Below are 72089 nucleotides of genomic sequence, written 5' to 3' on the forward strand. Positions count from 1 at the left end.
TGAAGCATGTCACCTGGAACGGTGAGTGATGTGAATCCGAAAATTTTGTGAATTTTTTTTCAGGATTTATTAATATTTTGTGAAATAGCCTTGGTTTGGTATGATAATCGTGGTCCCTTTTGTGTGTAGACTCCGGGATATTGTTGTTTGTATAGTTAAAAGTGGAGCTTTTTATCCCGGTGGGTCTGAAAATTTTTGCCTCTGACCCTACCTAAAGTTTGTTGTATTATGTGCTATAAAATTCAACATACAATCTCACACTGCTGAGACTCCTTTCTGTGCTGTAGAATTCAGTGCACCATTCCATAGAGGTGTACAGCATCAATTATTCCCCATAACACACATACATCTTCCACTCTCCCTGTACCTACAGTACAGTGTGCTTCTGAAACCCCTCCCTCGCTAACTGCCCCCACACACGCCCGAAAGTATTTTGCGCCATTGGAGTATGCTGCAGAAATAATCTCCCCCACATATAGGGTGACCAGGTGTCCCGGATTTGCCCAGACAGTCCCGGGTTTTCACCATCAGTCCCTGCAGATTTAGGCAATTTCGGCTCATGACCCGGTTTTTAGAGGGGTCCACTGAAACCAGTAAGAGGCACTTATTGAGTGTTCTAAAATTGTGCTAGTTAGCAGCTGATATAAGTAAGCAATTTAATTAACAGATATAATGCTGGTTATAGAAATGGCATTTTATTTATTTTCTTAGTGCTTCTTCTGTGATCCTATGTTGATAAAGTTGTCATTCAGCACCATTGACGCAAAATGGTAGTCCTTCTTCTATTTTTGCAAAATGTCCATTTTTTTCGGTTCTCAAGATCGGGTCACCCTACCCACATAGTCTCGCTCTGCATGACAGTCATTGGCCCATTGTGGTACATGCCCTGGGCTGCGTGAGCCGAGCCCCCTATTTATACGGGGAGCGCCGCAAGCCTCAGCCCGCCTGTTGGCTCCCTCTGACGTTCTTGACACCAGGAGGTGCTGCCGGGCTTTTGTTTTATCTGCTTAATAAAGGCTGTGTTCCCTTCCCCACCCGCGTGGGCTTCCTGCAGACACTGAGAGACGGACATCGAGGCATAGGCGTGTATCCTCGTTCAGCAGGACACTGCTGCCACCTCCTTTTGGAGTGTCTGACGTTGTCCCGGCAGCGCCTCAGCCGAAGGTGCTCGGAAGACCCTGGGATATATATATATGTGTGTGTGAGCCTCTGTCAACGCGGCGTGTCCTGTCTTGAGTGCCCCCTTTCCTCGGAGGCGCTGCAAAGTTAATGAAAACGTTCTGCTAACTTCTGTCCAAGAGTGCCCGGCTCCCGCAGTCTCGCGCCTCAGGATATGGGGCAGAGGAGCCCGACGTGGGAGCGTCTCCTGCCTGCGCTGCTGCTGCTGCTGTGGAGAGAGGGGCGGCTGTGCGCCGCCGACCACTGCAGCTGGAAGGGGAGGTAAGCAGCGCCCGGGGCGGCCGCGAGAAGGGGCACTTGCGTTCCAGATACCATATAACAGGGGCAGCTCTCATGTTACACTATGTGCAGGTCTGTGCTCCATCGTGCAACAGAGGCAGCTCTCTGTTGGAGGCCAAATCAGTGTGTTGCATTTTTATCATGGCGACATATTTCTTTATTAACCACGATTTATTTATTAATATCCTTATTACTCTTTGAAAGTATTTTGATAAACACACTTCTACAAATACAATAGAAAATGTACATCTTCTGCAAAAGTTGAAATCCATTTGCACCATTTATGTTGCTGAAGTATGGGGAAAACATTTGTTTGCTCTGTTTCTTTAGCAAAAGGCTGCCATGGACTTGGATTTCTTTGTTGAAGTCTCTATTGCTTCAGTCAACTCGTGTACAACCAGGACATTTATTACAAGCAGTGGCTCTACAAACTATCCTCGCCCTGATTTCACTAACGCAGAAAATGCATCATGGACTTGAGCAAAATGTATTACACCCCCTCTATCGGGCAATAAATGCTGGGCAGTATATTGAATATATAAGACACTCTGCGGTAACTTTGTGTCTCCCCTGTGATTATAACATAGCAATATTTTGTTTCTACTTAACCCTTCACCCTTCTGCTGTTTTTCAGTGCTGGAAATGTAGATCTGACTACCATCACCTTTAATTGTATCTAAGTTGCCAAGGTCGGAAGGATGAGAGGCTGAGTTTGCCTTTCCAGAATCATAACCTTCAAATCAAAGCAGATGTCAGTGAGAAACGTTAACTCACTATTATTCAATAAACAAGACATAAAATGCGACACAAACAGATCAGGCCCACCACTGCCACCCCCTATTTCTCCAGTGAGTGAGGCTTGGTTTTTTGTAGGAGTTGAAGTTTTATTTTTTCACATAATGCTGTCTTCGAATGTATGGGTGCAAGCATGTGTTTGCCTGCGGTGCAACTTTAAATGTGGACATGCCTATGCAAATGATCACAGCTCGATCTTCACAGTTGCTGTTTTAACTATTGCTGGATTACCCAATTAAAAGTGTTTTTGTATGTTTTGATTTCTGTGCGCCTATTTTGGCTGCGTTTTTGTGAATTCTCTTTAACCCTTAAAACGAGAAATGGCAAGAGATGAGCAAAGGAAGGTCAGAATATTAATTCCACGAAGCCACAAAGGGACAGCCTAGACGCTTGATGTTTCTTTTTGGTTAAAAATAAAATGAATTTAATTCTTACGCATTTGCTCCGGTACCAGATCGGAACAACTGTACTTCCTCTTCGCCATTGCTTGCAGAGGTGGAATCCATCCACCAGGCACATGGTTCCATAAAAGTTATACATTCAGATATATGAAAGCGTTTTAGTTTGTAAAATCGGAGACATATAACATGAATTGTGAAAACGTGTTTTTAAAAAAATGTGTCCCTTTTAAGTTATTTATGCTGAACTTGGGATGATGGTTGTTGTTGGGTACTTAATGTCAAGTAAGTTTGTTTGGTGTGCTGAGCAGTTTATTGTAGAATACGTTTCTCTTGTCCGTTTTCGGGTATTACAAAGGGAGTAGGACATCGAAGCACTGAGCAGCGTCTCAAAGCAGAATAAAATGGGCCAACCGGAAAAATTGCCATGTTTTTTAGTACACGAAACCTATATTTCCAGCACCTGACAATTGGTATTACACAAGGTGAAAATGTCTAAGCTAGAATTTTCACCAATTATCTTGGGAGAGGGATCCTTACCATGAGCATCTTTGCCCTCTGCATATTGTTGAAGGACAACTCTGAGCGTGCCATTGTAGGCTGGCCCAGACCTTCCGGCCTTGTCCCCGTAGTCCTTGGACTAATGCAAAGCGTAATATTGGCTGAATGGCAGACTAAGACTCGTTACACAAACCCCCAACCTACAAAATAGGGGAAAATTTAGTGAGAACACCAGCGACATTCAGTATGGTTTGTTGACTGATGCACCAGTCGGTTGAAGGATCCTGGAATCTTTTGACTACTTTGAGGTAACAAATAAAAAACATACCACTACTAGTCCAACACATGAAAACTGCACAATCTCACTTCCAAAACCCTTACTTTACTGCACAAACCATTAGGTCTGCTTTTACTATGTGTCTGCCTATAAAACCCAATGTTATGCTTTAAAATATAAAAAGTGGGCTAGGCTCTGCTCAGAGGAAGAGCTCTCTATCTCACTTCATGCTATTGGCTGTTTGGTGTATCATTCCATCCAAATTGTAGTGCTTGCACTGCAATGCACGAGGGTCAATTTTACATCTTAAAAGTATGCTGAATTATTGTACTTTACATTCTTTATCTCGTAGGTGCGATGTAGACAGACAGCAATATTTTTTTATTTTAATCTTGCATTCCCATACGCTTTTTTTAAATTTTTTTTTTTACAGATTTTAGTCAGGACTCAAAAGGCAAGGCAGAACTATTGGCTTTGCCATTGCATGTTTACTTTTGCCACCACAAAACCTGCCATGAGCGAGTGGCCTGGTGATTAAAACAGGTTGTGATGTACACGGTGGAAGATTCTTCCTGCCGGAGTGGTGGGCAATAAGTCCTGGGTTCCCACCAATTCGAAGATACCACAAGATGGCCTCAGCACTTTAGGCTCACAATGGCCCACCATGATGTTAACTGCAACCACACAGTAGAAGTAAAATATGCCACAAAGATTTCACCGCTGTCCCGTTCCAAGGTCAGCTGATTCATTACTGCCCTCTCAACATGGGAGCATGCCATTGTCTATGTGGTGAGTCTTTGTATCGGGAGCCAAATAAATAACCAGACTAAAGCAGTGCTTAATTTGAGCCGGTGGGTGGAGGTGGAACTCACCAGCACTTATTTTTTGAAGACCAGCACTTATTTTTTCTCACCAGACTTTTACCTTGACTAAGAAAATGAAAAACACACTAGGGGAAAAAAAGCAGAAAGAGAAAGACAGAAAAACCCTGATAAATCGAAAAAACAGGGATGACAGGAACCTTCAAGAGTGAGATAAAGAGGCAGGTGGTGGATTAAAGAGTATGAGGTGGAATCAAGGCTATGCAGCCTTGGTATTTGGCACCCGTAATAATCATAGCACGGGCTTCTGAGCACAATTTTTAAATGGTGAATCTTGTTTTTTTTTACAAATTAAGCACTAGACTATACATAGGAATATATCTCTTTACAACGAATACGCTACAACACATTCTATTACAACGCGGTTGTTACAACGACTGCGTTGTTACAACGCGAACCATTACATTGCAAATTGTTACAAAAACTTGCTGTAGGGGGCGGGCTGGACTTAGGAATAGTATAATTTACTATTCCTACTCCAGTTTGTGCAACAGCAGGGTAGGTGTTGGATTGTAAATCCAACACCAGCGTGCCCCCCTACAGCAAGTCGTTGAAACAACTTGAGATGCAATGGTTCACGTTGTAACAAAGTGGTCGTTGTAACAACTGCGTTGTAATGGAATGCATTGTAGAACATTCAATGTAAATGATGTCTCCTAGACACTGAGGGGCATATATACAAGGAAAGTGGTGAAGTATGTCTTTACGCCAAGAAGGCTAACAACACGCTCCGTCACTATAGAAACGCATAGCTGCACCTTATTTACAAGAATATGGTGCAGCTCTGCCCTGCACTGGCGCTAAATTTAGTGCAGGACTTAAGGAAACAGCAGAAACAAGGAGAAATTAAACATTTCTCCTAATTTCTCCAGGGTAAGACCATGTTTTTCCTCGTTTTAATTTTGGAGCTACCACATATTTCCACCACCCTTGTAAATATGGGGCAGCGTGAAAATCAATGGGTGCTGTGGTGGATGCCCACAGCAACACACATTGCCCTGCCCTTCCGCACTAAGTATAGCGTGAAAGGGTGCCTTATTTACAAGGCGGCGTTAAGCCATGTTAAGTGGCTTAACACTGCCTTGTAAATAAGGCGAAGCCACCACAACGTATCGAAAAGTGAAGTTGTGATGGTGATAGGGGCTTGTAAATATGCCACTGAGTATTAATGTTAAACATAGCATTCAGTGATAAGATTTGATCAGAAAATGGCATCCAGTTATAAAAAGTGTGAACATTCACAATGCTTTTTGAACTCCCCCTCTCAAACCTATGCCAGATAACTGGGGTTCTTAACATCTCATGTTCGGGTCTCCCTAAATGCACACGCCCTTATAACCACCCCGCCTTCTAACTACATCTCAGGTTTTTGCATTTTAGTGCACCCTTTCCTATGAGCATGTTTGTCTTTCCTATGACACGAACTCGCGTGTGCACCGGGCCTAGAGATGGGCCCTTCAGAAACATCAAACCATGTCATTGATGTGGGAAGCAGAAAGGGGCTGGCATTTAAAACTGAAGCATGCCTTAGAGGAGATCCCTTCCGCATTGTAATGTAAACAACAGACCCCTAATGCTGTCCTCCATCAAGGAAACAGGAATCCTTGAAGAGGCTGAGACGTGGCAGCGATATGTCCCTTGGCATAGTGGAACCTAGGCTATGGACCACCGTTAATCATGAGCAGAGATCTAAATCCAATTATAGGCACATCAAGAAACACCTATACATCCTTTCAACAGATCTTTCCTATACCCAGGAGCCGTGAAGAAGAACTGGAGAATATCTGACCCTATCGCTAACCCATCTAATCAGTTCTTCTAACTTGCCCCACTCTCCTATACATGCCCACCAGGACCATCTACAATGTCCTGAGGTAACCAATCTGCTATACACAGTGCTTTACAAAACCTCTAAATAAATATACACATCTCAACTCACAATCATGCAACCAGCGGAAGCGGTGGGTCACTGAGGTTGTTTGCAAATCCATCCCTATTCCCTTTTTAATTCTCCAAGGGATGGCAACAAATTGGGCTAAAAATGTCTGTGATTGCTAAACATATTTGAGAGATTTCACTCTGCCAGAAAATGAATCATTTCAAGACTGCCGGTTTTGGAAATGCACTAGGCATTATCTTGTAATCGTTCAAGCTAATAGTTAGGGATAGTATTTTAGGTGTAATTCGCATAAAACATCAGATTGTGTTTTGCACCTGCTGTAAATCACTCCATGATGGGTAAGGGTGGAAAGGTACGCATGAACATTTCCTCTTCATTTTTACTCAACTTATTACTGAAGTTCACTTTTAAATAGCTTACAAAGAATATATTTCTCAATGTAAAGGAATGGCTCTTGTGAAAGTGGTGCTCCTCCCATTATAATACTGAAGTTTACACCCCTCTTCTTTGATTTTCAGTGGGCTTACCTGGGAGCCACGTTCCCGTGCAGTGGAGCAGGTGCGCTTGCGTTGCACAGAAGGTTCACTTGAGTGGATGTACCCAGCGAGAGCCCTGCGTGTCATCCTTGCACCCAACCTGGCCAGCGTCCAGCACACCACTGTGTGCATCAAGCCGATGAGTGGCTTCAAGGGCGCCAACATCTATGTGGAGCGTGATGGCGAGCTGCACCTGCTAGTGAGCGAGGCAGAAGAGGCACACCTGCAGCATGTGCATTGCTTCAGTTCGGACCGTCCTCAAGGTGTGGCACTGTTCCTGCAGGCCAGTCCCCAGAGAGACATCAGCCGTAGAACCGCAGGATTTCAGTATGAGCTACTCAGCAACCTCAGCTCAGCCCCCAATTTCCAGGTCACATTAGTGGAAGGTAAGCCCACTGTAAATTGCTGTGATATCAATACCTTCAAACATTACTAGTAGCTAAAATTCTAATAATTGTAGTAGTTAATTTGTAATATTGTCTATATTCTTGCCGACTTTTTCTTCCTAAAAGTGGGTGTACTCACCATTATACATCTGCTAGCTTCGCCCAACGTCTTGTGCTTGATATGATATATTGTCTGCCAAGGTACCTATGCAAGAACGTTTACCCACAAAGTAATTATTTTGTTAACGGGTCCGTTAGCAAATGGTTTATATCAATGAAGCGCTTAGTTAAAACTACTCCAACAATTTTTTTTTACATTTTGCCAAACCATCATCATCGATCATTTCCACCTGCACCAATTGAAGGGCTTCACTCGTTAAAAAAATGTAACACAGAGTTCTATTCGATCATTTACAACAATTTGTGGAATAAGAAGGCCTACACAATGATCTTGAAATATGGAAAGGAAACAGTACTGCAAGGAGACAGTACTGCTATTCATCCTTCCAAAAATTCTGGCACAGGCCAAGAAGGACACTGTATCTTTCCTCATCCGATTTGATCTTTCTACAGCCTTTAACACCGTGGATCATGCCAACATTTATGACCAGCTGCTTTTGTCACCTAGGTTTTTGGTGTAGTACTGGGATGTTTAATTTTGTCTTGTCCAAGCAAAACAGTTGCTGAAGATAGAAACCTCTGCCTGATCGTATACATTTGTAGAATAGAGTTGGCCTAATGATCCTCACTGTCCCCTCTGCTACTTATCATACCTTTGAACCTTTCATAGGCTTGCCCGGAACCCAGGGCTTATTTCCAGTGTAGATATTATGCAGAATTGTCTGCATGTCAAGGAACTTTGGGATGTGAAAGGTTTTCAGTGAATAGTGGGAACAGAGACTCAGCCTCTTTGACAAGTTTCTCTTGTTAAGATTGTCCTATGCTTATCTGCAGTTTTCGGAGATATGCTCCACATTGCATTTTGTCTACAGCTTAGCCTTCTTCAAGAAGGTCATAAAGCTGGGGTGAGATGGAATGACATCCAAAACATGGCCAAAAAGCAAGGGGAGGTAGTCCATGCAACATTGTTTCAGCTAATCCAACTTTGCAGGGCTCTTCCTTAAAATGCTGTTGAGCACTACAAGTACGGGCAGTGTATTTGATTAATGCTACATTAGACTAGCCCAGTGCATTATATCTCTGCTTCTTAATTTTACAAAGTATGGTCTAAAGGTTTTCTTAGAAGCCCTATTCCAGTGCACCTGAATGTCCGGGTTGTCACATACATGCATTACACAACTGTAGTACGATAAAAATGCATTTGCTTCCTTCCATTTCAAAGTCGAGGAAGGCAATCAAGACCTTCAACTTTGTTTAATCCCCTGGGATTTGTTCCGGTACTAGTACATAATCCCTATCTTCCTCAAATTCAATTCTTATTTGGTCCGCGTGAAACCTCTAGGTCACCAGTCCAGCTCTCTTCTTGCATGGATCTATCTGATCACGAGTTGTGGGCCTCTTGAGCTAGCTGACATGCATCCTTCTTGGAGGCAGGTGTTTGTCCTGAGTGTTCCAGCTCATAGGGGTTGATCGCCCTTCCTCCAGGATCACCTGTGGGCAAGGCATCTATTCTACTTTAACCAAGACACTTAAGAAATCTGATTCTGCAGGAACTATTCTTAAACATAATTAAAAAATATGTTGTGGGAAGTCCTATTTGGATGATGTACTTTGAGTTTATTAATGAGATTTGAAAGGACCGGGTTTGGACGTACTTACTTTCCAGCTCAGTTGTGAGCCCTTTGTTCCATAATATCCATATTGGCTTTACTGATTATTTATTTCTGATGAGCGGTGTGGCTGCCAGATCACAGTATTTTCATAGAGGTGCGCTGCTTTTGAGAGGCACTTTTTGTCAAACAACACAACTCCATACCCCTATGTCATAATACTTCTGAATTTCAAAATGTTTTTCATGGTATACGATATAAGTAGGACATGAGTTATTTTAGCATGCACTGTATCACCTTTTGCCACTCTTCCATGGTACAGTGTTTCACATGGGCACTATTACTTATCGGCACAATACTTCTCATGGGATAAAAATCTGCTGAACCGTTTCTGATTTATTTTATGCTGTGCATTATGTTTCTTAGACATGGATAATGGTATGGACACATTTTCTGCACACTAGTGACCACTATTTTTTTTCTTTAACACGCATTTCTGCGGATCATACCATTTGACAAGTTCTGATGAGCACAATCATTTCTCTTCTTTAACACAAACACATGTGCACATGCAACATACATGATATATGGGGGACATCAAAGCAACTTGCAAAATGTATTTTTACAATGCGAACCACGGAAATTTTTATGACACACTTTGGGAAGAGGTATAATGTGCCTCCAATTTTTTTTTTAATCAAGTTTCAATAAAGTTAAGAATGGTATCTATATGTCTGTGCCTGCCACACCGGACACCGGACTAGTAAACAGGCGTTCAAGAGACTGCTTTCGGAGCTTAATGGCCTAAGGGATCCGTAGCCCACCTTATAATGTGCAACTAAAATAGTTTTATTTTTTTCCATTTCTGATGATTTTCTTATGTTTACGCAACTGCGTTTTTGTAGAAGAGCATAATGGTTGTTATTTTCTTATGAATAGCATTAATCCCATGTTCGTACAAAGTAATGCACATCGTTTACCTAACTACAAGTATAACGACTTGTGAGGTAGACTGTCTGCTGGCATCTGATGTAACCTGCTGGTCACCAGTTTGAATCTCGGTAGGGCCAACTCAGTCTGTCATACAACCGAGCTCGATAAATTGTTCATTATTAAAACGGGTAATGTGGACACCTGCTATTTACAACAATTCTCAGATATACAAACTGGCTGTAAAAACAAGTAAGTTCCTATTATTAACCATCCTGTATGTCACTTGCCACCTTTCTTGCAGCCATGTGCCGCCCCTGTGACAATTCCGAGCTACTAATGGCCATTTGCAGCAGCGATTTTGGTAAGTACTTGTCAAGACCAGAGGATTTTTGTTGAATACTAATTAAAAATGTAAAATATTAAACTATTGTGCAAAAGAGTCAATAGTGAGAAAAAAGGCCTTGCATATTAAGCTGGAATTGACTAGTTTTGGCATTAGCGCAGTGAAAGGCTGGCCTGGTGCATGAGGTACACTTATGTAAGTTGGCACCCTGCACCAGTCCAGACAACCCTTATGGTGATTTAGGAGGTCCTAGACAACCATAGAAAGCTCTCTAAGTGGTAGCTGTGGAGAGAAGCCTTCAGGCTTAGCCCAGAAGGAATGTAAAGCAGCTTGTTTAACCAGAATGCAATCTTATAGGTATAGATTAAATGAAAAAGAACCATACAAGTTTCCGATAAAAATATATATTTATTAAATAGTACTCACTAACACATTTATATATCTCCTACCAGAGATATGCACAATGCACACAATACTTTACATAGAAATCACGTAAATAGCACAGAATAAATGTAAATAAATGTAAATTGATACTTGTATAGCGCTCTACTCACCCGCAAGTGTCTCAAGGCGCTTGTACGAATACCGCTGTGGAACCCATCCTGGCTTTCCTGTGTAGCGTCCACTCCTGGGCACCCCCAAGGTGGAGGCCAGGCATCCTTAGCGTTGTGGGGGCCGTTGTGGAGATTAAGCAAGCTATTGCCCAGAGTTGCAGAGTGGGACTCCATGATTGGAATATGCACCGAGGCGAGAATTATCAGGTCCGTGGAATTTTGAGCCCAAGACCCGCCGAGGCGGGGAATTGAACCCTGGTCCCGGGCTAGACCTCTGCATCAGGGTCTATAAGAACCAAGAAAATGTCCAGAGGATGTAGAAGGGCCAGGGACCCAAGGAACCACCCAAGGTAAGTGACTAGGAACCCCATGGAGACCGTGTGCAGTGTGGGAACACGACCGCGTTCTCTGTACAAATCGTGTAAGTCGCATTTGCAATTTTAAAGAAAAAGGACCCTTCACAGTGGACCCAGAAGAAACCGGTGGAATCCGAACGTGGATTCTACTTGAGAGGAACCTGCAAGCAGAGGGGACAGAGTTTATGTCACTCAGGAGTGACCGGAGACCTGGAAGACGATTGCCCACCAATGTTGGGTGTTGTAGGAGAGTTGAGGTGACATTGACTCTGCAGCTGTGAGGACCAGGCGATGCTGAGGAAGACCAGGAGGCGTGTATGAGATGTCCCACATTGGTTGTCGAGAGCTGAGGGGTCGATGTCTGTCGGAAGCACAATTAAGCCTTGGCAACTGCAAACAACATGGATGCCGAAGAAGGTGCAATTTCAGGACCAGCAAGATCCAGGGGACTCACCACAAGCAGGAGAGTCAGGGCAGGCCCGAGCAATCAGGGCAGCCCAACAGAAATAAAGATGACCCTCAACAGGAACGACAGTCCGGAGTGACTGGAGTCGCAAGAGGACCTCGAGCAGCTCACCAATAGATGCAGGCCATTATGCAAACAATGCAATGTGGAAAAAGATTCTGGTCACTGGAGATGCATGAGGTTGGGGTTAGTTGGAGTCCGAAGATCTTGATGGAAGGAAGCCAATAAGCCTTGGCAACAGCAAGTCAAAGCGGTGCACAGGGGTTCAGTTCCTGCGGCTCCCTTGAGGGGTACTGGCCTCAAACTTGGTGAGAGGGCAGGGCAGGCCTCGAGAGCTGTGGAGAACTACCTCCTGTGTTGTTGAACCTTTCGGAGTCCATAGGAGCTCAGGATCAGCAGACCGGTCAGCTTAGTTGCGGTGCCTGCCAATGCAGGGAAGTGACTCCTTCACTTCACGGAAGATTCTTTCAGGTGTCTTTGATGGCCACAGGCCTTGGAAGTTCCTGTATGGTGCAAAGGACAGACGACGATGCAGCAGACTGGATGGGAAATGAAGTCCAGCCCAAACGAAGTCCAGAAAAGTCAAGAGAACCCAGACGGTAGAAGTTGAAGTGGTGAGTGAACTGAATCGTGTCCCACGATGAATCTAGGGCCCCACCCACAGGTAAGCCCTTAAGTACCCTAGGTAAAGGGTTGGGATGATTCAGGGGACTCTTCCAGGGGAGGGTTTGGACAGTGGGGAGATTACTCCCATGTCCTTTGTCCAGTTTCGCGCCAGAGCGGGAGTCAACGGCTCCCAGAGCTGGTTTGAACTGAACTATGCAAGGGGATACCAAATGTGCCCGGTCATGCAGACTGAGTGGCATTGGCAAGCGCAACCACCCGGCCCCAATGCACTAAATCCTGTCTGAAATGTGGTCACACCTCCCTGTGACAGGATGGCTATTGTTCTGCCTTCCCCTGCTTGAGCTTTGCTCTACAGCAGGAGGGCAGATCGTGTCTCTGGTCGGCAGCAGCTATGTTGTGCTGTCTGGGTCTAGAAGACTGGTACTGAGAGCATGGAGAGCTTAACGGAGGGCTCTTTCAGTGCTTGGAATCATACCTCCCACACCATTTACGGCGTGGTGGTATGATTCCAACATGTTTGATACCAAACAGGATAGGATTTGTTGCAGCCAGTTTCGAGATGGTCATCTTGTAATTATGCGGTGCCCCTCTATATGGTATATTGCTGCTTCACTTACAACCCGGTAGAATGGACTCCATAGGCTGAAGGGGTGTCCTGCTCATGCAGGGGCACCCTCACACTTAGAACCAAGCACCCTGCCTTCAGGATTGCAAAGGCCTGCTATAGGGGTAACACAGGTTTTAAGTCCAGTGACACTAAATATAGGAAACCTATATCTTTTGTAAGTGGCTTACACAGCCTACAATGGCAGGCCTGTAGTTACAGTTTGAATGATCTCCCATGGGTGGCATAATACATGCTTCATCCCATGGGGGACCTCTGGAGTACCCATGCCCTGGGTACCTTTGTACCATATACTAGGGACTGATAAGGGTTCTCCAGTATTGTATCTGGGATGTACCTAAGTACTGAACATAACAATTTAGGGGAGAAAGCAGAGAGACTGGGGTCCTGATTAGCAGGATCCCAGTCAGACTAGTCAAAAACAGCTTAGCACCAGGCAAAAAGTGGGGGTAACCATGCGGAAGGATCCTACCTTCCTACAAGGGCCGAAACTCTACAAAGGAGAGCAATTTCTCTACATATCAAATATTTGTGCAAACCAACTTGCTGCACTGTGTTACAGGGAAAGAGCAGCAATGTGCCATATTTAACATTATAAAGTTCATTCCGGTCTTTCCTAGCGCTGGCGCACAATGTACTGCCTAGTGCGAACGCAGGCAACCTTGCACCATGGTGCAACTGTGCCTTTGTTATAAGCAGGATTGTTTTTGTGTAGCAAGGAACACCTTCCTGCACAAAAACAATCCCCTAAGGCATATTCCTCTTTCTATGTGTGCGCAGAATGCAGCACACAAAGAAGGAGGAAAAAACTAGCAGAAATAAACATATTTTTCCTTGTTATGCTGCACCTGTGGAGGGGTAGCAGTTTTGGCACAATCCCAGGTCTACCACTTATGGTATCGGGGAATACGTCAAAATCCATGGGTGTTGTGTGGGAACGTCCATGCACCACCCACGGAACACCTCCCTGTGGCAGAGTAACACAACGCAGTGATTTATCAAGCCACTCTGGGTCACGCAAGGTGGCCTTGCATGGCTTGATATATCACTCTTAGTAATTGCATTGTGCTTGCACCCCGTTACTCACTGAAAGTGCGTTGCAACTAATTGATAAACATGACCCCTACTTTTTCCTAAGATGCCTTTGCCAGTAGCAAATGTTACACAACACAGGAATTTTAAATACATATTAAATATATGTTTTCATTTTTCTTGTGCTGTATGAGGTCTTTTTATTTTGTATGGCAAAAAAGGCAGATTGATCCAAAATGAACTTATCACCAGCAAAATACGTCCAATGCACCCAAAAAATGAAAGTGCACGTACGTGGGTATGGCTTAATTGCAAGCTTTGTATTCTCAATAACGTCTACCCATTCTCATGTTTGGTACCCTTTATTATCAGTATTAGTGTTGCGCCTTCTGCGAATAGTATGCACAATAGCGCCTTCTTGATGTGGGTGACCTTTTGATAAGGTTCCGTATTTTCCTTCCATAATTTGTTTATGATTATTTGGTTTTATGTTTTTGTTTGTTAGTACAGATTTGCTATGTCTAATGAGGTGCACATTGGTTGATGTGAAAGTAAAATGAGGTTTATCCGGGTAAAGATTTTTGTAGTGTGTTGTGTTTAGAGACAAGTGTATCGAAGCAGGGCCGGACTGAGAACCAAAACCGGCCCTGGCAAAGTGCTCCGCCGGCCCCCTGTGGGTGCGACCCAGCTCTTTGGGTGGGCCGGTTTTCGGCCGATTTTGTTACAGGGCCGACTTTGCAGCTATGCTGCAAAAACGGCCCTGTAACAAAAACGGCCCCCAGGGCCAGGGCCCAAAACCGGCCCCCACCCTTGCGGCGCACCGGGGGATTGCCCGGTGCCCGCAGCGGCCAGTCCGGGCCTGTATCGAAGGGTTTACCTTTTTTGGTGGGACTGAGTAGTTTGTTGTCCATTTCCAGGCAAGAGTAGATAGTTTTCGAGACAAGCATCCCTAGCCAGGTGTGTAGCTTTGATGCAGATGGCGTGTGTATATTGGTGCAGCCTGTTCAGACTAACATAACCCGAGTGGATCTGGCAGCTGGTAAATGCTTTTGAGTTGGTATCGCTTTCCCCAGTGAATGACTTTGTTTCCATGTTAAGTACATGATGGTGTTGTGGTCCTCTCTAGAATACTCTCTTTGAGAAAGACACCCTTTATATGTAATGTACTGTCTTGAATGCATGTGGGGTATATGCAGGGTTCGTCGGATCTGACTGCCGCGTTCGTGAGGAAAACCCGGAAGTGGTTCGGAGGTTACGGATCGGCGTCGGTTGGTCCGGACATCCTGAGCCTGCTGAGCGAGTACCAGGAGTGGCGGGCAAACGGACCGCATTATTTCCCTGTGAGGAGTTCCAGAAACGCTTTCCAAGGACTACCGGTAGGACGCGTTTTTGAGTGTGCCTGTTGTTTATATTTGCCCAGTATCACCATGTCCGCAGACACGTTAAGGGGGCGCATGGAGGCGTCTAAGGGCATGTTTACGGACCCCCCGGCTGGGGAGTCCGTCGTTCATCCCAGTTCAAAAGCTGCACCGGAGCAGAGCTCTGGATTAAAAGAACTGTTCAAGAAACTGGAAAAGTGCAGCAAGAGCGAACAGTCAAAATGGTGGGAGCACACATCATTATCAGGCTACCTAGAGGTGGGTCGCGTGCCGAGGGGTCTGAGAATTTTACTAGCACCATCATATGAAAAACCAGACCCCCAAATGTTAGCTGACTGGGCACAATGTAACCTAGAAAACTCCAAACGCTTGATGGGAATCCTAATACAATACGCTGAAAGCGATAGGATAAAATTACTTGAGGAGATTGATGCCATTAATGCTGAAATAGACAAGTTTCCTCCTTCTGCGGAAATAACCAAATATAGAGAGGATATGGCAGCAAGACTCATGCGTGAGGAAGACATAATAAAGAAGAGGAAGGCATATAAATTCCAGCGTGACCGGCTGGATTACGAAAATGGCCAAATCTTCACGTTTGCTAAGCGTTACGATAAAATCAAACAGCGACATGGTAAAGAAATTTTGAATACAGCTCCCGCCGCAAATACTGATAAAAACACATCTGTGACAACTCAGCAAATGGAAGTATCCTCTGTATCAGGAGAAAGTTCACAATATGAAAGCGAGTCAGAATCCGAAATTAGACGCCAACAGATGTCGGGGTTTTGCAAATTCACCCCAGGGCAAGAGATGGAAATGGTGACTCAAGATCGAAAACTCACCCTCCGCTCTGGGACACAATCAACCGCCGCCGGCGCAAGAATAGGAAACGCGCAGAAAGGCGGGTCTGCAACAAACGACGCAAACGCAAATGGCAAGCCGCGAAAACAGCGCACCAGAAAACAATGGAACAAAACACAGGCAGCGAAACAATAACAATATCAGCTACCCCAGAGGTTTTCCAAAGTAACGCGCAAGCGGTTATCAATCTGTCAGATGTGAACTTGACTCCTAAGGAAACTGCAATACTCTCATTGGGGCTTTCGTACAGTCCAAAGGAAAATTTTGACTATGCGACCACAAAAATCGATGTATTCAAATTTGTTCGTAAGCTGAAGCTACGGAAACACTTTGCTTCGCGCACTAGCTCCAATGATGATACTGGTAATATCAGTGAAATGACTGCTCCAACCACAAACTTATCTGGCAGCGAAGGTGAACCCACGGTGCTGGGAGCAGCGCTAACACAGGAGCTACTGGAACTACATCGTGAGGAATTTGGTCCTACTACTGAGAGTCAAGATGCATTGGGGGGTGAACCATTACCAACACCATGTGTAACTAATTTCAGGTTAAAATCGAAATTTTGCCCCCTAATGCTAAAAGACAATATTGATATCTTCCACGAACGCGTTGTCACACAACTCAAGGAACTCCAAATTAGAACTGCAAATCAAACTAAACGATATGACCACAGAGATAAGGAATACCATATTTTAATCAAGAAACTGAGAGCCAACAAGAACCTGGTGATAAGACAATCTGACAAGGGGGGCAACGTGGTCCTTTGGCCACGCAAAATGTACTTAGAAGAAGCCCATAAGCAACTTAACGATAGAGAGTGCTATCGTCGGATCTCCATGCAAGAGGCATCAAACTCTAGGAATGAAATCTACCTCAAATTATCAGCTTGGAGAAGCAAGGGCCTCATCACAATGGATGAATACAAATTTTTGAAAAAAGACTACCCGGTTACTCCGGTGATATACTTCATCCCTAAAGTACATAAGTGCATTAATCAACCCCCCGGAAGGCCCATAATATCTGCTTGTAACAGTTTACTTGAGAACATGAGCAGATATATTGACTATTTCCTACAGGATTTTGTGAGGGGTCTGCCTTCATTTATATTAGACACCAGTGACTTGTTGAGAAAGATTCAGGACTTTCAATGGTGCCCCAGTTATGTCCTAGTATCTATGGACGTCACATCGCTGTATACCAGCATATTCCATATTGATGGTTTGAGGGCTGTGCAACATATTTTGGAGAAAAGAAATTTGTGCTTCCGTGATCATTCGAAAATGTTGTTGGACATGATTAACATCTGCCTTGAAAATAATATCTTTCTCTTTGCCAATCAGTTATTCATACAGACCAGGGGGGTGGCAATGGGGGCCTGCTTTTCTCCCAGTTACGCCTGTCTTCACATGGGGTACTGGGAGGAGCAGGTCCTGAGGAAGCAATTTGCTATCGTCATGGAGACCAAAGTCAAACTTTGGTTAAGATATATAGACGACCTGGTTTTTGTATGGGATGGATCTGAGTCAGAGGTGATTTCTTTCATTGAAGAATTGAACAGTAACAACTTGAACATACAATTCACTAGCACCCTGAGTAGAGAATCCATAGTATTCTTAGATGTGGAATTATTCGTTTGTGATAACAGCTTACATACCAGACTTTATCGTAAACCCACTGCTGGGAACACGCTGTTGCATGCTGGAAGCCATCACCCAGCACATCTGATACGCAGCATCCCTTACGGGGAGATGCTGCGTATCAGAAGGATTTGCAGAAGTGAGGAGGAATGACGGCTGGCACAAACAGCATGTAGGGCCAGATTTGTGGAGCGGGGCTACAAAACAGACATAATAGATAATGCTGTTAACAAAGCCAATAGGATTGACAGAACTGCACTCCTGGGCTCAGGTAGTGTACCAACTAGCTCTGTCACTGTTAATACTGATGGAGAGACAAGACTTATTATGGCATACAACATACAACACAAAAGTATCCATAAGATAATCAAAGACAATTGGTCTTTAGTCTCATTTGATCCTGTAATTGGATCGGCCATCAGCAAAAAACCTAGCATTACCTATCGCAAAGCACACTCAATGAAAGATAGTCTGGTATCTAGCAGTCCAGAGGTGGCTTCAGGAACATGGCTAAATGACAGTAAAGGCTTTTTAAGATGCTCAAGCTGTAAAGCATGTAAACATGGCATCAGTAAGACTGAGGTTTTTACCCCTCTTTCACCCTTTCCAGTTAAAATCCAACAAAAACTAAACTGTAAATCAGAATATGTTGTGTACGTTTTGGAGTGCCCATGTGGCCTTAGATATGTTGGCAGCACCAGGCCGCAGGTGCATAAGCGCATACTGCAGCATCTGCGTGCGATTACCAATGCAGATGCAACATATCCAGTGGCCAGGCATTTCGATAGTAAGCACGGAAAGGATGCATCTTTACTCAGATATTTCGCGATAGACTGTGTTCCTCCCCAAAGGAGAGGCGGTGATAGGGAGTCACTTTTAAGAAAACTTGAGACTCGCTATATAATCTTGCTAGATACCAAGACACCGTTTGGCCTTAACACAGGGGAGGACTGCCACACCTATCTTTGAACATATCTGATCAAGTTTTGTTGAGCCAGTCATCCATGTCATTGATATACTTCCTGTACTACCTGAGTTCATGTACCCAATTAATCAGTAACTGTCAACTGTGAACTGTGGATCATACATTCGGTTTAAACACACTGCATCCCTTTCACCCTCCATGACCAACAGTTATTTTATATTTAATTTCTACTTATTCATTTAATTTAATATCACGCACTTGGTAGCACTTTTGCCATCAGCTAGTGTTGCACAATTAGCACATTTTGCACATACACATTGTTTACATCTTTGGCTTTGGGATTTGCCCACTGGGGCATTATTTGTACTATTGTGATCCAAGGGTTTCATCATATTATACCTTGATCTGCAGTGTTTATAAATCAAATATTATTTTAGTTATATTTTAATATTTATATAACTATTTATAGGTCCTTTTTAACTTTTATATAAATTTTAAAAGTTTATTATTGCCTAAACCTTGTAAATTTTCATGTATTATACATTTATTCTAGGTGTGTAAACTATGTGTGTATTGTGTACAGTTTCATAATGTTCATCAATTGTAACATGAATTTATGTTGCTTATTGTGTAACCATGTTAACAGTATACGGGCATTCATGCCGTAATTATCAGTTCTGTTAATTAGAAACATTGATAGTATTTTTTCTGTTTCTAATACCATGTGATGGCACATTGCACTTTAAAAGGGTGATCAGCCCTCGTGACGTTGTCATGTGATCAAGGCTATCTCTAGCCGAAACGCGTCATGGCGGACTGGTGCTGGGCCACTAACTAAAATAAAAAAAGATTTGCACCAAACTACGGGTCTTGCTGGTTCCTGTGTCCACTGATCGGCTAATTGGCTGTGTGTTGTCTAAGGAGCGCCACGTACCTCATATATATATATATATATATATATATATATATATATATATATATATATATATATATTAATATTTTTCTGTAATATGGTGTCAACTTGGAAATAGAACTGGTTGTATGTGTGATTCTGATCTTTAATTCAATGTTATGGAATTTATGTTCTTTTAGGACCATACTTTAACGTACTATCTATATCCTCCTTCTACTGCTGCTAACATCAGGATGATGAATCTAATGTCATACTAAGTCCATAATTATCCTGATGGTTGTTTCTTAACAATGATTTTATGTAATCTGTATGAATATTTATACATTTATATATATATATTTTATTTTAGTGTGTACAGATTGGTTATTTATTGATTTTAGCTACACTTTTAGTGTGATTTTTATTGGTTCAACTGGGTCCCTGGTTTTACTGGTTTTTGTCGGGTAGTAGTGTAGTATTGAAATTATTGATTAACATTATGGTTGCACGCCAATTAAATATATTTAAGGGGGCGTGGCCAAGATGGCGGAGTAGGTGGACGCGACTACGGCGACCCCCTCCGGCCCGGGCCCTCAAGCTGCTTTTGTACTGCCGATCTCCCCCCACTGCTGCTAGCCGTAAGCAGCGGAGGAGGTGGGGAGCCTGTGGACTCAGTTTGGTGGGCTTTTGAAGAGCTGGGGGGCATTTCTGGCGGTCTCTGGAGGCTGGACCGGGAGCCGCGTGAGCTGCGGCCCCGGCCGGAAGTGCTGCTCAGCCCGCCAACTGCCGCTATCTCAGCCCGGGGCGCGAGGTGGAGGCCGCGGACGCCGTGGAAGAAGAGACGGGGCCCTGATCGACCCACCGCTGCTGCGGCGCAGTTCAGCGGTCAGCGGCGAGACTCCGGAGCTCGCAGAGCGGCGGAGGAGCCCGGACCTCGCCGCGGCAGGGGGCCGGGCTGTGGCCTCAGGTAGGACGGTGGTGACGCAGCGGGACCCCGGGGGCATGTCTGGTCTGCTGCGGGGAGCGGAGCCGCCCAGCCTCCTCAGACCCTAACGCTGGCAACAGGACCCCAGCGAGGCGATTGAGCCCGATCCTGGTGCTACATGAGGGTGCCGGTGCTGAGGCTGGCCCTGCTGATTCACAGACCCCGGGGGTGAGAGCCGAGTGGGGTGAGCCTGGAGTCCGCCTGCGCTGGGTGTTTGTGCCGGCCTGCTTTTGCCCGGAGGTGCTGCCTTGAAACCGGAACCCAGACCTGGACTGGTGCTGCTGGGGGCCTGGAGTGCGGGAGTTGTAAGCGGACATTGTAACCCAGTGAAGCCGGGAGCTGAAGAGGATCGGGGGCCGGTGTGCTCCCTGATGACCAGTGAGGCTAGTGGCTTCTGAGCGCGTTGGCTGAGTGCCACCACAGCGGAAACGCAGGACCCAGCCCCCCTGACCTTGTGCTGTGGACAGGTGAGGGGCAACGCTGATTGCGTGGCGAAAGGCCGGGTAGTCTGTGGGCAGCGAGCACAGCGGGGCGCACTGGTCGCAGGTGGTACGCCCAGTGTGATTGGTTATTCAGTGGTGCCCGGCGGAGGCGGGGAGGTTGGCCTCCCTCCTAACCCCCCCTTGCAGAGAACTGGGAACGGAGGGGGACACCGCGTGGAACCACATGACTGGAGTTAAGTGCCTGGTCTGTCGAGACCCACGTGGAGGACTCTGTCTCCCCCTGAACCTTGGCTGGTCGTGCCTCATAGAGTTTGGCTCTCGATCCCAACGGGACCTGGCAGCGGTTGGGAACGGCTGGGCGCCTGGTGATCGAAGGGGCCCCGCCACAGGAGTTTGGACTTGCCCCTATTGTGCGACTGCCTGGACTGGCACACGTAACTGGTCTTCTGCAATCACTTGGATTTGTAGGCCTCAGCTGGTTCCTGGTAGGGTGAACGCACAACGGGCTCGGACCACTGGGGCTGACCGACCACCGAGCGGCTCGGGGACGGAACATACGCAGCTGGCGCTGGTGGTGACTGAGACGTCGCCCACCGCCCGACATGGCCGGCCAAAGAGGGAACAAGAAGGGGAACCGTACCCTACCGGAAATGCTGAATAGAAGCGCCGCACGGCAGGACCGCGGTCCACATTCTCCAGGTCAATCGAGCAATTCACAAGGAGCGAGCGGAGGGGAGCCACCGGTCACTAGATCATTCCTTGAGTCGCTTTTCAGCTCCTTACGAGAAGATTTCCAGACGCTCAAGCAGGAGGTAGCGGGGGAGGTGAGAGAGGTCCGGAGAGAGGTCGATGGCCTGGGAGAGAGGGTCTCATCTGTGGAGGAGGCGGGCCACGCCCGCGATGAGGAACTCACGCAGCTCCAGCAGGAGGTGATCAGACTCCGGGACCAACAAATCGATCTCCAATCTCACGTGGAGGACCTTGAGAACCGTTCCCGGAGGAACAACATTAGGGTCCGGGGTGTTCCTCTCGGAGAAGAAGGGGAAGACGCGGCGGGCTACCTGCAGGACCTGTTCAGGTATATCCTAGATGAACCAACCGATTTTTCTCTCAGGATCGACAGGGCGCACAGGGTGGGCCCGCGGCGCAGGGCCCCGGCTCCCCCCCCGACCTTCTAGCCTATCTGCCGGATTTTCCTCTGAAGGAGAGAATCCTGCGAGCGGCCCGTACCAAGCCTTCTTTGGAATTTAGAGGTAATAGAGTGGCCCTCTATCAGGATCTCTCGGTGGTCACCCTACAGAAACGGAAATCCTTTAAAATTGTGACTGACTTCTTGCGGGAACATGGTACTCAGTACTCTTGGGGTCATCCTTTTCGGATTATCTTCCGCTGGAACGGAACATTGCATCAGCTGCGCTCCCTCCAGGACACCTGTGCTGTACTGGGCATCACAGCGACCGATGAGGATGCCCCCACACCGCGTCACCGACGGATCACCAGGGATGGCTGGCAATCGGTCCCTGGCCGCAGGAGCTCGACCTCTTCGGTGCGACCTGACTCACCTACTATTCGGGCGGAAATGGACAATGCTGTGAGAGAGGTCGCCAGAGAGACGGCGACTGAAGAGGTCGCTTTAACAGCCTAGAAATTCTCCGGGGGGAGATCGTCATCGCTTCTTTCTGAGCTGCAGGTTTGGGGGCCTGGGGGGGTGGGGGGGAAGCGGGGGTTGTGCGGTGGCTGGACGTCCACTTCTGAGACTTTCCATTGACTTGCCTGTTTGGGCTGGGCTTGGACAATGGTTCCTTTGCCTCCATTTCCTGGGGGACGGGAACAGAGTTCTGGGGCTGAGGGGGGTTGTGTTGGGGTGTTGGGGGACCGGGTGGGGTTGTGGGAGTTGGGAGTGGGGGTAGGGGTTGTCCAGTGCGCTGTACTAGGATTTATTGCTTTGTTTGTCTTTCTTCACCTTGTCTCGCTTAGTGGGGGAAGGGAGGCGGGAGTGGCTGCGGAATGGGGGGATGGTGAGGATTGGGGAGGGGATGTCGGGGTTGCATTAGAGCTCCTGGTGGATGCTAAGCTGCGCGGCACAAGGGGGACTGGCTTTGCTTGTGGCATTTGGCAGATCGTTTTGTGGTTTTGGGTGTGGGGGGGCTGCTCGCCCACTATGACCACCACGCAGTACGCTACCGTCTTTACCTGTATCTACCTGTATGCCTCCTCACACCTTTAAGGTAGTGACCCTGAATGTTCGGGGCCTGAACAATCCCGTTAAGCGGCGGGCGGTTCTGTCCTTGTTAGAAAACGCGCAGGCGGACATATGCCTCCTTCAGGTAACACACTTGTTACCACAAGACACACATAGGTTGCGCTCCTGTAAATTCCCGATGCAATTTTTTTCCTCTGGTACCACTAAGACAGCTGGGGTGGCGATTCTGGTAGCTCGACATTTCAAAGGGGAACACATTCACAAATTTGCAGAACTAAAAGGGAGGTTGCTGGCACACAGGTTCAGGGTGGGGGGCATTACATTCACGGTCAGTTCCCTTTATAGCCCGAACGATAAACAGGAGCGGTTTTTGCTGTCTGCGATAGAAGAGATCACCGCCTCGCCGGATAGGCATATTGTCCTCGGGGGCGATTTTAATATGGTCTTTGATTCGGCTGTGAATAGATCGGCACAGCGCTCCCCGCAGGTCGGGGAATTTTCGGCAGGCTGTAAAGCTAGGCTTGCGGAGGTGGACCTCCTGGACCTTTGGCGCCGCACGCATCCAGTAGACAGGGGCTACTCGTACTATTCTCACGCGCATAAGACATACGCGAGGCTTGATCATCTTCTGGTTACTTCCCCGGTGCAGGCTCTGGCGTCAACCGTGGACATGGGGGTTATTTCCTTGTCGGATCACGCTCCGGTTGAGGCTTCTTTCTGTATGCCGCCCTCCGCATGCCCGGCAAAGACCTGGCGCCTTCGGGATACTTTGCTGCATAGGAAAACGGTGACGGACCGTATTGAACTGGTGCTCCGCGACTACTTAGCTCACAATGATAACATGGATACCACTAGGGCCACACAATGGGCGGCTTTGAAGGCTGTCCTCAGGGGAGAGTTCATATCGATTTCCGCGGCGGAAAACGAGGAGCGCAAGATAAAGAGGGGTGAGCTCACTGACAGAGTCCGGGAGTTGGAGTTGATCCACCGGAGGACTGGGGCGCCAAGGATTTGGCGACAGCTTAAAGAAGCAAGGAAACTTCTTGCCGCCTTGGATATGGATCGAGCGGAGTACGCGGCCCTCCGCCTGCGCCATGCCTTTTATACCGGGGGGGGATCGTTGTGGCAAACTTTTGGCCAACAGACTCCGGGCCACTAGGCAGAGTCAGTTGGTGAAAGAACTCTTTGACCCCGCGGGCTCGGTAGTAACGGACGACGCTCGTATCTCAGCAGTTTTCCGAGGGTTTTATGGCAACCTATACGCTGGTGACCCATCAGATGTGCCAGCTGTGACCTCCTATTTGGACTCAGTCACCTTGCCCTCTTTGGAGCCCTTGCAGGCGGACCATCTGAACAGGGACATTAGCATAGAGGAAGTGGTGTCGGCCATTGCCAGACTCAAACACGGTAAAGCGCCGGGCCCGGATGGCTACTCTGCCCTCTTTTATAAGACTTTTTGCGGATCGTTGGCCCCGGTCCTTACCCGTCTTTTCAATTCTTTCGCGGAGCCTGGGGCCATCTCACCGGACCTCCTGAGGGCCTCTATCACGGTCATCCCCAAACCAGGGAAAGATCCTAAATATTGTGGGTCCTATAGACCGATATCCCTCTTGAATGTCGATCTGAAACTCTATACTGGGATCTTAGCCAATCGTCTTGCGCTTTACCTGCCCGGGCTTATCGATCCAGATCAGGCGGGGTTTGTTCCGGGTCGGCAGACGGTAGATAACACAAAGCGGGTAGTCCATTTGCTGGAAAAGGCTTCCCGGATTCCGGGTGAAAGGATGATGCTCACGGTTGACGCGGAGAAGGCATTCGACCGCGTGCATTGGCCCTTCCTGGAGCAGGTGCTGTTGAAAGCGGGTATTGGGGAAAAGTTTCGCACAATGATTCTCAACTGCTATAGGGACCCTTCAGCGGTGGTCCGAGTGAACGGTCATACCTCTGCGGCCTTCACCATTGAGAGAGGTACCAGGCAGGGCTGCCCACTCTCGCCCTTGCTCTTCGCACTATATATGGAACCGTTCGCTCAAAGGGTGCGGACACGACCGGCGGTGGAAGGAATTAAGATGGGTGGATTTACTCATACAATCAGTCTCTACGCTGATGATGTCATCTTTACGTTAGCCACTCCCCGGGTAACTCTACCGGCCTGTATGGAGGAACTGGCGTCGTTCGGCGCAGTCTCGGGCTTCAAGGTAAATATGGGGAAGTCAGTGGCCTTGGATATTTCCCTGGCACCTGACACCAAAACGTACCTGCAGAACAGGTTTCCGTTGCTTTGGTCCTCGGAAGCGATACCATACTTGGGGATTCGGATTGCCCCCACGCTGCCAGCTACGGTCTCGGCTAACTACCTAGACCTGGGAGTTAAGATCAAGCACGAACTGGGCCGGTGGAACCGCGGCATCCTCTCCTGGTTGGGTAGGATTGCTGCCGTCAAGATGACGATTTTGCCGCAGGTGCTCTACTTATTCAGGGCCCTGCCGCTTCAACCACCGAAGGGCTGGATTCAGCAGCTGCAGTCGGATGTGGCCCGCTTCATCTGGCAGGGGAGAAAGCCTAGATTGCGCAGGACTCTCTCCCTCTTGTCTCCCGAGGCTGGAGGTCTGGGGATTCCGGACTTCCAAAAATACTTTCAGGCGGCGCAATTGCGGTATCTGGTCGAATGGTGCAGGTGGGAGTCAGATAAGCATTGGCTCTTTCAGGACCAGGCGGTGGCAGGGCGGCCTCTGCAGGAGATACCATTCTTGCTCCGGGCCCATCGGCCCAAGAATCTCTATGCCTCTTTCATCACAAGGGTGCCTTTGCGGGTTTGGGACGCGACTTGCCTCCGGTATGACCTCACTACCTTTCCTTCGCCGCTCTCGCCACTGGTGGATAACCCTGCCTTCACTCCCGGGATGGAGAGGGGAGCCTTCACTCATTGGCGGCAGGCAGGGTGCAGGGCATTGTGTCACCTGTATGGCCCAGAGGGGGTCATTCCGTTCACACAATTCCGACAGGAATTCTCCTTTCCCGAAACGGAGCGACACCGTTATATGCAGGCCCGACACTGGGCTCTTCAGCCCCAGGTGAGGGATGTAGCGGACAGGATGCTTTCGCCGTGTGAGAGGTGGCTATTGTCCCGTAAATCGGATTCGAAATTAATTTCGGACTTGTATAAGTTCTTACAATTCCCCTCAACACACTTTCATAATCCCGGGAGGGCTAGATGGGAGCGGGAACTTGGGAGGACATTGAGCCCCAGGGAATGGGACCACATATCCTATAGGGCACGCCATTCTGCATATCACATGGGCCTCACTGATACCTTCACCAAAGTATCCACTTACTGGTACTATACGCCTGAGCGGATCCACGAGTTCGACCATAGCAAGACCGATACATGCTGGCGTGGGTGCGGACACCAGGGTACACTCACACACATTCTCTGGGATTGTCCCCTTTTAACTAGTTACTGGAAGGAGGTGCTGGACGAAATTGATTCGCATTTTAACATAGAGCTCCCGCGCTTCCCAGCGTATACCTTGCTGGGACTCCCGAATGACCTAATGTATCCCCTCAGATCTAGAAGAGGTAGACAGATCGCCATCGCCCTTGGCTCTGCTGTACAGAACATCTTGATATATTGGCGCACTGACACGACGCCCACGGTCACGGGCTGGCTCCACAGACTGTGGCACGTGTTGGGTATGGAGAAACTGTCTTTAGTGGCGGCTGGGGATGTAACGCAATTTAATGAACTGTGGCAGCCATTTCACTCTCTGTTGCTTACAGAGTTCAGGGAGCTCACTTGCCCGAGATACTTAAGCCTCTTACGCTCACGAGCCCGCCGGCGTCGAACCACTGAGTAGGGTGAAGCCCTCTTCCCCATTCACTTAGAGCTTTTGGGTATAGGTTGGTTGTTGGTAGCGCACTGGACAGGGGGTGGGTTGGGTGGGGGGGGGGAGTTGGGTGGGATGCCGGAACGTTGGGGCGGGGGGGAGGGGAGTTTACATTAATATGTTGTGTCATGCCGATTCCTGCTCTTTTTCATTTGCTGAGCCCACACTGCTGTATGCCTGTTTTGGTGTGTCACTGCATGAATAAAATACTTTAAACCTTAAATATATTTAATTCCACAATGTTAATATCTCCTGTTTTTGATAAAGGTTTTTTCACCGATTACGCTAGCTACACCTATTTGTTTACATATGAATACTTTTACATATGAATACTTTATGCACTTTATGACATTTTTACAATAAGAAAACAGATTGGCATCCGGCAGTCTCATTTTTTAATCAAGTTATGTCGTATCTGCTAGGCCTTTTTGACAGAACGACACACTTTATGCACTTTAGTGAAAATGCTCCGTTCTCCGCTGCCTTAATTCAATAGATGAATTTGTGATGGACTATGGTGATATTAATGTGGGCACTTGCCCTGTATTTTTACATTTTTATATAAATCTTTTTAGACATATTGAATTAATTTCACATTCAGTCTTACTTCTGAGATGAAGTTGAGAAGTTTTTGAATCATGCTTTTTTTAAACTTCTTTTTTTGCAATATTTTGTTGCCATTACAAAGTTTTTCCTTAAATTGTGGGTTCCTTTGTATTTGTATTTATAAATGTGTGCCTTTTATATATCATGTATAAGATGTAAGGAATAGGCGAATTGTAAAAGTCACCCCATATCGCTAAAGTCTTTCTTCACATTCTATAAATTTTTTGGGAGGGAACAAGGAGAATGAGAGTATTTAAACAACGCGGGTTTCCACGCGTTTCCATCTCCCTCTGAGATCTTGCTCACGTGAGCAAGATCTCAGAGGGAGATCGTAACGGGTTGGTGTTTTTGACGTTTGGTAACCTTTGCGAATAAAACATTTGTTATCCTGTAACCAGTTGCTGGAGTGCGACCCAAATTCTTTCTGCTGCAGAAAGGGTGTTTGTAATTTACGGCGGTCTGCTCGACCGCGGGGTGCTACACGGCTGCCAAGCAGCGCCTGGACCGCGCCACGAGCACAAAGTGATTGAATATATATATATATATATATATATATATATATATATATATATATATAACTTTTTTTTTAATAAGAAAAAGTCATGCGCGAGAGAAACTGGCAATGTAAACAGTATGGAACAGTGTAGGTTTTATCATCGCCCGTTATTCAACAAAGCAAACAGTTTAAAATAGCATAAAACAGGACAAACTTTATAAGCAAGAGTGCAGCTTCTAATGTGGTTGATTATCCGGATAACAGATTGATGATGTGAGAATGAACATGTAGCAACCATTCAAGTGGGGTTCTGTGATTAAGATACCTTATTATCAGGGCCACTGGTCATAGTTACTCAGATTAACACCATAAGGGCATAAGTTTTAGCTGATTAATATCAGTTTAAGACCTAAACACAGCACTCAGCAACTGAAAAGTACCCTGAGTCTGCACGACAGAAAGTCTGGCACTGTGTAGCGTTTTTAGTAACCTTTGATCCGTTTGAGCTAGACAATTTTTATTTAATAATCTGCAAATAATGGGGAAGATAATGGATTATGTTACAAGTATCGCAAGTCCACAATAATGCAGAAAAGTTGCCACTGCAAGATCACATAATTCCAGTGGTCCGACATTTTGCTTGTATTCTTCATTAATTGTAGTCTGTTTTAGCCCCCTGAAATCACTTGCTGTTTTTTGAAGTTTGGTGCCAGGAAAAGACATTTTGATGGTGCAGTGTAAAGTGTAAATACATTTTGATATGGAAGTCGTATTATGGTTGTTAGACCTGGGGGTCTCTGGTTGGCTGAGGTAGGTACCTTAGGCCAAACAGGAACTCTTCTAAGTCAGGGAAAGGAAGGACGCCTTCTCAGATAGCCCCTGCTCACCCCCTCTGTAGCTTGGCACGAGCAGTCAGGCTTATCTCCAAGGCAAATGTGTAAAGTATTTGCAACCACGCTCTCAGCAATCCAATGATGACACCACAAAAGGACTCGACATGAGTTTCATAAAAACAAATATAAGTTTATATAACAAATATACGATAAGACCACACGATAAAAATCCAACATATGCGTATGTGTAATATTTCACCTGGCCGGTTATTAAGCAATCCAGCCCTTGTAGTATTAATGAGCAATTCTCTAGGATCCAAAGCAGTTCCAATGCAATTCTATGCAGTTCGTAATGCAGTAATCAGGCACCTCGTAATACCAAAATGATGTAATGCGTAACGTAACTATCAGGTAGTTCGTTATGCCAAAATAAGGTACTCCGCAATGCCTCAATGTGTCCCCAACACGGGTATTGTGTAAACAAAGAGTAGCTCCACACTCCAGCCTCGGTACTGCCACTCCTTGGCCAGTACAGGCCGCCATATGACCTTGGGCGAAGGCTCGCACTGTGAGAATGGGAAAGGCTGAGAGCGTTCCTCTCCGAGCCCGCACCCCGCCCCAGGCGCAACACATGCACGCTCCCTGAGCATTACGTGGGGTGCGCGACCTCGCTCTCCTCTCCTCATGACTGGGCCTCCGATGCAGCTTTGTTGACGTTGGCAGTGGAACTCGGGCCCCCTCCCCCGACACGGTGATGGTTTGAGGTCCTTCCTTGGCACAGACAGGCTGATAGGCTGGAAACATATTACACAGCCTCCCCCATTCTGTCCTATGGGCAAGATGGCCTTTCAACAGTGAAAATGAAATGGAGATTATTTCACTGTCAGGACATCATACACACCTCAGTACATGTCCTACCTTTCACATGCACTGTACCCTGTCCAGGGGGGTACCTTGGACCTACCATAGGGGTGCCTGATGTGCATAAAAAGGGATGGGTAAGGCCTGGCAAGTGTGTGCACTTGTCAGGACTACAAGGCAGTTTAACAAACTGCGTGCAGGCACTGCAGTGGCAGGCCTGACTTCTCTTCTTTAAGGATACTGGTGTGGGTGGCGCAATTAGTGCTGTAGGCCCACTTGTAGCATTTGCATTAATAGCCCTGGCACACATAGTGCACTTTACTAGGGACTTTACTAGTAAGGCAAACATACCAATCATGGACAACCAATTACCATTACACTTTATACAGGGAGCACTTGCACAACGCTTTTAAGCCAGTAGAAAGCAATCCCTCACAGCATCTAAAATAGCGCAGGTAGAGGCAAAAATGCAGGGGTAATCACGCCAAGAAATGCCAGGTCTAACAGTGGTGAAAAGTTTTTATCAAATGTATGACTTTGGAATTGTGCTTTGCACGTGATTCTGGGTATCAGATGTGTATTGTGGTTTTGATTTGATGTTCGGGGAACTCATGTTGGCTGATGTCAATGTACTTGGTTAGGCATATCTGTGCAATATTATATGTGTGTGTGAGTTTCTGCCCACATTGATCTGCTTGGTGTTATGAAATCCTGTGAGGAAAAAGAACACAGAGAAGCAATTTAAGCCTTAGTACTTCAGTTACAAAGATGCTTTATGTAATTTAGTTATATTTAAACATTGACAGCATTGTTTGGCAAATAGTTCTTTACCAGTCCCTTGCCAAATGAAAGGGCAAATGGTGGAACTCCTGAGATATTCCTGGTAGCCTTGGCTTGCCTGCTTGACATGAGTCTGCAATGTTTCTGTTTGTACTACCTTTTCACGGGTTGCAAAGAAACAGGAGATGGATCCCATCTTAGACTCCCACATCCTCTGCCTAACATTGTGTTACCTCCCTTATTACCGGATCCCATCGGAGTCATTCACCACGCACCAGGTGCAGACCAGGCACAAGGTGTTACCATCTTCCCCCATCAGAAGTGCAGCCTTCCTTGCCCTACTCTTCACCTATCTGTCCATCATCCCAAAGAAGTCCCTTTTGAAGCTTGGTATTGTAGGGTCCCTCAATGGGACCTTGGCTCCTTGGCCAGAACGGTCTAAAGGAAAGTAAGTAACATATCCCTAATCAGCTGGGCCACACAGCAATCCCTCCACTGACCTTCAGCCGCCCCACTAGTATGTTTCTGAATAGCCACAGCAAGCCTGACTGGTGGGTTCATTGGCTTTTAACAAGAACCACAGCCCGTCTCCTTCTACTGTCCAAGCGAATTATGAATTGGCATCAAATACGGCAATATTCAGGGCGTAGCCAATGGCCAGCAATAAATATCATGGGCAAGATCCACTGTACTGCAGATCGCACCAATTTCTCTGCAGAGCAAATCCCACTGCAGTTTTGATGTTTCACAAAACAGAAGCACGAGATTGGCATCTATTTTTCCTGGTTATAATGTACCTCTGTTTCAATTTATCATTAATTAGGAATTTTACTGGGGTATATGCAATAAAACAATCATTGTTACGCTTTCATAACAGATGAATGTTCCGTCCCACTGAAACTGTGCAGTCTAGATTAAAAACTTGATTTCACTCTGCCCTCAATCATGCACATTTCCAATTCAGTTCAAACTCCTGCTCCCGGTTTCTCCTTGGATAGGCCCTGACACATCAGGGCAGCCCTAAAGGTCCCCACATGAGTGTGTGAAGTCAAAACCTCATCCATCATTATAGAAACACCCCCAAATTCCCCAGTAGGCAGGGTGCATGAGGCCTCTGCATTGACACTACCAGGACATGCCCAGGGTCCGACTGGTACAGAAAATAGACCCGGATACCAAAATAAAAGTGACCCCCATTAGTGAAGCAAATAGTTAAAATAGTTATATTATCAGGAAAGTCCACAGTCAAAACCTGCCCACCTGGCCAGAAAACCGGACCACAACTGCTAAAAAAACAGGCCCACACACTGACTGGTCTGACAGACCAGCCTAAAGGGCACTGCCTGATTGCTCTATCTGCCAGTCGACTCTGGACATGCCTGACACCCTTTTTAATGAGACCAGAGCCCGCCTGCATAGGGGTCCACACAAGGAGACCCTCCGTGGCACCTCAAAAATGGCGCTCTTGTGGTGCCCCAGCTATACACCAACTCCCACAAGCAAGCAGTCTTAATGACATTGCCTCGAGTGCCCGGAGCAGGGGACTGTGCACGGGAGGGGGGCTTGGCTTGCATTGTGCAGTAATTAACTTTGTGACTGAGGGGATGTGTCTTATTGAAGGGCCATACAAACATCTGTGATCCCTTTTTGTAATACCAAAAGGACTAGGGACCACAAAAACCGACACAAACGTGTGTGACACTGCCGGGGCCCGTTGATAATACAAACCCCGCTGTTGTGCTCTGTATCGTGAAGAGGTCTCTAGTTTAGCCACATCCAACGCCTACTTGTAAATACATACAATGGACGTAAAATGGTACACGGATACTTAATGGAAACAGACCTCGGTAATTTCTTTGCAGATATTTAATTGAGCTGTGCACAGCGTACATCATTGGACAGTCATGTTTGTATTGGAGCAAGGGTTTTTGAGATCAGATAAAATGTCAGCTGCTGTTAGTTTGAGTGTGCAGTGACAGTGTGCAGTGGAAGCATGCACTGCCTGTGGAGGTCCTACTTTACTGCATTACGATCCCAGAGCTTCCATCTGGGTATGGCAGGCACTCTTTGGGTGCCCATGTGTCTGCCTTACATTATACATGGATGACAGTACTAAAATAAGAGCCAAGTGCGGGGAAAGCTGTTGCACCGCCTTGCCTGCAGACCTTAGCACGGTTTATGACGCTCTTTGAACCCGGCATTGACCTCACACCCTGCTGATGGGGGGTCTGACCAGCACGCGTCATGCAAGTGCCACATGTGGAAACACAGGGGTCCGAGGCTGCTTCTTCCAGACTCAAGCTGCCGCCTACAAGACGACCACCGACGGTAGAGCAGCGCCATGTTTTGTGGTATGACGTGTCAGCACTGCGTAATTGTGGACCGGTTTCGCATATAAATATTTGTAAATACATGTATCATGTTATTTACTCCACAAGCATATTTCTTGGATCAGTTATACTTGCATAGTTGAATTTTTCGCTTTCTTGTCAGGCAGTTTGGCGTTTATTGCTTTCTTACACGTGTCCTGTAGGTGGTCGGTTTCTTCTTTCCTTCCCGCCAAAGCTCCAAGGACCCAGTGGGTACGCCCCCGTCCCCATAATGACTCTGTCGCCACAGACGGAGGCTTCTGCTGCTCCAGTCATCATGGCCAGTACTAACAATGCGCAATGAGAGACACTCAGCAGAGATTTCCAGAAGGGTGGGTCTGACTCTGCAGGCCTTAACTTCCCTTGAAACATGGATAACTGGCTTCGTGCCGGCATACCTTTATTTTACTGCCAGTGAAATATGTTAACCTAATAACCATGGTGAGTATGGTTTTTTCTGTGATATTTTGTTATGCTCTGAATTCCACGGTCAGAGTCCAGATGGAGAAACCCCTTATTGCATTGCGTTTTCCCTCCGACTGATGCAATGCACACCATTGTCTCTGGCTGATAAAGCTGTAAGTTCCCATGCAGCGGGCCCGCCTTCCTGCAGGCTAGCGCACCAGAGACTGGCAGATGTGGGGGTCCCCGGCGCACAAAGGGGGTATTTATCCTCATAGCAGCAACAGACCAGAAGAAATGGCCTTTGCAACTGACTCTCTTTAGGAACTGACTTCTGTGCCCTGAGCTCACAAACCGCTATCATCATCGTTTTTGATTAGCGAATATAGCGGCTAATGAAAGTGTAAATGACACGCAGGGTGAATAGGGCCTTTATGGCCGCCCTGGGGGCGTGGCCTCGGTCACAGGGGCACTGGCCAGCACGGGACCAACTTGGAGCAAGAGGAACAAGTGCATTATTGCTTGTCAATAGACTGGACTGCATCTCATTACAGATGCCTGAGCTGCGAGGAGAGAGTGAGGAGCGGAGAAAGGGCATCTGTTGTGCAAAGCGCAGGCACCCCTTGAAAATTCAATTACTTCAGGAAGTTCCTGCATCCTTCAGAAAAACGGCCTTTCCTAATGTATTTAAGTTAATGGAGTAATTGCCGGGCACAAAGAAGTAAGAGGGCAGACTTTGCAAAGTTTCAAAGTTCTTTAGCAGTATTCGTTCCGCGACATTAAATGAAATCTTTGTTTTTCAAGTGTGGCTAGCAGTTTCTGTGATAGTTGTTTGTAAGAATGTTAACGAAATAAAGAACTTTGTCTCTGCTGTGGTGATTCATGGTGCAGCCCTGGTTCAAATCGGCAAAGGGATAGAGAAGCCTCCCAACAAAAAAAAGGGGCGGCGGCACAAAAACAAATATATCAATTAAAAAAACGAGTATAGAAGCAGTGTAACTATGATAGTAAGGGGCATATTCACAAGGAAAGTGGCGAAGCGTGTCGTTAAGCCAAGAAGGTTAACGACACGCTCCGTCACTTTACAAACGAATGGCTGCACCATATTTACAAGGATATGGTTAAGCCCTGTGTATCATCCTAAGCTGGTGCTAAATTTTGCTGCCTAGCAGCAGCAGGAGCACCCTTGCACCATAGTGCAAGGGTGTCTGTGTTGAGGGGAGTGATTGTTTATGTGCAGAAAGGGATACCTTCCTGCACATAAATAATCTGAAAGGGTGATTTGAAACTTTTATTTGTGCTGCTTAATGCAGCACTCCTAGAAGTTGCAAAACAATATTTTTTTTAAATGATTGTTTTTGTGCAGGAAGGGACACCTTCCTGCACATAAATTATCAAAGGCATTTCGCTGTTTCCATGTGTGTTGCACAACGCTTCACACATGGAATCAGTAAACATGAGGAGAAATTAAACATTCCTCCTTGTTGCACCAGGTAAGACCAGGTTTTCCCTGGTCTCACTTTTTTTTGCGATGCCCCATATTTACACCACCCTTGTAATTTTTGAGCAGCGTCAAAATCAATGGGTGTTGCGGTGGAACACCCAAAGCACCTAGTGCTCTCCCCTGCCACGCGTGAAAGGTGGTCTGATTTACAAGGCAGCATTAAGCCATGTTAAGTGGCTTAACACTGCCTTCTAAAGAGAAGCCCGTTTTGCCACCACAGCATCTTTAAAAGTGACGTTGAGGTGGCGATTGGGCCTGTAAATATGCCCCTAAGTTGGCAAAAAGCACGATGGAGATCATGTAGGATCAAGTCAACTCAGCAGATAAGTACACATGAAGCAGGGGTAAGTAGATCAGAGACAGTTTGGATACAGTGCATTCGTCGACTAGGCCTGTGCTGGCACGGCTGTGACTCAGCACAAAACGAGTGCCTTCACCCTTTTTCATCTCTGCTTGCAGAAGAGCCCATACAAATGTCTGGTTTTGGAAACATTTTTTACATTACATGTTTAATTACAATTGTCAAACTTATTGAAATTTTGGAACACAGTTTACTTAGCGGGCATGTGCAAGACCTCATTTTGAGTGACCCAGTATAGTATTTGGGCCTATATTTATCGGGCCCAAGTAAAATTCGACTCCACTGGGCTGGAATTTATCGGGTCTGATAAATAGCCTCTAATTTGAGTAGCACACATAAATCTGCATGTCCCGGTAATTATTGGCCATTTTTTAGCAGGTTTGACCTGCCGAAATGTATCAGGAGAAAACTGCGGGAGCAACGTGTTAGCAGCCGAACTCTTGCTTACAGATATCACAATTAACCAGACCAATCGAACAAGGGCCCTAGTAAAATAAACACAACGCTTAAATAAATGTTGTACAATCATGAAGCAGATCATCTCCCATAATGGCGTAGCAAGGGGTGGAAGGTGCAATCTGTCCCGGGCAGCACAAGTTTTGGGGGTGGCAGCCTCCACCCCCCTGGGTCTGTCATGCGGCCGCCAAGGGAGGCAACCCAAAAACCGTCAGCACCCCCACACGCAGCTGGGCGGCAAAAGCAGCTACGCCACTGGTCTCCCAATCTATCATGGTCTTGCGCCAGTTGCTTCGTCTGCTTATTGTAACTAGGATCACTAATACTGAACTGTGTGCTTTGCCCTAGAATGAAAATGTCACAACAAGAAAACACTGCCATGTTCACAAAATGGACCCTAAAAACCCCAACAGTAGCCCACTAGAGGTAAAGAGGTCCGGATCACCCCTTGTTTTTCTGTTGAGTCCACATTGCTCTTTGCTGTGTTCATTGTGCCACATCTACAGCCAAGTTATGACCTCAGCCACAATCATGGCTGCGCTGGATAGATGTATATTGCCTTGTATTTTTTGTGTAGAATATCTTGTGCTTCACAATTCCAGTGTTAATTTCTCATCTCTGTGGTACAATGGTTTTTAATGACGATTATAATTTAGCCCATCTGCGTCTGGAATCTTCTCCATACTCCATAACTTGCAAACTCCGTACTAATTAGACCAGTCTCCTGCTTTTAGTCTTGCATTACAGAAACACTGTTTACTTTTTCTGCAATGAGTCTATGTTGAATTTTCAGTGCTTTTTTATGATCTGCTACTCCAGTTACTCATGCCATTTCCCCACACGTTCTCCACCTGCAATTATAATTTTCGTTTCATTTACACAAAGAATGTCACGTTTGGTGCATAATGCCTCTTCTCCCCCGATTTTTTTTATCAGCTCAGCAGTAACGTAATACTATTATGTCATAACAGGTAGGCCGTCTTGGCACCGTACTAACCCTAACTAAATGTAATGGTGGCCTTTTACCTACCAATCCCTAAACAAATGTAAAGTCGGACTTGTACATACCAAACCCTGTTTTCACTGCTCCCCCTAAAGTTTTAATTAATTTGCATTTGCAAACACATAGACACCTTTGTGTACCATATATGGCCGTCAAAACTTGTCTTTCCTGCCATATAGCATCTTACCATGGGCAATACTCTCTACCTTCCCAGCTGCTCAATACTGGCCCACTGTCCTCTCCTATTTGATCCACACTCAACCTATGTATTGTCTCCTTTAGACCACTTTCCAACCTATTCATACCTACCATTTAAAATTGTGTACCATCATTGAATGCCCTTGGCTTAGCGGCTAGTTTACTAATCACGAATGATGCAAAAATGTTCCCATTTCAGCTGGTTTAGGATGTTCACCTGTTTTGCTTTGATGCAAATACTTTGTAAAATGTTGCCTTACCATCCTATAACAGTAAAGCAGATGGTGGTTCAGAGCACCATTCTGAGCAGACAGGACTCTTGATAATGCCATATTTTTTAGGCTCGCCCACTTAGCTACTCAAGAGCCTGTTGCGTATTCAGACGGCAGCAAACAAATTGGCCTTAAACTTGTCTAGATTCTCTTCTTACTCACTGACCCTTGAAGAGCTACACTGGCTTCCCGTAACAGAGAGAATTATCTTCAAGCCTTTGTTTGGTCCCTCCAACAAAACATGTTTTACCCGAGACACACTCTTATGGTTGGGATCAAAGTCATCAGCGTTGTAAACTTGCAGAGTTATGATCCTGAATAAAACAAATAGGGGCATATTCACAAGGAGCTATCGCCGAATTTACAGCACTTTATCGCAGCCAAAGTCATGATAAATGTATCTACCCATTCACAAGCTGGTCTTAACAGCACCCAGCACAAGTTAACCCGCTATAGCAGCTGCAACTATCGCTAATGAGATGCAGAGTAGGCGTTCCCGTGCAAAAAGCAGTGAAAACATCACACCTCAACATTCACAACGACCAGTCATATCTGCGATAAGAACACAAAACATGCGATAAGGCATCAAAGGACAGAGGGAGAGCGAAGGAGAGAGAAAGAAGAAGAGAGGGGGGGAGAGAGAGAGAGAGAGAAGAAAATGGGGTAGAGAGAGAAGAAGAGAGGGGAGAGAGAGAGAGAGGGAGAGAAGAAGAGAGGAGGAGAGGGGGAGAGAAAGAGAGAGAAGTAGAGAGGGGGAGAGAGAGAAGACAAGAGAGGGAGAGAGAGAAGACAAGAGAGGGAGAGAGAGAGAGAGAAGAAGAGAGGAGGGAGAGAGAGAGAAAGAAGAAGAGAGGAGGGAGAGAGAGAGAAAGAAGAAGAGAGGAGGAGGGGGGAGAGAGAGAGAGAGAAGAAGAAGAAGAGAGAGAGAGAGGGAAGAAGAGAGGGGAATAGAGAGAGAGAGAGTGCTGCCCCTGCGCACCCAGGCCACACTACTCACCTGCTGCTACTGGTGTGTCTCAAACCACTTGCCGGTATGTATAGCAGTACACCAGGTCAAACATCAGAGTCAGAGCCGTCATCTGAAACAGAGTCCAGTTACATGACTGGCGCACAGTACACACACTTGTACAAGATAACATTGCCCGACCCGCACATCCACACTCTGGCAGAGGCACCCCAGCCCCTCCAGCCTCACATCGGGAGCATGCCCGCCCATGCACACTCGGGCCTCACTGCTCACCTTCCGCCACCAGGGTGTAGACAGGATGTCCCACCACGTGCCGCTGCAAACCACAAGCCTGGTGCCCGCGGACATGGCACCCTCCACACCAAGCAGCCACGCTGTGCAGGCCACCAGGTCTCACGTCTGGTGCTGGGTCTTGATCACTCCATGGCATAGGACATACCAGGGCAACTGGCACTAATACAGGCTGCAAACCCGCTCAGCCCAATGGGTGCCACTAACTCTGTAAACCCAGAAGCAAGGCCATGTTGCATTAGGCCCGCACAGCCTGCTGGCTCGGCCTACACTGCAGTCCAGCAAGGCACACAAATCCTGAGCAGTCCGGACCGCCGGGACGGGGCATCATCGCAGACTGCACTCCCGCTCAGCAGCTTAAGGTGCCAATGACTCAGTGCACCCAAAGTCACTGTCCCGTGGCAGGGTGCCTGTGCCGGCCGCAATGCAACATATTCCACAAACCCTCTTCAACCCCAGTCAGCATCCCGTGGCGGTGTGCCTGTGCCGGCCGCAATGCAGCGGGTGCCACAAACCCTGTTCAACCCCAATCAGCGCCATGTGGTGGTAGGCTCGTACCAGCCTCAAGGCCTCGGGTCCGTCATCCAGTCCCCACCGGCAGAGGGGTATGTGATGTCGTCAGCCCCTATTGTTTTCGGGGTCACATGGCCTGTGACACCTGTGCCGGATGGGTATGGTGTGTGTGCAAACCTGCCCTCAGGGAGTGGCAGTGACATGCTGACAACTAGACCAGTGACCTGCACACCACCAGCGAGTATGCCTGCGACGGGTAGCAATGAGGCCCCCACTCGGAGCATTAGCAGAGTGCTCTGGCCTGCAATACGCCGGAACAGTGCAGGTCTTGCAGAAATGACTTGTGGGCACTGGGCATGGTTCAGTCCATGTCCGGACAAGGAAGTGGCTGATGTGTGTGTCCCTGTTGTGGTGTCCACGGGACCCGTTACACAAATTGCTATGTAGCACTCTCTGACTGGCATCACACAGGATGAGCATTGTTGACAGTAGAGAAATCACTGTCCCTACATTCATCCACACATACATACATGAATGATAAAAGACATGACACAGCAGTGCGTCACTGGATGTTTATTGCACATCTAGTGCAGTTCTGCAGCTGGAGCGGTACAGGGTAATGCCAAGCACACTACACAATATGGGCCCATAGAGGGCCAGCCAGAGTCCATCTGGGGATGACAAGTCATGCGGAAGAGGAAGATACAGTCCGCAGTCTGGTCGCCGCGTCATTGGTCATCATACAGAATTTGGCAGTCCATGTCAATGACCAAGGTGAGTGCATCTGAGTGAATCAGGGGTCAGTGGAAGGTCATGAGGCTATGTGCGGGACCAAGCAAAAACAGGCCAGGTGGCTGAAATGAATGCTACTGAGTCCCTCTGATCACAGGCACATCCACGTCCTCGTCCCCGGATGCGTGCTCTGGCCCACCTGTGGGTGTTGCAGTACCGGCTGCGGCACAGTGTGCCACTGACACATCAGGGGCCAGAGCTGGATTGTCTGCCACACTGTGTGCCACTGACACATCAGGTGCCGGAGTGGTTAGGCCTGCTGCACTGGGAGGCAGAGACACACCAGGGGGCGGAGATGTGGATGGTGTGGGGGCAGCAGCATTCATCGCCACGCCTTGTGGCAGCAATGCCATGATGTGGATCTGTAGGGAATGTTAGATCCCAGCTACATTACGCTGATGTGCAGCAGTGGCTGCCGTCCTTTTCGCCTCCATCCACACCATGTCCTCCATGAGCCTCTGCATGTGTGCCAGCTCACGGCTGGTATCGCTGGAGCCACTCTGAACGGACAGGTGTTCTTCTCTCCGCGTCATGAATCCAGCTAGTCAGTCAGGGCTCGTTGGAGACCATGGTGCGGGCCTACACACCCAAGGATGGCGTCAAGTTTGGTTGCCATAATGCCGAAGCCAAACTGCACCTGCTCTGCGGTCTCCCTCTGGCACTCCAGCACAGGCGCTAGAAGGCCATGTGTTGTTCCTGGGGGTCTTGGGGGAGTGCCGGGCTGTGGGTGCCTCCTGCTGGGTGCTTTGGGTAGTAGGTGGGGTCTCCTCGATGTAGCTGGGCTGCTCTGATCCTGGAGGTGAGTGGCAGATGAGGTCAATGATGTCTTGGATGGTTTGGGTGTCGATGCTGGTGTTGTCCTCCTCGTCATTAGTGAAGAGTGGCTGGGACTGTTCTGCAGGAGGTGTTGACAGTGCCCCTGCGGTGTGAGGGGGAGATGGTGTATTTCAGTGTGTCCACATGTATGTAGCCGCATGGTACATGTTGACATTTAGTCAGCATGGCATTGTACATTGTGACAGTCTGTGGATCTGGGCGAGGACCCAGAGTCAATGTGGGTGTGCACTGAGCTCTGCTTGATTGTGCATCTATGCCAATGTGCCCATCTCCACCCGTCCCCCCAGTACCTGGTGGTCACTCACTCTGTTGTGGTTATGTTGTGTCGTGTCGAGCAGTGTCCGCTCCCCCAACTCTGGCCACAGTCTCCACTGATGACTGTCGACACCAGCTCCTCCATGTCATCCAGCACGAGCTGTGGTGCTGGGCCCCCACCTCCAGTCTGCGTTGCTGCCTTCTGGTTGGCGGAGAGTTTCTCCTTGGTCCGCTGCTTGATGTCATTCTATCACCTCTTCTCTTAATCTCGTCCATTGCCCTCTTGTACTAGACAAGGAATGTTGCCAAGAGATGTGGGCCAGCGGGAGGTATTCATGAAAGACAGATCAGAACCAAAAAGAATAACATCAGTTTTTTCAGAGTTACATTTTATGTAGTTTTCATGCATCCAAGTGCCTATATTAAACTCACATTCTCTGAATTTGGACGCTGCCACATTTTCTTCTATTAATTTGTTTTGTTTTCTATCCCTTGCATGTATGGGAGGACGCAAAATTAAATTAAAAGACTAGGTCTCATGATTTTGCAAAGTTATTGCTATGTTGTCATGTATATTACAATTGTGTTATTTACTGCTGTCCATTCCGTAATAATGTATGCACGAATATGTAGTCAACAGTGATATATTGTGTATTTGATATATGATTGAAAACAATATTAATGCGTAAAATTAGCTCATTGAGTAGGGAAAGCGTTGCCAGAAGGAATGAGGGTACAGATTGGGACCTCACAAACGTGGAAAAAGGAAGATAACTAATAATAAAAATGGATGATGGATGGGGATTGGGAGGGTCGCCCTTTTCAAAACAAACAACGGCAGAGAGAGGAAGAAAAGACGGGGAATACAGAGGTATGAAAGCGAAGAGAAGAAATGTAAGAGAGAAAACAAGCAGTAGAAAGAAGGAACTGGGTGGAGAAATAACCTTCCGAAATAGCCACATACAAAAGTGAAACATCAAGTGACAGGACATGAAAAGGGAATGTAAGTGATTGGAAAAATGTGCTAAACCTGCTAGAAAAATCAATATTCATGATTAATGCTATTTGCATTTTTAAGCATATATGGAAAATGCAATTACAACGAAAAGAAAACATTTTAGTAATTGGTCTCTACCAAATGGTCTATGCTACCCACCTTGAAAATTTCAGTTGAACAGTTTAGGTGAAATGGTGTCTCAGAACTGGTATTCTGTGACTTCCTTTCACAATTAAATCAAGTACAACCACTTAAAGGCACTACTTTAACACCAATAAATATTTCTCATAACTTTTCCATGACTGTACATTTTTATTTTTTATTTAAAAAAATGAAATGTCTATCTAGATTTGGCCTTCAAATGTTAAGTGCAGAGTGGTCAAGGGGTAATTTATAAGTGCCCCAAAGGTAGCATTTACATAGGGAAATATCCATAAGCAAGCATTGGAAAGAAGATTGTAGACAGCAGGTGGACTGCAAGCCAGTGCCAGTGGATACTGGGTGCCAGGCTATGGAGCACAGGTTGTGACTGAAGGCAATATCCTGTAGCTCGCAGGCCCTGGGAGAAAGGACACAGACTAGGCAAAGGGCATACCCTGTTACTTAGAAAGGGTACAGGCCTTACATACCCTGCTCCACTTGGGCAAGGGAGCTCAAAAGCCACTAATTTCTCTCATTTAAAAATATGTTTAATGTATATGTGCGTAGTTATGTATGTGTGTTTATGATTATGCACATTATTTTTCTAAATATTATTTACCACAAATTCAGTTAAGATCGGCACCCTGTAATATTTTTGTCACCCATTTTTAGTCCAAAAGTACAGCTTGCCTATCATTATGTATACTGCACTTTTGGCTGCTGATATTTCACAACTATCACAGGTTTGATTAATTCCGACAAATTACCATTTTAACGGAAACCCTAAAACACTTTTTGTGCATATAGAATAAAATATTAACAATAAATACATTGAGTAATCTGTGAATTAAAGTTTAATAACTCTATTAGATGCCTTCTGGTTTCATTTACTAACAACTATGCTCCCATCCTAGGGACTAACTGTAATACACCTAGAAACCATAATGGCATTATAAAACCATATTACACAGTTATCCTTTAGGTGCCGAATATGAGCTTGAGTTAAATGCACGAGGCAATCCCCGCCACGGGTAACTATGTTTAAAAAAAACGTTATCAGTGCAAGTGATGCTTCTGTCATTGTTAAATGGGGAATACGCTTTTACTTGGAGAATGTTATTTCGATTAGCAAATGTTCTTGTTTTCAATGTTTTTATGCATTGCAATAAGCTTGCCTGGGGCTTTATGGAGAATGTTTCTTAGCAGCTATTTATCTATTAACTTAGAGGAACGGCCTTCTTTAAGGCCTTCCGTTTTTATAGGAAGTGATTTATTGGCAGTTGGAAGAAAGGCTGTTTGCACGCAGAGTGTGAGACAAATTGGGAACCATTAACGGAGCATGTGTGTCTTTTGTTCCCAGTGGTGAGAGGCTCCATCAGAAACGTCAGCCATGATCCGGAGCACCAAATGTCCGAAGTGGAAGTCAGCGTGCAGAAGGTGTACCGACAGAAGAACGGAATCTTCCAGCAGGACGAATTCACCGGGGAATGGACCGGACCCATCAAAACGCTCCTACAGTGCGGCGTGAAGAAGGGCGAAGGGGCTTTCCTGTTTACGGGTAATGAGCACTTCGGGGATGCATGGCTTGGGTGTGCACCCCGCTTTAAAGACTTCCAGACTATCTACCTTGCAGCCAGACAACAGAGAACCAACCCTTGCGAGTTTCAATTCAACTGACAGACTCCTACATTGAGGTTTGGCAAAGGAATATATTTATATTTCCTGTGTGAATTCTCCGGTACCGTTTTAAGGTGGATTTTAATTCCACAAACTGTTGGCCGATTTACAATTCAGTCACCGAGGCTGCTAAGGACTATTTTTAAAAGCCTGTGCTGCAATCTGCATCTCTGATCCAACGCAAGAGATACATATTAAACAATTGATGATAAGGTGTGTGACAAAGCCTTCACATCTGGGTGGAAAAAAAATAGTAATATTATTTTGGACTGAATCCAGAAAGGGGAGTTGGAGCTGCATTAATTAGTGTTTACCTGTCTCATCTAATAACGTGGGTCTACGCCAGTGTTTAAATATCCCCGTGGTTTATTTATCTTTTAATCGGGCCCATATTGGGGGAAATTGATATTTCATTAGTGTTAATTTCTTTCCTAGTCAGCGCATTGTGTCAAAGGTGCTGTAACTAACTCCTACGATGCGAAACACATGATGTTAATCTATTTTCTCCATTGCCCACTACGAGACATCCTGTAAGTTTCAGCATTTTATACACTATAAACCTGCCCTCAAAAATGTTTGGCAACAGCGCCCTCTAAAACAAAAAAACAAGTTCTTAATTTGTCACTCCCTAATGCTAATCCCCACCTCACAGTACATACTAGATACGTCTGGAGAGAGGCGAGGGGTGTACACAGAACTCCGACTTTAGTTCCAAAGACAACTCATCAAAGAGCTTTTGATAAATGGTGGATTTTAATACCCCAGGTACCAGCCTTGAAATGAGATGACACAGTTCACCACTGGCACCTGGACGGATTACTTCACAGCACCCACCTGTCTTTCTTTCAAATAACCACTGCAACATGGCAATACAAGCAGAATCTCTTCTGGGAACAAGAATTGTTATGTGTTGATTTTCATCTACCAGAACTCCAGCCATGGACGAGTCCGTTGTCTTCCTAGAAATATTAAGGCTACTCACTTACAATTCAGGCCTTCTTGGAATCTTTAGAGGGTTTATCTAATCTGGAGTCTACAGCTATGCTTCTGTTTACAAGTACAAACTGTTGGCCACCAGACAAGAATAGCAGGCTCAACTCAGCTTGCATTAAAGCCTGTTGCTTGTGCGCCAGAGTAAATCCCAATGAATTTAGATTGTACGTTTCATCTATGGACCGCCGAGATCAAACCACATGTGTTGGTGTTTCAGATAAATAGATATTTAGGTCACAGGGCAAGATGCCAAACATACACTACCTCAGGGATGGTTTGGGCATGCCTGGAAGGGTGGTCTCTGAAGTTTGTAAAACAGTGACTCTGGAGTAGGTGGTGTCATTTAAAGCAACAATTGATTTTTGGGAGCTGAGTTTAGACTAGAAATAGTTAAGTAAATATTGCACTGTGATTTTTTTTAGTTTACTGCGGCAAATGTTTCTTTGTATGTGCATGATGCGTCTTTTTGTGCTTTATGTAGATATTTTTTGCAAACTTAATGTATAGTTCAGGAATTCATGGACAGAGCACATTTTTCAGAGAGGTTCATGGTACTCTTTTTCATGGCTAGTTTTCATGCCTTTACTCGACTTCTCATTTCCAGTGATTAAGGAAGGGAAGGGTGCAGTGGATCTAAATGAGTACTGTCTGTCACTCCCCAACCCAATGCTGCATTTTCAGCCCCCTCGACGACACAGTCATTTGTTCTCATCCGAGTAAAAACAACAGAAAGGCTCTGTTGGACAACACAGACATTGCCAAGTGGTGTGCAGAGCCACATCTTCTCCGGTGCAAATGTGGCACGGAGGGCCACCTCATGGTCAGGCATGGAAGTACACAGTCTGCTCTGCGTACACACAATACCTGCTGCCTGTACAGTCCCTTTGTACGCAAACATAGAAGGTCGATTCCCCTGCTGCCATTACGTCATCGCCAGGTATACAGAAAAAGCCACGGAAACTGCTGTGTACAGCTAAGCTGCATCTAACACCAGCCCAGCCCTACGTGAGCCAACGTATGCACGCACGCGCGCTCCATCTGCAGGCACTGACGCACGCAGAGGCACTGCTTACATTTAATTCTGGTTATTAAGAAGAATGGCATTACTAAATGTATTCTACATATCACTCACGATGACAATGTTATCTGTCTGAGTAGTGAGCACCATGATAGTGGTGTCTATTTCATCTCCTATTCGATTCTCACACACTAATTAAGGTAGTATTTATACAGGGCTCGAGTCGGGGTACCACGCGGGTGGACGGCGTCCCCCCACTTATTTTACCAGGAGCTCGATTACTGGAGCAAATGGAGCCACACATTCACTCTTTGGCCTCTCTGGGGCGAGATCGGAGCTCATCCAGAACGCTTCTCTGATGCAATCTCATCTAAGGGGTGAGCGAGGGAAGGCAAGGAGTCTGGAGGGGGCAAGGAGTCCTTTCGTGAAGGCAAGGAGTCACAAAAGGACTCCTTGCCTTCCTGTTGTGACGTCAGCGTCCCCCCACTTCTTTTTTTAGGACTTGTGCCCTGTATTTATAGCACCAGTAGAGATGCCGCACCGTCTAAGGTGTGGCGAGCCTTCTATGTAAGCTGCAGGTCTAAGAAGCATCCAGTGAGATTTGAAGAAATGGAAAGTTAATTAAGATGCTGATTACTGCATGAAATTCAAAGTTATTAATTTGCACATTTTGTAAAATAAAACAGCAGACTTGCTGTATTTTTACTTCGTCTGCATAGTTTGGAGTACACATGTATATACATATCTTTGCATTTATTGTGTTTTCGGATTAGATACAGGAACAGTTCACCAATGCTGCATTACAAGTCCTATTCTATTTATCTTTACAGCATATGAAACCGAAAAACCTATGGATTACCTATGAATTACTTGAATATTATTTTAAACATACACAGAATTATTGCACTTACGAAAATTAAGTACTGTATGTCAGTGATTATATGAAATAAAAGTGTTGTTTTGCAATTACGTTGCCTTCCTGTGGTAAGTGTAGCATCAGCCGTTCAAGTTAAAGAGTTATTTATTCCCTATAACATTGTAGTATCTTGATACAACAGTAACTAGCAAGGACATAACGACTGCAACTATGGCAGATTTGCCCACTGCGCTCTCTGTATTTACCTATTATTCCTGGAAAGAAACTCTAAGGGGCAGATTTACAAGAAACTGACGCATCTGTTGAGATGCGTCAGTTTCCCTGCACCTCCTTGCAAGACCCTTGTGCCACCATGGATGTGCCGTATTTACAATACGGCGAAGCATGGTGCAAGGTTTGACAGATGCGACAGAAATTCTGATGTATCTGTCAGCCCAAAAGTCACGCATTGCTCTGCAGCGTTGTGTCACAAGCACGACGCAACTCTAGTAATGCTTGGGGAAGGCCTATACTTAATACACTGTGTCACTCCTTACACTTGTTCCAAGCAGGCTTAAGGTTTTGACACAGTGGCGTCCTAGAAGTGGTGCAGTGAAATCTTGTAGATTTCACTGCGTCACTTTTACGAGGCTTTCCTGCGTGGGAATGCCCAGCCTGCATATATTATACCTGATGCAGGTATAATGAGACGCAGGGCTTCACAACGTGATTCATCTCTCTAGATGTGTCACATTGTAAATTGGCTGCATTTTTTACATCGTCGCTGCGTCACAAAAGTGACACAACGGCGGCGCAAAAGTGTTGCAAGGGGCTTGTAAATCTGCCCCTAAGATTCTATGAAAGCAAGGAGGTGAATATTATATGCATCCCCCTTCCTTACTGAAAACATTCAACAGCAATAAAAAGGAAATGATGTCTCAGCGAAAAGATTCAATACAAGTCAGTCAGCTAAGAACTGGAGCACTTTTACCTTTGTGAATGAAGCGAACAAAACAGGAGTCTTTGAAGGAAGAGACGCTGCCAGACAGCAAGACTTAAAAAAAATTCTAAAAAGTTAAAAAAGGAGCAAGATAAAGCCTTAGTAAAGGGGGCCATCATAGGATTATAAGTATAAGAGAGAAGGTAGTATTATAGCATCACCATGTTTCAGCAAGGCAGGTAAGAAGTTAGTCAAAAGCAAAAAGAACAAATGACGGATGGAATGCTGAACAAATCAAACATTCAACCCAGTCACAGATCTGGGTTTGACGATATTTTTGCTCACCATGCCACCCTAGTTTGTACCCAGCCATATGCCAATCAGTCTTGACGCTGGGAACAGGAAAGCCCAAACTGCCAAGCCAGGTCCTCCCTGGACTGGAAACAAGCATCCCAGGACCGGTTTCGGAGTATCATCCCTCATCATCCCGGTTAGCTTGACTTCAGTGGCAGGGTGAGCATTGGACCCACGTCTGGGCATACCCTTCCCACTCAGGACGACAAAAGCAAAAAGAACAAATGACGGATGAAATGCTGAACAAATCATACATTCACCCCCAGTCACAGATCTGGGTTTAATCCATGTTTTTGTTGCTCACTACGCCACCCAAGTTTGGACCCAGCCATATGCAAATCAGTCATGAACCAGCTCCTGAGGGGAACAGTCCAGCCCGAACTGCCAAGCTAGGTCCTCCCTGAACTGGGATGCTTGTTTCCAGTCCAAGGAGGACCTAGCTTAGCACCGGTTTCAGAGTATGTTTCCTCATCAGCCAGGCTAGCTTGAATACAGTGGCACAGTCAGCATAGGACCAACGTCTGGGCATACCCTTCCCACTTAGATCGACAAAAGCAAAAAGAACAAATGATGGATGGAAAGTCCATTACCCAACAATCTTTGCACTTTAGCCAGTTCCTGATGTCAGAGATGAGCCCCCTGACTGCATCTGTACTTACACCACCAGTGCCAGTCATGGACACTTCTCTTCTCCTTTCACAGTTTCAGTGGACACTATCTGGGTGTTTGGTCAGAGATCCACAACGATTTATAGAGGAGTTGTAATGCAAGTGTTAGTGCAAAAAAGTAGATACTTATAGGTTTCACACAACATAAAAACACCATCCCTGCGCACACCAGGCAGGTCCTGAAATCTCATTACCCTGACCAAGCAAGGCAAAAACGACATACATTGGAACACATCAGGGCCTGTAATGCAGGTTAGGGCATACATAAATCATGGCTGCCAGGAATACTACGCACATCTGGAAGTGTGAGGAAAAACAGCTTACCTCACAGCATCGGGACATAAATATGAAACAGGTAATGCACAAAACAGCAGAATTACCCACAGCATAACCATATCCCTTTCACCTCATGTCACTAAAAATCCATCATCCACAGTAAGCTCATCAGCAACAAGCAGCAGGAACTTCTGCACTTCTCTTATATGTAATACGGGACCCAGAGAGAGCCTGGCTGTATGAAACCCACGTAGGCCGCAGGAGCATCTGCATGCCTACCTGTAGGGATACAGTAATTTCCAAGTCAGGTTTCCTAATATGTGGCAAATCTCTAAGCCGGGGTCTCTGCCGAGGCTCCACCCGCAATGGCCCCACACGGAAAAAATGCCCACAGGTATGTTCACACACGGGGAGGAGGGCGCAGACAAGGCAGCTGCCCGCGAACGCCCAGGGCAGCTGCAGAGCTTACAGGGATTGCAGCGGATTTGGAGCTAGACTAATTCCCTCACTGGTGCACTTGTCAGGGCACCTCTCCTGCCAACAGAGGGATGTGGGACAAATTGCTGACTCCCCCGAAACAGGAGACTTCCTGATGGTGCCACGGGGGTGACAGCTTTGGAACACTGATGTGCTCCCATCCCCTTTCATTGCAGCGGGGGCCCTCTCGCTGAGCGGGACACACAGTAGTCTGGTTCCACACCGGGAAACTAGAGGCTGCAACTTCTCTTGTGAAGGTGGCCCATCCCTCGAGTGGTTGTTACCAGTAGTGAACGAGGAAGCCCTCTTTGTCTGGGTGACATGAGGAAGGTACCGGCTCACTGGCTCGTGCCTGATCAGCCTCTGTGGCGCAAGTGCATCTCCTGGACTTCAAGAAAGAAAAAACACTCATCTGCCTGTTTAGGCAATTCCAGTCCGGCGACAATAAGGAGCACCCCACCTCCCTTGGGGCAAAATGTTGAATCAGCACACTCTTCTTGTGGAGCTTGATGCAATGCCCACCATGCAAATGAGGCAAAGGAGTGCTCAACACGCTCTGTCCATTGGCCGCCAAGAACGAAATCCAAATAAAGCGCTTACCAGGTGCAAAGTTTTCAAATCTCATAGGGCAGGCCACCAAGCCCTGGGAGATTACTGGTGGCACCAAGCAGGAATAGATGCAGCAGGCCAACACACAGAGTCCTTGTAGGGAAGTTAGCAGTCCTTGCAGCCCAGTTGGCCACAGGTCAGCACAACAGACAAGGGAGTTCCATGGTGGTTCCTCCTGGCAGCATAGCAGTTCCTTCTGGCAAGGTGCAGTCTGTAGAGCCATCAGCGTCTGGCTACATGTCCCACGCATTGTCTAAAATCGTGGGGTCAGAGCCCATGTACTTATACTCAAAAAGTCTTTGATCTGGAGGTAACTTCAAACAAACATTAGAAGTGCACACCATCCCCATTCATTCAGCAGCCATGGCTCCAGACACCCTACAGGGGGCAGAAACAGCATTGTGAAAGGCAGGCACACCCCTATTCAGGTGCATGTCACAACTCCCCTCATCACTCTAGCCCAGGAAGATCCATCAGGACATGCAGGGCACACCTCAGCTCCCTTTGTGACTGTCTAGAATGAATGCACAAAACAGGCTGTTGTGTAGGTCCTATAAAAAGTATACAGGATCTGCGCATTTAGACAACATACACTGTAGGATTGGTGTCAGACGAACTCTGATCACCCCCACCGGGTATGTTGGCCTTCTTGTACCAACTAGCTCACAGTGCCACTAGAATCTCCTCTTACCAAGGAGAGAATAGCTCTTGGCAACCATCGAACATGACAACCCCAATCGATCAGGACCGTGGAAACAGTGTATCACCTTTCGCTCAGTCACTCGTGCTTACTTAGGCTGTCTCAGAGAAATACACAGAATAAACAGGCTGGGCGTTTTCAATAAGAATTTATTTAACAGTGGTTATTCTGGTGTCGAATAAATGAGCTGCAACAACCGTTAGATAGCATAAGATATAAATGATTAGCAGTACATAAAGGTAAATGGATGGTATAGCTCTACCATCTTACTACAGTCATGAATACATATGAATATATAAAACACATGATCAATGCGTACTCCTACCATGCTTCCCTAACTAGGTGTACCTAGCATGTATGTAGGTGTTAAGCCAAGAATCCCTTTAGGATTTGGTCTACCCCATTACCTGAAGTGAGAGACAGTGGGACCCCGTCCTGGTCTTGAGTTGGACACCCACGAGGGATGTTGGACCACTACGAGCTGGAGTGTCTGCATGCAGGAACCTCAGCGTCTCTGGTCAGTGTGTCAGCCGGGAAGTCTCGGTCTCCTCTGCCTTATCTTAGCAAGATGTGATGCATATATACCCATAGGTCTCCCCAGGGCTCCTACCTTGCTGTATTACTCTGTCGGCCTAAGGATGACGTTGAGCATGACATTGTACATAGATTTTATACAGGAGATGGTAGTCCTAATGTGCATCCAAGAATCCTCATGCATAATGTATGAGATTTCAAACTAGGGAAAACCTGCATTCTGAATGCAGTGTAATATCTAGGTAAAAGGTCAGTCCCTGTAAACCGTGACATGTGTAATGTAGGGAGAGAATATAGGTGAAGGGTAATGAGATTACCGGGGCCTACATTATGATACCTATATGGAATATAACACCCACTCCTCTTTCGAATGGAGGACATAGTTAAAATCTAAACATAGTACTAGGCTTACTAGATACTGGTACACAAATAGTTAAAAAAACATTCATTTCTTTTTATGCTTAAAAACAATGTTTAAACATTTTTATAAAAGTCTAAAAAGAGGTAAAAAAATGGAAATTGACACTCAAGCTATAGCTCTAATAGGTCCGTAGGTATAGTTCGAACTACTACAAGCTTTTCGAAATCCATGCATGCTCAAAAAGAATGTCAATTGTGATACGGATTTCCAATTTTCAGTTTGTTTTCCAAAAGTCAACTTTTTTTCCCAGCACACGACGGGCCAAAGGAGTCAAATGTTTGTGTCCTGGCTGATAGATGCAAAATTCTCGTTGGTTGCCTCCGCAGTTGGCAGTCCCTGTAACACCTTGCATATTATGTCAATTGAGCACAGATGATCTTCCGTACTGTCCACAGTCAGTGCTGGGGCAGCCTGTGCAACATCCAAGGCCTGGGAGCCAGTGTCCATACCAACAGGAGCAGATACCAACTGTGGTGGCTCTAGGAATGCCGCCCTCAACATGAGAATATACGGGGGACACTGAAGAACATAGGCTGTTATCAGGTCCAGTAAAGCATCAATGTCTGGCTGCGCACAGAGATCCAACATGCAAAACAGGCATAGGAGGGCAGGTAAGATGCAGTCCATCCAGACTGGTCTAAATATAAATGACAAGAACAAAGAAACACTTTGTTCTCTTAGGCGAGATTTGCCTAGAAGTTGTACCATGCGATCACTGTATTTTCTCTCCAGGAGTACTGTTATCATCGCCTTGGTGACTGGGACGTCCATTGCATAGCAGAAAAACAACAATCAGGATACCTGCTATTAGAAACAGGATCAACGGCAGCCCTCCAAATATGCTTCCAAATACAGAGTGTATAAAGTTTGGTATAATTCCGAGGTCCGTCTGAAACGTGCTTAATAGTCCAAAACCTATGGTATTAAATAGGTGGAAAATGCCTGTCACATTAGACATGTTAAAGATATGATTGACCATTTCTGCTAAATTGAAAGGGCAATTTGTACATATAAGTGCCCGTATCTCTGCCGAATACCTTGAAGATCAAAAGTCTCTTGTGCGGAGGTTAAGGGCACGGGCTTCTGTATAAGCATGGCTTTCATTCTGCTTAAAGTATAAAACCGTATTAATTAAACATTTAGTGAAGGCCATAACGGCGCCTCCCTGACTGTATGTGTTGGAAGAAACAATACTTGCAAACAGCAAGTAACCCTGGAACTCACAGTTACCAGATATGCGATGCCCAGAAGCATCCCACAGCAACCTCGATCGTTCAGCATCAAGTAACTTCCTTTTGAAAGTAACCAGAGTGATCACAGCACCTTTTGGTGACAGGATAAGTTTGCTACTGAACCGTTACAGGCCCCATGAAACATTATATCCTGGCATATAAGTAATCCACCTAAAGTATTCTCGCAGTTTGTACCACTTAGCAACACTTCTTTTTCCACACTCCGGCATTGAAATCTGTACAGTAATTCCCAAGATTCCTTGATGAATTCCCTACCCATTTCTTCATATCTACCTGCCTGCGTTTGTTCAAGGCAATATTGAAATTGAAAAGTAGTGACTGGAAGAGTTATGTGGCCATGGATTAACCATTCTGTGGACGGTGACTCTGCGACTGTAAAGGACAACCTGTCCAGTTTTTCAATGCGCAGCATTGTATACTTCACTCCCTTTTGTACCATTTCTATCTGTTTTTCTGTCAGATTGTATGAGGAAAGCAAGGATGTGCTGTTTATGAAATGCCAAGGCACATAGCCTGCGTGCAAAGATTCCAGCATCCTGCTTATCAATATAATAGAACGCAATTGTGATTGCCCGTGTTGTAATATGGACAAATCTTGTTCTAGCACATCAATAGCAGATGATACAATGTTGCGCAGTGATCATAGTGTGGACGGTAGTGTCGTTATCCCATTGTCGACCACTGCTAGAGCTTTCTCTAGGTTTATACGATTTATTTCTCGTCATCTTTCCACGGCCTCTTGTTGTGATATTTTCCAAATCTCATTGTAGACAGCGTAATGGAAACGTTTGTGACGTGTCTTTCTAGGGCCTAATAAAAAATCCTGTAGGTCCACATCCTCTGAAAGTAAAGATACATGTTGTTTCACCTCTGTGAGTGTTGAATTCTTCAGCCAATCTTCACTATACAACCAAAGGTTTGGAAGTAAGATGCCCACAGATGACATGTGCAGTGTCTAAACACAACAGGGGGATTACCATCAACTTATAATAACATAACATTAGTGCGAGATCTATGCAGCTTATACTGTATTTCACTGGTGTTCCATTCTCCTCATCCGATTCACAGCCGACTCACTTCCTTTGCATGGTGCACCCCCATTTCCCAGGAAACACGTGCAGTATCTAAACACAGCAGCTAGTGACCACTGACCTATAATAACGTAACCTTTGCGCGATATCTATGCAGCTATTACTGTATTTTTGCGGTTGTTTATTATCTTTAGCCGATTCACATACTTCCCATTCTTAGTTTATTGCACATATTTCTCAGTCCTATTATTTATCCTTGAATGCATTATTGTTGTTTATTTTTTTATTACTATGCTGTCTTTTGTTGTTGTTTATTTGATCTGATTATATTGTCCCCCCATTGGTTGTTCTCTTATTTTGCTCTCCCCCATTTCCTTGTAATTTTGCTTTGGCTTAATGTATCTCTTCCTTAGTTCCGCCTTTCCATTTTCCTGTTATGATTAATCTTATGATCTAATCTGTGTGCTTCCTCGCTCTCTCCATTCTCTCCCAATCATGCCTCCCCTCTCTCTTTCCCCTTCTTCCTCAATATCACCTATCTCAAAAATTGGCCCCAATTCCTGGTCTATCCTCTACCCTTCCCACCTCACCAAACATGGTAAGAAAAACTTCAAACACAAGCTCCTCAGTCTCCACCCTGAAACCTTATTTGCTGATTACCATAATACACTTAACTCCTCCTTAATCACCAACTACATCTTCTTCGCCAAACGCCCTTCTAAATGGAAAAGCCTATTTCTTCAACACCTCCCTATCACTAACTCTCGCAATATTCCGTACGGTATAAAACTCTTCACCACCCCCTCTTCTTCCTTTCCAGGAGAAATTGATATTTTCATCTTCAAATCTGGTAATATTCTCATCCAAGCGTCTGAAAATCACCTCTACATCTTTTAACTCTACTTTAGTGCCTTATCTCAATCCCTCGATCAGTCCCTGAACCCCCATCCGCCCCCTCATCCCCTAGTTCCATTATCTCCCCCCTTGCCTCCTACCCCTCTAACTCTTCTCTCTGATCTTGCTACAACCTCTCTCAACCGTGATGTCTACTCCCAACCTACACAGTCTACTCGAACTCTCAATACTGGCTCCCACTTCCTCCAGCAACAGCTCCACTAGTACTGGTAACATCGAGTACTCTTCTCATGGCTCCCTCCTCCCTTCAGACTACCTGACCCCACTCAAACCCATTGATCCTTCCAATGCACCCCAACCTTACACGGCATCCGCGATATCCTCTTCTCAACATGTTGCACACCCAATATCCTTGGAGGTTAACTTATCCCCGAACCCCCACATCTCCCTCTCTTCCCTCCTCGTCCTCTAGTCTCCCTTTCCCGCAGTCTACTATCCCTGTTCTCCTAGGAACGAGTCGACTCCCCCTTTACCTGACATCACCTAGACCCCCTCAACAACTAACTTCTATCCTCCCTGATCCCCCCACTCAATACCTTGACTCCTCACTCCTCTACTGCATGTTGATTAACTGCCGATCCGCATCTTACCATGCGACTGATATTGCAGAAACCATTCTCAATCAAAACATAGATATTGCTTTCCTTACGGAAACCTAGCTCAACCCCCACTCGACTTCTATTCATGACTTGCTCATTCCTCCTGGATATTCCATCATTAGGAAAGACAGAATAAAGCAAATAGGAGGTGGCCTTGCCTTAATTTTTAAAAAGGAACTTAATCTCACGCTAGTTCATCTCCAGGACCCTTCCTCCTTTGAATACCTTTGTGTTGATCTTACTGCTCCTGGCTCCCCCACCATTCGTTTACATACTATCTACCACCCCCAGGCAATCCCATCCCCTTTACCGAAGAGCTGTCTGATCTTATCACTCAATCTTTGCTCACTCACTCCAAGAATCTCTTTCTTGGCTACTATAACATCCACTGGAATAATAACAATGACCCGTCTGTCATCCTCCTTTAAGATATCATGGACATTACTGACTTGACACAACTCTGCCAATCCCCGACTCACTCTAAAGGCACCACCCTTGATGCTATTATGATGAGCAAGGATCTGGCCTCCCTCTCAACAATTCTTCCAGTCGACTGGTCTGATCATCACCTTATCCTCTTCACTTTGAACTGCTCTATTACTCTCCCCACCCCTATCGGCACTTTACCCATGAAACATACTCGTAATCTTCACCTTATTCCCCCATGCGAGTTGGAATCCTCTATCAAAACCCGCTTACTCCCCCCCCTCTCACAGCACCAATTACCTAACTGAATATTACAATATTTCTATCCTTCAAGCACTTGACCAAATTGCCCCAATCAAATTTAAACAACAAAAAAAATACCTCCCAAAACCTGGTTTAATCTGACCTTAATAATGAAAGAAGGGCTCATGGAGGAATCATCCGTCCCCTGATAACCTGATACTCCTTAGAAATGCCAGAGGCAAATACAAGAAGCACATCTTTGCTGAAAAAACCTCCTTCCTCCGTTCACAACTTGACCAGGCTAAAAACCGTCCCAGAGAACTCTTTAGCATTGTTAAAAAACAAACTTCCTCTGGTCCCCCTAAAATACCAGCCACTGTTAAAAGATGCGAATAAATCGCCAGCTTCTTTTCGAATAAAGTCAACTCGATTGAACTATCCTTCTCTTCTCCTCCTCTCCCATTCCAATCTACTCTCATCCAACACCACCTCCCTAACATTCCTACTTCACCTAGCTCCTCTGCCCCTCCGTGCCACGACCCCTCTCTACCCCTCCCCACTCTACCCTACCCTGACTCTATCTTTAAGGACACCCTTACCAAAAACAATGCCTCCTGGAAGGAATTTTGTCCGGTATCCGAATCTACTGTCCTCAACATCATCTCAAAACTCAAACCATCTTCACACACCAATGATCCTCTTCCCTCTTCAAAATTGTTGTCCAATCTCTTGTACTTTCCAGAATTGACTATGGCAACGCCACCCTTGTAGGCACCCCAAAAGTCCACCTTGCCCCGATTAAATCTGTCCTCAACCTGGCTGCTAGACTTATCTCTGATTGTAAACGATTGGATCACATTTCTCCTATCCTCAAAAACCTTAACTGGCTCCCAATTGAAGGTAGAGCCACCTTCAAGATGGCATGTATTACTCACAAAGCCCTTCACCAAAACACCCCCTCTTACCTCTCTGACAAACTACAAAAAGCTGGTTGCTCCAGGTCCTTGAGAAGCACTAACGCCCTTGTCCTCATCCCCCAGAGACTCAAATGTAAAAAGACACAATCACATGCATTCTCTGGTAATGCCCCTACAATTTGGAACTCTCTCCCCAAAGATCTTTGCTGCAACCCCTCCTACCCTCTCTTCAAAAAAATACTCAAGGTGCTTCTTCTTAACAAATATTGGGGTACCTAACATCTCTATATTGATTCAGTCCTCATTTTTATTCTCCTCAACCCACCCCTTCTCTCTTCCTTTCCTATTGTCAATGTTCCCATTGGTGGTATGTGAAAAAAATTCTGGGATTAGCAGATTTATGCAGAAAGTGATGACCATATGTTGATAGCAATACATTGTTTCAAAGTCTGATGCCTCTTCTAACATTTCATTATTAGAAAAGGCAGCAGATTTTTCTAAATCAGACAACCTATTATTCACAGTTTCATAATCCCAATCATCCGAAATGTACTGGAGGTAATGATATCACTTAATGAAATCTTAAATAAATGTGGTATTTTTAAAAGTTCAGTTGAGCCAAATATATTGAAATCAACCTTGCCCCACACTATACTATCAAGTATAGGAACTGCTGTAATGTTCACTGATGATAAGTCTCAATGTGGTTTCAGAATCACATTCACTTTTTGTGCCGCAGAGCTTTCTCGATTATAAGTTCCATTAATAAGCATACTAAAGACAATTACTAGGCCTATCGAGAAAAGAAAGAAAAGTACCCCGGTAGTTACCCAGAGTTCCACCCAAGGTGATATTAGGTTAGTCTTTTGAAGAAAGTTCAGGAAATCTTAAATTGCTGTAGAAGAGTTCTTTTGGCTGGCGTGGTTTCAGGTTCTTTTGGATCTGACAAGAAGGTGTGAAATTAAATGAAATAGCCAGATACAGTTCAATCAATTTTCGGTAGCTCCGCAGGTTTTGTGGAAACTGTAGCTTGCTCTTGTTGGGGCATGTTGACGTAGATATCTGTGTTTGGTCGAATTTAAATTTGTCTATCAGTGGAGTTCTCATTTTCAACTTCAGTTTCAAGAGGAACGAGTTCCATTGCATTGTTGCTTAGTCCTTCATTCTGTGCAGGTGACCCTTCAAACGTGATGGGTCTTTCTGTATGAACTTCTTGTATAGTAGTGAGAGGAGGGTGTCTGTTACTTCGGTGTCCATGCGGCATACTATTCAGTATCGGCCATGTAGTGTGGTTTGATTAGGTCAATTGAGACAAATCTTTTCTCCTTTTTACCGGCAAGTGGTGGCAGAAGTACTGTTCTTGTTCCTCCAACTGCCAGGACAGGTACAGGCTTTCTGTATGATGGCCCAAATTCTTTTTCGTCTGTTATTTGTTCTCTGACCAGATCTCTGGCTTAAGGGATCCGACAGGTCTTGCCATGACACTTTTTACTCCCCATTGGCGGTCCTTTTCGTCTGGACACTACTCTGTAGTGCCCTGCTTTCGTTCAGGTTCTATAAAACAGCCAACCGTTTATGGATGTCAAAAGGTTTTTTATACACCAATGTGGCGTCACAATCAAGATGAGGTACCTACATTCTCGTCCCAAACAGGACCTCATGAGAAAAGACCCCCTAGAGAGATTTGTGGCTGATTTTCTAACACCCTCTGGACTCAATACAGATGTTTTACTTAATTTCCACTCAAACCTAATACTCTAGCTGTCAAAGATTGCTTTAAGTCCCGGTGTTTCCTCTCCACAACTGAATTTCCCTCAGGATGGTAGGGAGAGGAGTACCACAATGCTACACCCAGACTTCCCATAGCCTCCTTGTAAGCCCTAGAGCTAAACGCGGGGCCATGGCCAGAATGTAATGTGCCAACAGGGTATATCCCTATAAAGACTCGCAAATCTTTTATAACAGTTCGAGCGTCAGCCGAGAGCTGGGGCCACACCCATAGGAACCTAGAGCAGGAATCTACTGCAACCATGATATATTTGTAAGCCCCATCAGATTGTAAGGGGCCACAGTGGTCCAAATAAACACACATCAGTGGTTTGTCTGATATTATTAATGGTATCTGCGCTGGACTTGTTACTGTGGAGACTTTCATCTACTGGCAGATCTTGCATTTCAAGACATAGTCAGCCGATGAATTTCCTTCAACTTGAACACCATCAGGTTGATGACTCAATGTGTGTATCATGTGAGCCCTTGGTAGTTCGTTTTTCAACTCCACTACCTGTTCCCATAGCGTTTTGTACTTTATTGTACCACCTTTTGCGTCCTTAAACCTGTTTTGTCCCCAGTGATGTAAATATTCATTATGTGACTGTACACAGTAAAAGGAATCACACATGATTAGTGAAGGGAATTCTCGATCCGTATTTACCAGTGCCAGAATTAGTGCTTTTAGTTCTGCCAGCTGCGCCGTGTGGTCTTCTAGGGACTGTGTTATTGTGCATTTCTGGTGAAACTTTCCATCCTGCATGCATCCCTTAACAATAGCACCCGAGACGCTGTAATGCTGTTTGCTCCCTATGGCCGGTTGCGCAAAACAGTCCGTATAAATAATATATTCATACTGATCTCTAAAGGCATTATTTCATTTGGTAGAGGATATTCTTGTTCGTATTGCAGAAATGCGTGTGTTTTTACTTTTGGGCCATACCTGTTTTCTACATCTGTTGCAGTGAGAGAATTAGCCTATTGTATCCATCTTGGATGTAAGGCTTTAGCGTTGGGAACGCGTGCCTTTGTTGCAGCCTCTAAGGCTGGAACTGGTGTAATGACTATTATACTTTTCCCTTGAGCCAGGGCTCGTTCTCTAATTACAGCAGTCTGTATGCTGTTAGAATTTGTTTTGTAGATGCGAAGCGCATCTCCGCATTTGTGTACAAATTAGATTTATATGCTTTTGGTACTGTCTCACCGTCATTATATGTTAGATAGGTGTACCCAGATTGACCCGCAACTATACGGATCACCATATATTTACGCGTCTGTAAGTGTTTTAAAGCTATCATGTCAGCTTGTAAGGAGCGAAGAGTATCTGTGTGTTCCTGTGTCCACTGTCTAACTGAAAAGTCAGGTTTTATCTAATCGTACAAAGGTTTTACTCTTTCTGCGTAATCCAAAATGTTTTTTCTGCCAAAATTCAAGAATCTCAAGATTGATTGTAAGTTTTTTAATGATTTTGGATGTTGGAGCAGTGAACACTTTTCTAAAAAGTTAGCTGTCAGGCTTTTCCCTTCACTTGAAAGCTCATATCTTAGAAAAAGAACGTTAAGATGGGCTATCTTTGATTTTTTAAAGTTGAATTTGTAACCCTCAGAGGCAAATCCCAAAATGATGGCATTCACTATGTTCAAGTGTTCCTCTAGGTCATCGTTCATTAGATAAATTTCATCCACATAGGACAATGCCTATTCGTCCAGAATTCAAAGTATTTCAGTTACTCTGGCTGAAAACAATCCCGGGCTGTTCTTATACCGCTGGAGAGTCAACAAAATTGCCTCTGGGACCTTAGTGCTGAGAACGCTATCAAATATCTGCTCTCAGGCACTATATTTTGGAAAAAAATCCATTTGAGATATCTAGCATTGTTTTGTATTTTTTCCACACAATGTTATTCATTAATGCAGCACAGTGTGCATTTTGAACTAGAAATGTCTTCGTGCAAGTGTTTCAATGTCTGTAATCTAAAACTAGACGATATGTGTTGTCTGGTTTCGATATGGAAAACAAAGGGTATTTATTTGAGAGTTGAATGTATCAATCACACTTAGGTATTCAAGTTGATCTAAGATCTCCTGGCCTGTTTCTTAGCTTCTTGCTTTATTGGATACTGACTTTGTGCAGTTGGAATATTTGTTAATGGAATTATGTGGTGGGTTGAATCCTCATCACATCCAACATGATTTTTGTATAATGCTGGGGCTTGGGCTACTGCCCACTCCCACACATATGTGTATTTTAACTATTTGGGAACATGGTTGGAGAATGCTCGTAAAATTACAGTTTCTCCCCTAGGGCAATCCATTACGCATGCTGGCGGCCAATCCTGTTCAGCTAACAAAATGTCATAGCCAAACGTTAGGTTCTCTCAAAAGAGACCTCTTGCTGTCCTGCATTAGTCCCCCTCCATTTGGAGTGTAATTCCATATAATTTGTGTGGGACACTTACCCTAGTATCAGGTGTTTCCGGAGTGATATAATCATTCAGGTCCGCTGTCACCAGAAATTCCATCAGGTTCTGGCGAGCTATTGTTACTTCTGCCGCACTGTCTAGCATTGCCAGAGCCCATTCCCCATTCAGTAGTTGAGTCCTCAGAATTCTGGGCATGTCTGATCTTTAGACCTGCAACCTTCTTCTTTTTGAACTATGGTTTTGGTTTGGCTTCATTTTCTTTTTTGGAAGTATATTCTTGAGCGTTCTGCTTGTCTCTGGACTTTGTACGCTCTTCTTGTCTGTCTGTCTGACCATCCCTACCTCTCTGGGTTTTTCGATGAACCCTGAAAGGAATGTGTATCAATATCCTGATACCTGTCAGGTTTCCTAATATTATCCCTATTCCTAAGGTTATACCTCCTTTCGGAGGGCTCCTGTGGAGATCTACCTCAGATTGAGATCTGTTTTCTCAAACTTTTTTTTATTTGTTATTGTACCACTTCTTTTTAGAAGAAGTAGGTGTCTGCTTCAAAGTCTCGTTCTCAGGACTACCCATCAGTTGTGGTTTTAAAGTGTTTCCACCCAAACAGTCACTGCCTAACTCTGCATACACAGTTTCAATTATTTTGGGTAGTTCGTGCTCCTGTTGTGAAGGATTGAACTCCCTTAGGTGTTGGTGGATGGCCACTAATGCTCATTTTGTATATGTCTTAATACGTATGGTATTATTGCTAACAACAGGATACCATGAGTTATGGTATATATGGCAGCGAAAACTATCCCCCACGAGGTACACTCCTCTATCTGTGGTGTTATCTCCATGGGTAAGCAGATTGTCAGTTTCTGTGCTTTTTATAAGGGCTAGTATTTGGGAATACTGTTTCTAGCTGTGTGATCTTCTGAGCTATCTAGAAGGGCATTTGTTCATGTTTTGCGGGCATTTTACCCATTACTGCATATCATTTTTGTGGTAGAATTTTGGTTGCTGTCTTCTGAACGTGAGCTGTATTTATTGTTGCCATCGCTGGCTGGCCCGTAAGAGTCCTCATGACATATTGAGTCATGTTTCTGTAAAGTTTATTAATTCTTTGTGAAGGCCTTGTTTCAATGTCACGATGTGGTGTGTAGGCTGCTAATATTGGCCTAGCCGCTCCTTCTCTTGTGAGCGGACCAAGTCTTACTCTTCTTCTTGCATGAGGTAGGGTGCCTTCAAACCAGTATAAATGTTCCTGGTACATGAGCGGAACCTCAATGTCCTCATACAGACAATATTCTGCTGGTGGTTCATCTTCTGTATAAAAATAAAACGTTTTTGTTCTTGCATTTGCTGCTGGGAATGTAACCCACGAATAAAATACCGCTGTTCTGTATTTTTCTCGTGCCTCAATCACGAAAGCTACTATGCCACCCCTAGGTGTTAAACCATGTGCAAGCAACTTCAGGGTGACTGTATTTCTAACATTTGCTGCAATATGCATTGCGTTTGCAGCTTCCTTGTCTTCCGAGAACGGTAATGGCTGGTCCAGTAGGTCCAAGACATGGTTAGTCATTGTGTTTAGAACACAAAATAACTTTTCCAGGGAACCAAGATAAGGTGTTTTGAACAATTTTTAGGAACACTGTGTCCTTCAAACTTGATTAACCACCAGCCAATAAATAGGATATTTTGCCTACTCAGCTGTGGCGGAGTTTTGCCCACCCACTCCAGACTTCTCTGGCGTTTTGTGAATAGGGATTTCTGAGAATAGTATGACCAAACTACTCATATTCTACTGTTAAATAAGTACCCAACCAACGTGGCGACACCATGTTGTGTAGTTCCTATAAAAAGTACAGAGGATCTGAGAGTTTAAACAACATACACTGTAGGATCTGTGTCAGACAAACTCTGATCACCCACACGGGGTATGTTAGCCTTCTTGTACCAACTAGCTCACAGTGCCACTAGAATCTCCTCTTACCAAGGAGAGAATAGTTCTTGGCAACCATCGAACATGACAACCCTGATCTCTCAGGACTGTGGAAACACTATACTACCTTTCCCTCAGTCACTTGTGCTTAGACTGTTTCAGAGAAATACACAGAATAAACAGGCTGGGCGTTTTCAATAAGAATGTATTGAACAGTTGTTATTCTGGTGTAGAATAGATGGTCTGCAACAACTGTTACACAGTATAAGATATAAATGATTAGCAGTACGATAAAGGCAAATGGATGGTATAGCTCTACCATCTTACTACAGTCATAAATACATATGAATATATAAAACACATGATAAAAGATGCATACTCATACGATGCCTCCCTAACTAGATGTACCTAAGTGTACCTAGCATGTGTGTATGTGTTAAACCAAGAATATCTCTAGGATTTAGTTAACCCCATTACCTTAAGTGAGAGACTGTGGGGCCCCGTCCTGGTCTCGAGTTGGACACCCTGCGAGGGATGTTAGACCACTACAAGCAGGAGTGTCTGCATGCAGGAACCTCAGCGTCTCTGGTCAGTGTATCGGCCGGGAAGTCTTGGTCTCCTCTGTCTTATCTTAGCAAGATGTAATGCTAATATACCCATAGGTCTCCTCAGTGGTACTACCTTGCTGTATTACACTGTCCGCCTAAGGATGACGTTGGGCATGACATTGTACATAGTTTATATACAGGCGATGGTAGTCCTGCTGTGCCTCCAAGAAATCCTCATGCATAATGTACGAGATTTCAAACTAGGGAAAACCTGTGTTCTAAATGCAGTGTAATATCTAGGTAAAAGCTCAGTCCCTGTAAACTGTGACAAGTATAATGTAGGGAGAGAATATAGGTGAAGGGTAATGCGATTACCTGGGCCTATATTATGATACCTATATGGAATAAAACCAGACCTTGACTGAAGTAAGGCTGTAAAGCACAAAGAGTCATAAGCACACAGAAATGCCCACTTATAAAAGTGGCATTTCTAAAATAGTAATACAAAATCTTCTTTCACCAATAAGCAGGATTTATCACAATTATTCCAAACATACCAAATATGGCAACACAACTCCTTCCAGATCAGGAATTACCACTGAAACACATATGCTAGAATCCCTAATGTAAATCTATGAGAAGAGCAGCATCAGAGCAGTCTACCTTAGGGGGGACCTAAATGTAGTAAAAGGCGAGTGCCAGACACGGAAAGCACTTTAAATACCAAGTAAATGTGGCAGTAAACTGTGCACGCAGGCCCTGCAGTGGCAAAGGCCTGAGACATTTTGTATAGGCTACTTCTGTGGGTGGTGCTAGCAGCGCTGCAGGTTCATGAGTAGCATTTAATTTACATGCCCTGCGTATATATGGATACCACTGTACAAGGGACTTACCGGTAAATTAAATATGCGAAAAAGGTGTAGACCAATCTTGCCAACTTCAAAGAAAAGAGCACATGCACTTTAGCACTGATCAGCAATCTTAAAGCACCCAGAGTTTTTAAACCCCCCCAAAAACAACAGGTCAGAAAAAATGCAGGCGGTAAGGCAAAACATTTCGGAACAATCCTGCAAAAACATCTAGGTCCAACAGTCACCTATCCTGCTAAACCAAGAGTGTGATGGATGAATTTGCACACAAGATACATTTCTTCCTCACTCACTTTAAAGTTACGACGCACCACTAGAAGATATTTAACCTGCCATATCAAGGATTTTTGCCCTTTATATCTTAGGTGCAGAAGCCTTTTTTTGGTTTTATTGATGTATGGTATCATAATATGTTATTGGTGCATGTTTTATTGATTTTAGTCTGTTATGTTACGTTATTGAAACTTAATGTAGGGCAGTGAATCAGCCCGAACAGGGGTATCTTAGCGCTGAAGCGTGGTCCCAGAGAAGAAAGAAAATGATAAAACATGCTCTAAAGAGCCGGGTTTTACGAAGCTTTTTGGCCTTTTCCAATGAAAAGGGCCCAAGTAAAAGAAGGATTGACCAGCATGTCTGACTGTGCGAATATAGAGTGGGCGGAGCAAAAATTGATCTTTAGATCTCAAATTTCTGGTGGGTCGATAAATTGAGAGTTTACTTGGGAGATATGTCAGTCCTTTACCTGAAAGAGATTTGTGTACCAGACACAGAAGCTTGAAAATCACTTGCTTCCTAATAGGACGCTGGTGCAGTGATGTAAGCGCATGGTCAGAAGATGTGCGAGGTGGAAGCTTGGGGGCAAGATAGGCTGTGGTGTTCTGAACTACTCGCCCTAAGTTGGCAGGGTATGCCCAGACGTGGGTCCCTTGCTCACTTTGCCACTGGATTCAAGCTAGCCTGGCTGAAGACGGCTGATTAGCCTAAAAGCACTCCCAGGATGCTTGTTTCCGGTCCAGGGAAGACATGGCTTGGCAGTTCGGTCTGGACTGTTCCCATGAGGCACAGGGTCAGACTGATTTGCATATGGCCATGTCTGAACTGAGGGTCGTGGAGTGAGCTAAAGAATGATGATGGATTAAACCCTGATCAGTTAACTGGGGGTGAGAGTTTGATTTTCTCAAACGCTCCGTCCATCATCCCCTTTGGTATCGCTTTGTTCGCCCTAAGCTGGCAGGGTATGCCCAGACGTGGGTCCCTTGCTCATTTTGCCACTGGATTCAAGTTAGCCTGACTGATGACGGCTGATTAGCCAGAAACCGGTCCCAGGATGCTTGTTTCCGGTCCAGGGAAGACATGGCTTGGCAGTTCAGGCTGGACTGTTCCCATGACGCACAGGGTTAGAATGATTTTCATGTGGCCATGTCTGAACTGGGGTGGTGGAGTGAGCTAAAGAATGATGATGGATTAAACCCAGATCAGTAGACTGGGGTGAGTGTTTGATTTGCTCAAACGCTCCGTCCATCATCCCCTTTGGTGTGGAGAGAATCATTAGCTGCTGCTATTAGGGCATTTCCACAATCTAGGCAGATAAACACAAGCGCCAGCATGAGAGTCTTTCTTGTATGAAGAGGCAGCCATTAAAATACTCTTCTCAGAATGCACATATCCCAAAGCAGGTGCTGCATGTAGATTTCACTTGCTCTGTCATTGAGAGACTATTGTCAATTAAAATGCCTAGGTTTTTGACCACTATGACCATGTCATTTACATTATGGAGATGCGCCAATCACAGGTCTATGGTTTTTAGTAACTAATAAACATATTTGTTCTTCTTCCTGGACTCCTGTTCAAAGCAAGGAACAATCCTTTCTAGATAATACTCAGGAACCAGGGTCTGGGAGGGCTAGCACCAGTCACTTTCAAGATATTAGTGGGCACAGACCTCCCTTGTAAGGTTTCCCTTGGTAATTGACATATTGACAGCATATGGTGACCACTGGAGTTACGGAGAACCAAGACACCTGTTTGGCAGTAAATAGGAGATGCACATTGATTAATTGTGATAGGGCTACCAACCAAATAGGTGCGAGTGGGCCCAGATAGAACCCAGCTCCATGTCCAATGAGTGGGCTCTCCCACAGACCTAGCATGCAGCCAGATGCAAATCATTGCTTCCTAGTTAGGAAATATTCCCCAATTCCGAGAGCCCTTAGGGATTCATTACACAAGCAGACATGCGTCCTTATGGATGAACAAAAATACGCTGACGCTCAACGGCGATAAAATCGAGGTCCTGGTCTTGGAAAAAAACCCTGATCTCTGGGGACCCAGCCACTGGCCGGACCCCCTTGGCTTCTTTCCACCCCATCCCCTAAGGTCAAGAATCTCAGCTTTATTATTGATGATAAACTTTCCTTGAGGCCACAGGTATCTAAGGCTACTTCTACCTGTTTTCTGTCCTGAAGTGGCTGAAAAAGATCTTTTGGTTAATTTCCCTGGCGGACCAGAGAACGGTTATTCAGGCTCTAGTCAAATCCAGATTAGATTATGGCAATGTGCTGTACCTCGGTACGGATAAGACCTCGATTCAACGCCTACAGATTATTCAGAAAGCAGCTGCCCAGTTACTCTTTCGGCTACTGAAGCATGCCTCAGTCTTCTGTTTCAGGAACTGCACTGGCTTAAGATCTCTAAGGGCATCTAATTTAAGCATTATGCTATATCTTTAAGGCCAAAAATGGCTCTGCTCCCTTACACATCCAAGGACTGGTAACTCCCCAACTGCCTATGCGTCTGCTGAGATCCCCCAGCCTCTTGCTGTTCGCGACATCCAGGTTTTGACTAAACCACATGAAGGGACGCTCCAGCCACTCTTAGGAACTGCAACTCCTTACTTGTTTTTTGTACAAATCTGAAGACTTTGCTTTTCTAGCTGTCGGATGGCGTCACCTTTATCTGCCTCTATTCTGGGCCAGGAAACCCCTTGGGGTAGCTGCGTGCACTAGAAGTCTGTTAAATAAATATAAATTAATAGGGTTGAATAGCATTTCACAGCAAAAGAGGCAACCCAACTAAAACCATCATCCCATGTCCATAATGTCTTCCAAACAGGGATTTGAGACATAGTCTGACATATAGATGGTCCCAAGAGTGTCATGGGGAGACTGCCCCCACACCTGGTTGCACAAGTGAGTTGTGACTCACTATTTACTAAACTTCCATTTACTAAGCTTCTACCACAAAATTGGTGTGAGATGACCCTCACCTGGTCGCACAATTGAGCTACTGTTTCACTGTATATTAATCTATTACCCCAGAATAGATGTCACACACTTCTGTGAGCCATGTTACCAGAAAGGGGCGAGGAGCCCATACCTACAATGGAGTAGAAAGAAAGGATGTTACCACACTAGGATTTGTGAGCCACTAGGACAAAGAGTGAGAGGCAGAATTAACATTTATGTGTACCCGATATTGTACCCATCTTTCCGGAGAGCAATTTTTTGTTGTTGTTGCCCTGCACGTTAACGTGGATTTAGACATTTGAAAGTTCCCAGCTTGTGCCAGTGTTTCTTAGTGGGCCTCAGCCAGGAGTCAGGGACTACGACTGCTGCACACTGCCTGTGTGATATGTCTACAGTATATTTTACACATAGACTAGAGGGCTCCTATTCAGGCTGGAGCCAATTAGTCTGACAGCATGCATGCCAACTGTGAGGAGCTTAATAGCACCTTGTTGGCAAAACAAGCTGTTAGCCTTAGGGTAGTCTTTCCCAAACATTCTGCCCTCTTACTTCCTTTTTTGATGAATCTTTCTGTTGGTCTTACGACCATCAGTACTTTACTGCTGTTAACCAGTGCTAAAGTGCATGTGCTTCTACCCTACAAATGGTAACATTGGTTTATCCACAATTGGGATGTTTAATGTATTTGTAAGTCCCTAGTGGAGTGCACTACCTGTGCCCAGTGCCTGTAAATTAAATAATACTAGTGGGCCTGCAGCACAGATTGTGCCACCCTCAGAAGTAGCACTTTAAACATGTCTCAGGCCTGCATGTCCAATTTTACTGGCATGTCGATATTGCATTTAAAATCCCTAGCCAAGCCTTAAACTCCCCTTTTATTGCACATATATCACCCCTAAGGTAGACCCTAGGTAGCCCCTAGGGCAGGGTGCTACGTAAGTAGAAGGTAGGACATGGACCTAAATTTGTTTTTCACTACTGTGAGGCCCACTCCTCTCATAGGTTATCATTGTGAATTCATTACTACACTTTTAAGCTGTAAATCCCGATTGAGAAGGGGTATCTCTGTAATGCTTAATGTCATTGGAATTTTAATGATATGTTCTCTTTATTGGCAAAGTTGGATTTAACATTACTAGTTTAGAAATACCACTTTTAGAAAGCTAGTATTTCTCTACTCTTAAAGTTCGGTGTGCCTGAAGCCTGTCTCCAATACATGTCTGGGGTGAGTGACAACTTGACTTTGTGCATTCCCTTTAGGCAGCAATATATGAAGGAGGGTCAGGTTTGTCTGAGTGCCCATCTGCATTCTCATGGCTCATCCTGGGCAGGATGGTAGAGGAGCTGACACTTACACCTGGATGGGCAGTGTCCTGTCCCCACACAAAGAGCTGATTACCCCTGCAGTGAATTTGGAGCGAAGGCTAGGAAAAAAGGACCTCTGTGCATTTCAATGACCCTTCTTTGAAGTCATCCCATTTCAAAGGTACAACTGAGTATAAGCACTGGGTCTCTAACTCCACCAAATTAGACACTTCTGGACCTGCAAAGAAACTCTATCAGGAAGAAGGACTACTCTGTTGCTACAAGCACGGTCACTCTGGTGGACTGCTGCTCTGGAAGAATTGCTTTGCTGCTGTGCTCTCCTGCTGCCCTCGGACTCTGCTGAGGAAGAACTAGACTCTACTCAAACCCAGAGTGATCTCCTGGGGCTTGTTGGCTAGCCGCTTAGTTTTGAGCCTCAAGGATATCAATGTCTCACCTCCTGTGCCTGGTACACTGGAAGCAGACCCAAGGGCCTGCTCCAGTCGAACTGCTGCATCTTCTTTCTGTGGGAAGTAGAGCTGATGCATCTTCGCAATTGCGGGAGCAGAATCGGAACATCGCACTGGGAAAAACCGACGCATCCCCTCAACTGCGTGGAGAAACCCAGTGCATCGTATATGAAAACAACACCTCTCGCCTCAGTGCATAGTCTTTGGAATTTTTGCATCCCACCACAGTGTGAAGAAAATCAACACATCACCTCGACTACTGGATCAACACCAACAAATCACTTGGCAGCACCCTACAACTCGCTGGTGCGACCAGGCTTAAGATATTTTGTTCAGCGGGCCTTGCGTGACTCCTGCATCTAGCCTGGCTCCATTGCTCTCAGCCTGAACTCTTGACTTTGCCTGAGCCTAGTGCAACCCGATATCCCCCATAGGCGCTTATTGATTCCAAGCTCTAATATTGCATTTAATATTTCAAATTTATATCTCGACTTCTACGTATTGTATTTTTGTCATTTTGGCCTTGTATTATTTATAAAATTATAATCTATTTTTAGGTCTCGGAGCGACGGCTGGCTTGGCAGCCGGAAGTCGGAGAATTGTTGTGTTTCAGTGAGGGGGCTTAAATCCGCCTCTTTCCTCGTCTCTCCTCCATTGGCTGGCTTCCTAAACGGAGGCCAGCCATTGGAGGAGAGAGGCGTCCCTCCAAAGAAGCTCCGTCTCTTTCAGATTCGGGGGAGTGTTCGCGCTGTTGTTTCCACTTTTAAGCCACGCCCCCGAATCCGAAATTTGCGGATGTTTGCGGCCGCCATTGTCGCTCTGTCTGTTCAGTGCCTCGGGAAAGCAGGTCAGCAGCTGCCGAGGGAGCGCCCCGCTGCTGCCTCAGCCCCACACTCCGCTGTTTACTCTTACGCTTTCATTAAAGGCACCCCTCACTGAGCCCAGTCCGTAGTGGAGTCCGAGGCTCCCTTGCAGCTTACTCTAGAACCAGGGTTGTCACAATAAGGAAGAGAGCCCAGGAGGGGGTCAGTGCAAGCGTCAGCAATGCCTCTGTGTACATGCGTTTTATTATCAGAGAACAACCACTGCTCCTGCAACATCTGCTTGGGAGAAAGACATCAAATGCCAGGATGAGGTCTTTAGACATCTTTTAAAGTGTTCCTCGTGCCAAAGACCCTGTGCACCGTGACAGATAGTACAGAACTGGCGGCAGCGGCTGGTGGCTTCCTTCTAGTGGACTGGGACTTATTTATCTGCACCCAGAAAATGAACGGACTAGTAATGGTTAGGACAGGCGTACATTTGTAGAGCAATGCCATCAGCCCACTGAGTTATCCCATAACAAAAGCGTCGAATTCCACAGAATAGCACGGCAGTGGTAGGATGCATGACGAACACTACATTTCATAGGCGCCGTGCTTCTGCAAGCGGACACTAAAATGACCCCCAAACTCCCTCAGCCTGCTCATACATACAAACACTGGCATCAGTGATAGAGGCGTGGTCCACGTGTTGTGTCCTGTCTGCATGAATCAGTTGTGTGTGTGCTGTAGCGGGCGGCAGCATCTCATGCTGTGTGCAGACGCTAGTTGAAGTATGGTGTCCTGTTGGGGATGTACGCTTGCTTTTTCATCGGACTAACTCCGGGTTGTAGTATGGCTGTTTGCCTTTTTTGTATTTTTGTGTCATTGGTGTGTGTTATTCAGTTGTGGGATGCTGATCACTTCATCTGCCGGTCGCACGGCTGATCCATCCACGTCATCAGGGGCTCTGTGTTCTGCAGCTACCATGAACCGAATATGTGCATAATAATACTATGTATGGGATCTGAAAGTCTTTCTTTTATTGTCGGCTGCTTTCTTCTCGGGGTTTCCTTTCACATTAGTACTCTGGTGTTTACCTCCGGCATTCTCTCACTAACACTTTCTCGACGGTCTCTAGGGGCGGGACTGCCTGAATGAACTCTGCCTTCTGTAAACACTCGCTGTCTTTTAAACGCCGTCCCTGCCAGCCCGGAGGCTCCTGTGTGCACACAGCCCCGGGGGAGTCAGGCCCCGCTACTAGTCACTCCCACATCTGGGGGAAATAATTGGCCACAGGCGTGGTTACCGTGCCAGACTGAGGAATGCAGTGAGCCCTTTAACCATGGGATTCAATGCGTTAACCAGGCCATGCCAAGATCCAAGGCAAGCACCCGCGGTGTGACTGGAAGAAAAACATACTTCGCTGGACACTCTAAGCACCTGCCCTCACGCGATCACCTAATATATACAGACGGATACTAGCTGACCCCATGCCACATGGACCCCCCTTGGGGTTTCCATCTGCAAACAATTGTAACGTCGAACTTCGGTGCAGTTTGATTAATTGAAGTGGATTAGGACTACAACTCCCACAAGGCACTAGGTTGATGATGCACGGTCTGCTATGTGATATCTCAGTGAGATGGATGGAGCAAATGTAAACTATAATACCATAGAACTAACTTAACTCTATTTCTGTGCTAGTCTTAGACACACATTCACCTCCTGCCCGCCACCCATTGCAGAACAACGCAGCAGCAAACCTTCAATCCTGGGGCTGCTTGATGCCTGCATAAGATCCTTCCTCCAACTTCTGATCAAATCTCGGTCTCACACTTACTGAACAAATACATAGCTAACGAGGCACCA

General features: G+C 45.7%; 1 protein-coding gene across 1 annotated transcript; it reads left to right on the forward strand.

The window, feature by feature from the left end:
* The first annotated feature begins 1055 nt into the window (after nt 1-1055).
* Nucleotides 1056-46539, forward strand: LOC147702221 (meteorin-like protein). Its single transcript, XM_086928766.1, has 4 exons — nt 1056-1440; nt 6729-7132; nt 10097-10156; nt 43311-46539. The coding sequence occupies exons 1-4, from the start codon at nt 1334-1336 to the stop codon at nt 43625-43627; spliced, it is 888 nt and encodes a 295-aa protein (XP_086784892.1). The 5' UTR covers nt 1056-1333; the 3' UTR covers nt 43628-46539.
* Nucleotides 46540-72089: the final 25550 nt, after the last annotated feature.

The sequence above is a fragment of the Lissotriton vulgaris genome, chromosome 7 (assembly GCF_964263255.1).
Source record: "Lissotriton vulgaris chromosome 7, aLisVul1.2, whole genome shotgun sequence".
NCBI lineage: Eukaryota > Metazoa > Chordata > Amphibia > Caudata > Salamandridae > Lissotriton > Lissotriton vulgaris.

Excerpts from the sequence above, each read along its gene's own strand:
- LOC147702221 (XM_086928766.1), top strand. The coding sequence starts at position 1,334 with ATGGGGCAGAGGAGCCCGACGTGGGAGCGTCTCCTGCCTGCGCTGCTG. Across the intron at positions 1,441-6,728 it reads CACTGCAGCTGGAAGGGGAG|TGGGCTTACCTGGGAGCCAC; the intron begins GTAAGCAGCGCC and ends TTTGATTTTCAG. Across the intron at positions 10,157-43,310 it reads CATTTGCAGCAGCGATTTTG|TGGTGAGAGGCTCCATCAGA; the intron begins GTAAGTACTTGT and ends TTTTGTTCCCAG.